The sequence below is a fragment of the Lonchura striata genome, chromosome 2, assembly GCF_046129695.1.
Source record: "Lonchura striata isolate bLonStr1 chromosome 2, bLonStr1.mat, whole genome shotgun sequence".
Taxonomy (NCBI): domain Eukaryota; kingdom Metazoa; phylum Chordata; class Aves; order Passeriformes; family Estrildidae; genus Lonchura; species Lonchura striata.
In genome coordinates this window covers 5,897,779-5,969,867 of record NC_134604.1, presented here as the reverse complement: position 1 = coordinate 5,969,867, position 72,089 = coordinate 5,897,779, and the positions used below count along the sequence as shown (strand labels likewise).

The 72,089-nt window shown below is 35.4% G+C and overlaps 1 long non-coding RNA gene across 1 annotated transcript; it reads right to left on the bottom strand.

Annotated features, from left to right (window-relative positions):
- Positions 1-38,805: 38,805 nt before the first annotated feature.
- On the bottom strand, positions 38,806-41,343 carry LOC116183415 (uncharacterized). The gene is made up of 2 exons (XR_004148048.2): positions 41,164-41,343; positions 38,806-39,683 (listed from the first exon to the last, which is right to left on the bottom strand). It is a non-coding gene; the product is annotated as an uncharacterized LOC116183415 (long non-coding RNA).
- Positions 41,344-72,089: the final 30,746 nt, after the last annotated feature.

The following is a 72,089-nucleotide window of genomic DNA, read 5'->3' as shown; positions in this document are numbered from 1 at the left end:
TCTAGCTGAAGTAAGCAGGCCAGTAACCCCTTCCTGTTGCTGCCATGTAAGGTGTAAGATGCTTCTCCTTAAACTATTAATGGTTCTCTTGCTTGTACATTGTTTCCATAATCTACAAAAGGCAAAATTGGGAATGATGAACAATTTTGTTTATCTTCACAGTGTATTTTAAATATGTATAATAGAAAAATGTCATTCCCAAACTCTCACTTGATCCTACTTATACCCACTTACAGATTAAATGACTGCTCAGGATCTAAGAATTTGCTTTTCAGTTTTGAACTAATTTATTGAGTATCTGATATCATGTGAATAACAAAATAAATCATGTACCTCTGTGAAACACTATGTGATAAGTCAGTTAATCATTCCATCTCATTGCATAAGATCAGCATGCAACTAGCACAGCACTGCTCAAGACATATTTTAATACCAAATTTTAAGTCATTTACAAATACAGTGGCTCAATCAAAAATATATTTTTACAAGTTTTCTGAAAAAATTGAAGTGTCTAGACACACATGGAAAGAACATACCTGCTTCCTAGAAACACATCTATAGCCATGTGAAAATAATACCAGGTTTCAGCTAGGGTAGGCTTAATTTTTTCTCAGTAGCTGTTGCAGTGCTGTGTTTTGGATTAGGAATGAGTATGGTGTTGACAGCACACTGATGTTCTGGATTTTTGTTAATTGGGAGAGGGGTTGAGCAAACAGCTATGTGATGCTAAATTCCCAGCTGAGCTTAAGCCACGACAACCTGTGAGACTACTCATACCTTCCATAGTGATGAAACTTTATTCCTTGTAGGACGCCTAATTTAGGACACCTAATTGCTTGGGGATCTGTGAGATGGGCAGCACTACTCTTGGCTAACAAAAGATATCTATAGAGCTGTTTGACTTTGCATAGATATTTCTGAATATGTTAAGATTATACTTCAGAGAACATATAATCTATTTCTTCTCCTCTTGAGCTTTACACAGATATGGTTTAGAAGTGAGGGGGAGCAGGTACATTGCCAAAATTAACCCAGAGATATTTACAAGATTTATAATATGACCCATGAGCAGCCTGTAAGGGACAAAATCAGACATTATCAGGATATTGAGTCAGAGATTTATAACATTGTATTAGCAAGCTGATTTCATCCCTGTCTTTACTGAAATGAAAAATCAGCTTTACTTTCAGTTTTTGGGTTTTTTTTTTTACTTCTATTCTGGTAGAAAGATTCAAAGGTGTGTATTTTTCCTGAACTAACTTAGTTACATTTGCTCTGCAAATGAAAGAGCTAGTAATGAAATTTAATTGTGTCTTATCAGTGTTGTATGTGTAGAAGATGGATTATTTTTCTTTGTAAAATAAAAAATACCTTAAAAATAAACAGCAAAAATGTTATGGATTTAGTGGATTTAATTTTTTTTTAGTTCATGTGCCTGGGAACAATCCAACTGTATTATGATTATTTTGGAAAATTATATTTAGATCTTGTTTGTATTTTGATGTCTGTGTAATCAGATCATAATCAAATAATTGAATTTGAACATATTTCTTATCTCTCAAGTGTACACTACCACAGGGGCAGAAAATGAGCTATGAAATCTATCATGTTGGTGAGAGAAGGTTCATTCCAGAGATAACAGAAATGCTGTACGAGCACTCAGAGACTGTGAGGACAAAGCTGGGGATTACAGTGGAACACAACAACAAGCTGTTGAGAGATTTGCTACTGAAAATATTAAAGCTTCTACTCTACAATGGGGAACAGAAGGACTTCAGAAGTATTAAGCAGCAGCCTCAGTGTTTCATGTAAAGTGTTGCAATTACATAGGAGCTGAAATTGTGCCATTCTTAGTGAAGTGTAAACTGAAATCAGAGGTGCTGCTATAGCCCTGAGTGGACCTAAATCTGCTCTGTGTAGCAATACTTTGTCACGTGCAGTAAGAGCTTTTTCAGGCACTGGTCATAAGATGAAAGAGGTAAGTGTAACCAAGACTTTTTGTGAAACAACTTTGAAGATATTATTAATGAGACTTTCCTGGATTAATTTGGCATGTGAATGTTAACAAAATTGTAATTGGATTTATAGTAACTTGTGCATTCAGCGGAGTATTATTTTACTTAGTCCACCAACTAATTCTTGGCTTCTCTTTGACAGTCACAAGAGTTTGACTCCAACACAGTGGACACAAATTGAGCTTCTAGCTTGTACTATACAACTATTTTCTGAAGGCCATTGACAGGAAGGGTCCTGCTCAGAGTAAACAGACAGAAACTGAAGTGCCTGAGATATATTCAGCAGTGACCTGTTAAATTTGATTGCATTGGACTTAGATGAGAGGTGAGTGGGGATTTGACAACTTAAGATTTTCATGGAAACATGGAATGGCCTAGCTTGGAGGGGACATTAAAGATCACTCAGTTACAATCTCCTACCATGGTCAGACCACAAGATCAGGTTTTTTAGAGTCCCATCCAACCTGGCCTTGAACACTTCCAGTGACAGAGCATCCTCTGCTTCTCTGGACAACCTGTGCCAGTGCCCCACCACCCTCACAGTAATTTGGTTTCTTAATGTCTAATCTGAAGCACCCCTCTGTCAGTTTGAAGCCATTCCCCCTTGTCCTGTCACCCCAGGACTTTGTAAATCTTGTCTCTCCATCTCTCCTGTAGGCTCCTTTTGGGAGGCCACTACAAGGCCACAATTAGGTCATGCCATAGCCTTCTGTTCTCCAGGCTGAGCAATCCCAATTTCTTAAATGTGTCCTCATAGCTGAATTCAGGTTCCTTAGTTCTGCTTTCTTCCCGTTTTATGTACTTATGACTGCCCTTATCCCAGGTTTTTAGTCAGTCCTAGGAACTGGCAATATTATAGCCATCACCTTGGAAAACAAGTAACTTCTGAGTGCTCTTTACCTATCACATTATGTTAATTAGCAATACTATAAGTTCTGCTTAAAATTAGCAAAGTTCAAAACTTTCAGCTGGGAGTGATTTTTCTCTCATCTCATTTGTCATCACATCTCAGCTATTATCAATATTTTAATTGCTCCAGAATAAACAACAAGTGGAAATAAATGGTCTTTTCATGTGCTGTTATGTATAGGAAAGATTTTATTTTGAAGCTTCAATTCTTACATCTATAAAGTACATTTTAAAAATAAAGGGCAGATGAGATGAGTAAGTGACTACAAATGTACATTTGCAGAGACAATATTGCAAAAAAACCAAAAGAACTCCCAAAAGCAGTTATAAAATCATTCTCACAACTTGTGAAATAGCTAACTTTAATATCTCAGATGTCTGAAAACATAAATGACTCATGATTAGGCATATATTGAAATTATGTTTGAGAAACTTGTCAAGAAACCATTTTTAATTTAATGAATTTAGTTTCCCATTTATAAAAAAGCTTTTAAACAAAGCTATGTCCTAAATAGGGTCCTGGTAGTCACTGAAAAAACCAGCCACTTAAAGGCATAAAATATCACTTTGTAATCTAACACAGTCAAGATGGCAAAGATGCTTGACCTCATCTGTCTTCTTGTTTAAATCTAAGAGGGAACAAAACATTATCTAACTTCTGCCCACAGAATGGCACGTATCACAGAAAGGAAAAAAATCTTAATTAAATTCAGTTATGAAAATGGGGTCAGGAAGATGATGGTTTCCTCTATATGGCCTCACCAAGAGCACACACTCACCAGAGAAATATCACCTGGCCAGTGGTGAGATGCAGAAACTGCATTCATACAGGTCACACCTTGCTCTGCTCTTTGATTTCTTGAAGTCTTGGGAAGGAAGGAAGTCCATTTCCACACTCAGGTGGGAGCTGCAGAGGGTGAAGTGCAACTGGGTTGATCTTTCCTTGGGCACAGCTGTGGCTTCCAAGCACATCTTTAAAAGAACTGTAGAAACATTCATGGCCACACAGGTTTGTTTCAGCCTGCAGTATTTTCAATATCTGTCCCTAACACACTTGCCTTGTTCTAGTTTTCTAACCAATGTCAACAAAAAGAGCAGTAAATCCTTTATTCACATCATATTGTGCAGACACACTTTAGTTATACAAATATTGTCTTTCTCAAATCTTTTACCTTTTTAGAACTTGTTTATTTTCAGCATGTGTTTTCATTTCTCACCAGCATTGGTGTTCTGTTTAACATTATATTTCATTTTCCATACACTTAATTTTGTTTACTGTGCGCACATCTATCTTTATCCATTTAATGACTATTAATCTTTATGTGGCTTCTGTATCCTTGCAATGATTATAGTTACATGCATTCCAAGAAAATGTTTTTCTGTAAATGTAGTTGGTAGCCCTTGTTGTTTTTTTTTCAGGAGGACTAATAAAACTGGTTAGCAGGCAGAGATCAGCATCTTCAAGTTGGAGCCTGTTAGAACTTTTGCCTTTCTTTTTTGTCTTGGGCCTGTCCATGACTGCCTTGCAACATTTGTGAAGCTCTCTGCAAAATTTTCCTATTTCCCAATCTTTCTAAGCATAGAATCTGTTAGATTGGAACAGGCTGCCAGGATCAAGCCCAGCTATTAATTTAGTGCCACCAAGTTCACTGCTAAACCATGTCCCTAAATGTCATAACCACACTCTTTTTGAATACTTCCAAGGATGATGATTCCACTGTTTCCCAGAGAGGACTGTTCAAATGCCCAGCAACGCTTTCAGAAAAGATTTTTTTCTCCCCAATATCTAATCTTAACATAATATTTATATGATATTTGGTGTTGAATGAGTTTCATATCTCTTTCCTGTCCAGAAAGATGACTACCCTTCATGCAAAAAGGTGAAAAAGCCGTTCTGAAAACACTATTATTTATAAAAGTAAACATTATTCTGTTTGACTGAGAGAGATATCCAGTGAACAGAGAATAATCCTGATCTCATTGCTGCACACTTTTTACCACACTGAGCTCTGGTCTTCTGCAACAGCTTGCAGTAATCAGTTGTGCAGGATTTTGTGCTTCTGGCAAAAGTGTTCACTGTGCCAGATTTTCTGAACATTAATTCAAGATAGTCCACTCTTTCCTTAATAATGTGTGAGTGAAAGTGAAACAAAACAAAATAACAAAATAAACTCCAACAATAGCAAAAAAAACCCCAAACCCCCAAACATGAAATAAAAGAAACAACCCAAAGGTTTTTAGCTTCTTATGTACTAGTTCCTTTACTCCAGAAGGTTCTTCTACTCCACCGTTGTACTGCAGTTTAACTGCTAAACACTTCACTGAGTTTAAATTTATATTCATTATTACCCACTGTAGCTGCTATATTCTACTGGGTTTTCTCTTTCACCTAATCATGGGAAGATGACTAAGTAGCATCAGTTCTTAGACAATGAAATTGAATTATTCTTCCAGTCTATGACTTTTGGCTCCTAACCAGAAGGCATACTGATATATAAAGTTCATTCACACAGAGAGATGCTCTCAAGCTATTTCTAAATGCACTTTTGCATATTAAAGTTTCAGATTGGCAGTGTGATGTTGCATTCATAATTTATGTCAGATGCTCATAATCACTGTTGACTTTAGTAGAGTTCATAAGTAATGCTTCACCTTATGTTTTTAATGAATAATTTTTTTCTATCTTATATATTAATCTTCTCTGGTGTTTTAAGGCAGTCTTAAGAAATGTTGGTATAAAATCAAGCCATCTGAGACACTGATACAATAAGAGCATTATTAATTTGTACTGTAGTCTCAGGAGGCTGATTTCTTTGATTTCATATTTTTCTATTTTGATAAATTCTTTTGAGGAAAATGTATTTTGGAGTTTCAAGATGAATGCAGAAAATAACAGCATTTGATGGCCTGTTTAATTTTGTCCGTATTCCCGAGTCTTAAAACAGTGATGTTATGCATGGTTGGGATAAACTCAGTATTCAGAAGAGGTTTCTTACCCTGAGCTTGCATCTGGAAGATAGAACCTCCTTCAATAGATTCTAAAACATTTTTATTTTTCACATCAGATTTTTTGATTTAAAAATATGTCAAATGCCAAGGTATGTGTGGCTATCTGCATATCCAGGTTATAAAAACATCCTTGTTCCTAATATTTTATTTACATCTTCAACAGAAAAGAAAATCATTACAACAAAGAAATTCAGGTACAGAGAAATTGAGATGTATTATGCAGATGAGATTAAAATAAATTATGCAGTCCTCAGTTTGCTATGCATCAATTGATAACCAGTGATTTACTTCAAATAAATAATAACCAGTTCTGAAACTTATGCCTACTCTGGTTCAGATTTCTGGAATATTTAACCTGAAAAGAACTATTCTGATTTACATCATCTGAACATGCAGCCCACCTTCTGGTCCAAATAACTGGACACACTCCCTGCCATTTATATTTATTTAAATCTCTCCTCACCACAGAAACATATTCTCTGGTATTTCTTCTTGCAGAGTGGAGATAAATAGCAGTGACAGTATATTTTGCACACAATAAAGTAATCTTGCTTTCCATCTCTCTTGTGGTGAGAGACCATGGAGTAAAAATTTACAGTTAGACAACAAACAATAGAATCATAAAGTCATGGAATGCTTTGGGTTGGAAGGCACCTCAAAGATCATCTAGTTCCAAAACCCTGCAATGGGCAGGGACACTTTTTACTAGGTTGCTTAGACATCCATGCAAACTGGCCTTGAACACTTCCAGGGATGAGGCAGCCACAGCTTCTCTGGACAGCCTGTTCCAGTACCTCACCACATGAGCAGCAAAGAATTTCTTCCTAATATCTAAGCTAAATTTCACCTCTTTCAGCCTGAAGCCATACTCCCTGTCCTATCACTACAGTTCCTGAGTCCATCTCCAGCTTCCCTGTAGGCTCCTTCAGATACTGTAATGTTCTTTGAGGTCTCTACAAAACCTTCTCCTCTCCAGGCTGAATAGCCCTAACTTTCAGCCTGGAAGGTGCTTCAATCTCCTTATCAACTTCATGTCCCCCTTTGGACTTGCCCTAGCAGTTTCATGTCCTTCAAATTTTGGGACCTTGGGATGCAGCACAGAATGTAGGTTCTTTCACCAGAGCAGAAGAGTAGAGAATCTCCTCCTTTGACCTGGTGGCTATGGGGCTTGGATGTAGCCCAAGATTTATTTGGCTGTCTGGGCTATGAGCACTCACTGCTGGTTCATGTTGAGTTTTTCAACAACCAACATCCCCAAGTCCTTCTCCTCAGTGCTCCCAATCACTTCTCCACCCAGCCTGTGGATGTGTCTAGGATTGCCCTCACCCAGGTGTAGAACCTTGCACTTGGCCTTGTTGAAATTCTTGCTGTCCACACAGACCCACTTCTCCAGCCTGTCATCGCCCCTTGCAAACTTTGTCACTTGTGCAGAGCAAGTTTTGATGGAGAAAAACATATGTGCACATCCACACTACTGAACAGTGTTAGTTTTAAAGTATTAAGGGTTATTTCATACAATGTTCTTATCAGGATGTGTGTACCAGCAGTCTCTGGCCATTCTGACCACCCTGTGACTGTCTTTCTGTGTAATATTCTGGAAAACCCTCTGTCCCAGTTGTTACCTTTTATGAAAACTACAAAGGACATGCAAGGGAGAAGGAGTGGTAAATGAGCACAGTGCTGGATGCTCCCTGAGAAGCTTCTCATAAACTGCTAATTTAGGGTGCAAGTCACTCTTTTCCTGCGAGCTAGTTGATGCAATGGTCTATGGGTTTCCTTCCTCCTCTTCTCCCAGATGCTGGCAGTCACAGAATGCCTCTGGGAATGCTGCTGCAGGGAGCTCTGTGCAGTCCAGAGTAATCTCCTGGGGCTGCAGGGAGTCCTCAAAGAGGCAGTGGGGTGGTAGGTGTAGGGCCATGATTTGGGGATGTTGTGCTTAGCATGGCTGTGTTGGGATTACGCTCCCAGTACCACCTCCTTCCCTCCAAAACTTTAGAGTTCTTGACTGCTTCTTGCAGAGAAGCATAAAGTGAATGATCAGGTGTGCTCCTGTGGCCAGGGCAGCCCAGGGGGGAGAAGGAGAGGTTGCAAAGGAGGGTTGAAGGGGAGGGTGGTTGCAGTCTGGTGAGAGCAATCAGCCTGCTGGAACATCCATGGTGCTGGCCATCTTTCACATTGTGCATTATCAAATACTCAAAATTTGGTTTTTAAGGAACAGGAATTCTACTAATCTTTTAATTTAACACCTTAAGGAAAAGGGGTTTTCCACCTTTCTGCAAAAGTGGCTCTTAATAGATCAATCAGATTTTCTGAAGAACGGACAACTGTGTATATTAATGAGTCAGCAAGGATGGTCTCAGAATAAACATGTATAATTTAAAAAGTAATTTTCAAATTCAGTCAGACAGATACAAGTGGCTGTACTTAAATCTCCTACTAACCATTTGGCTTCTAAATCATGAGGCAGAATCATGAATAACAGATGTTTTGTGATGAGGAGTGACTAAGAGCTAAGTACTTCTATGAGATCTGAATATTTTAGACCATGACAGCCTTCTTGATATCTGGTCATAATAATTACATTTCTTCCTCATGCTCTCAAATCTTATGCTGGAAATTAGTATGGTCTGTTACTGCTACTGAGACTCTTGTTCTAAATTTTTTTAATATCTCCCTATAATTTTTTACAGGCTTAAATTTTATTTCTTCTCCCTACTTCCCCCATCTTCAAGAAGTCTACTTTGGAAATATAATGACCTCTTCAGCATTTTTATTTTGTTCTGCTTTGAAACAAAAGCACTGTAAATCAGCTAGAAAATGCATTCCATGGAAAAATATTTTCCCAGCAGATAAAATTCACCCTTTGAAAATCACTTCTCTCCACTTCCGTGATGCATGCAAATTTTGTTTTTAAACAGTGGCTTTGGTTTGAAAAGGAAAGAGAAATTGCAGTTTAAAATGAATTGAGAAGTTCACTGACTGATATGATTTTGCTTGGCTTTATAGAAGACTGTTAGAAGGCTAAAATCATCACTTACAATTAATTATGTGTCAATGTTTACACAGGTCCATTCATATGATGGTACAACCTGGATAGAGATTATCTCCTTAGAAATGTGAAGGACAGGGTCCTACTTAGCACTGGTTAAGCTGTAGCATCTCAGTGCTAACAGAGGGTTAAATCTGCACTGGTAAAAACTGATGTGGACATATTGATTTTGATTAAATATTGGTACAAGGCAGATTTTACTCTGTATGTTTTCCTCATCTCAGTGTTTTTAAATTTCTGAGGCTTGTTATGTTAATTCTAGTATTACTTAGATTTGAACATAACTACCAATAAAGTGCATATTTTAAGAACTAGCTCAAACTTTAACCATGAGAGTGATGCTGTTATTGTCTGACTAGAACTTTAGGACTGACATCTCTTTTATGTAGAAAATGTCCTATGGGTTCCTATTGCACTGTCAGTAAGGTGGGGTTCAGGCACCTGGTGTTCAAAAGAATGGGAGTCAGCTACACCTTCAGCACTGGAGATCGGTCTGCTAGATCAAACAGGTTATAGAATGTCATAATACAGGGATGAGTACTGGTGGAAAATTAAAAGTCAGCCAAGATATGCAGCACGTAGTGAACTAACAGTTAAAAGTGTAGAAGTATTAGATTAGTTATACAAAATCTGGGCAGTTCTTGCTTTCATACCGAATATTGTACACATAAGAAATGTGACAATATTCACTGTCACACAGCAAATGTATCTTTCTTTTCTTTCAGTTCTATCAGAAAATTTATTCTATTTATTGAATTTTTCTTTGATATGAACTCCTGTTAAGTAATAAAAGAAAACTCCTAGTAGTAAAACAACATGAAGTAAAAAGCAACAACAAAAAATTATTCAAATTCTGAAAAGTTGAACAATGTCCAAACTTTGGTGCAACCTCATGTAATACAAAATGGCAAAAAGTTTAGAAATCCTGCAAACACATATACAGTCCATCTTATTAAGGGTGTGTGACTAACAACATAGATGTTTGTGTAAAATGTATTTATAGATGGAGGGTCTACTAGAGCTTTATAATTTTAGTGCATCAGCTAGATAGTCACTTGATGCAATTAAATTACTCTACTTGATAGAGCAGGCAGCAAAATTTTAATGGGCATTTGCCTTCTACATTTTCCTCTAGAGATGGAGGTTTTTAACAGGAAACACTGTGGGCAGAAAATCTGGAGAGGAGCAATGTACCATAAAACTGGAAAGTAGCTTGTCTTGCGTCATTTGGTTTTCTGCAAATACTGTTTCATATATGTACAGAAAAGGAAAAAGTAAAACAGAAAAAGTACTCTTAAAAAGATAACGGGTTAATAACAGGTTTTGAAAAATCTACACACTGTCTTTTCCAAATTCCTCTTCCAGTCATGTCCTAAAGAATATTTTTTCACAGAGAAAATGGCTGCAAGATGGATAGAGTTCTATTCAATAATTGTATGCTGATTAGCATATGCTTAATAAAAAGCTTATTAACACATGCTCCATTCTAAGTATGTCACTCAGAGAAGTTATAACAATATTGATGCTTTTTTACTGCGACAGAAACATGGGCATGCTTGTCTGCAGTTTAAAATCATCAGTAACTAAAAAAATAAGAATTAACGCCACACTTTTATTTTATAAAATTGAGATTAGAATGAGTTGCAGTAATTCTTGTTCCCATTCATTTGAAATTACAGTATCTTAACTGTTTTTTTCTCATAAATTCCACTTAAAGTGATGCTTTATTGCCTTCTGCTATGAAAGAGGAAAATGCATTTTAATTTATATTTATATAATCTAGCCTGAAATTTTATTTTATTTTTATATAGTCTCCCAGGTCAGGCATTGTGATGCTGATGTTTTGCTGTTCAGAATTCAGAACTCTTTTGGCCAGAATAATGTGACTGATGCTGCAAGATTTGCCGTTCTAACAGGTGTTATTTTCTCACAGACACTTTCACCAATCTCATCTAAAGAAGGCCATATTGTTTGTTTTTGTTTTTTTTTTTAATTCATTTCAATGTCATTTTTCCTCAATTAGTTTCCAGGTATATGATACAGATAATAGCTGGACTTTGGACTCATTTAACTTTCACTGTAATCCCAAATCCTTTATCTGATGGAGAGCAGCAGAACCTTAATCCCACTTTATCCTTCAGGAGATTGACTTCTCTGGTTCCATTTGATGACAATAAAAAAACCATGAAAGGCAGAACAAACTCATATTGCTGTGGGCAATTACTTTGGAAAGAAATCAATCCCTGTCTTTTTCAGGGAGCAGGTGTCCTTTGGCTATCACGTACATGCCATGTGGTTATGAAGAGGGCATTGAGTTTTGGCAGGCACAGACTTTAAAATATCAGGAGAAATAGCATTTGCTTGGTTGGCATCCTCAACCTTTTGGGATTTCTGAGATGTGCTCAGGCACATCATTCTTTAGTTCACATCCTCTGCTCTCAAGACTATCAAGTTCCTCCTTCCTCAAGAGCATCCAGCAATGTTTCTTTCTTGGCAGCAGGACCAAAACTTCCACAAACAGGTCTACGCAGGACCTAGCCTAGTCTAAATGAAGTATATAAAGAAAGGTGGAAATTTGGTTTTTAGGATAATTAAGGTACAAATTTAGAAAAACAGGATATCTTTGTAGAAATAAAACTCTTTTAAATTCTCAAGGCTCTCAAATCTTCATTTTAAAATGATGGCAGTATATCTTTCTCCTTGGTTTTATGCGTATTTTAAATTAGTTCTGGTTCATATTTGAGCAACATTCAAAGAAAGCAAAAGTAAATACTCATCACATTTTTTGTAACTCATTAACCTACTTCTGAAATAATTTTGGTTTTGATATTTTCCTAATCTTTGTGGGTATAAAGAGAGATTTTGTTAATTGCAAAAATACTATCAAATCTATCTAACACTGTTTTACATGAAACCTAGGGGAGAATCCATATTGCTTGCAGTGAACAACCCAGCAGTAATCAGAAAATGTCCATCCTTATAAGGAATGCCTATGGAGATACTCACTATGAAGTACAGTTGTTTCACAGAAAAAAGAGTTTGATTGGTTTTTGTTGTTTGTTTTTGGTTGGTTGGTTTTAGGTTTTTGGGTTTTTGGTTTGGTTTGGTTTTTGGTTTGTTTTGGGTTATTTTTGTTTGTTTTGGTTTTGATTTTTTTTTTGTTTGGTTAGTTTTTTTGGGGTTTTTTGGGGTTTTTTTGTTTGTGGTTGTTTTTTGGTTTTGTTTTTTTGGGGTTTTTTTGGGGTTTTTTTTTGCTTTGGTTGTCTTTTGTTTGATTAGGTTTGGGGTTTTTTGCTTGTTTTTTTTTTTTTTTTGTTTTTTTGGTTTTTTTTTTTTAACTAGACAGTTTCCACAAAGTTTTTCCAAAAAGACAAGTCTTTCTAGATCCATTTTTAAGGTCATTAATATTTGTCTTCTACCCCTAAGAGACCTTTTGAAAGGTTAGACATATTTTCTTTATACTTTCTGGGCTTAAGCATTCTCTTGCAAAGTTCTTGTTTTCTTTCCGGTCACACAAAAATGTTGTTAGAATTTTTTTAAAACTCCATACAAAGCATTCCACCCAACCATCCCTATGATATAAAGTGGCTACAGAACTTGAAGTAGATGTATACTTATTGGAACCATTGCAAGAACCATACCACACATCAATCTCTTCGTAAACATACAGAAGGTTCTGAATTTCCACAGATTTTGTATTTTTCCTACTAATAAGTAAGCCTCTCAGATTATCTGGGTTCAGGTTGTAAACTGGGGAGTGATAGAAAAAAAAAATCAACAAAATTCTAAAGGAAATAATTTCCTTTAGGAGGGGACACTTTTTCTAAAAGATTTCTTTAAGCAGTGATCTTATATCAATGGTTTGAAGATTTGATGTGGTTTAGAAAGTTTTCAAGTTATGTTGGTGGAGAAAAGAAAAACAATTAAAATAATTTCATTCAAATAATTTTATGTAGAGATCTGGTTTAGACAGAGCATGTAGTTGATGACAGGCAAAGAGGAACAAGTTTGGATAGAAATGTTAGGGGTTTTCACCTCATTGGAAGAATGTCCAACTGTATAGAGGCCAGACAAGCAAGGATAAGGTGAAAAAAATGCTCGTTCTTATTTCAGAACTGTGCTTTATCCATCCCAAAGTGGAGTGAATCCATAGCTGCACTTGGCCTTCTCTGGTTGGAATTCCCAGAGATCTCATCCATGCCATTGTGTCAGGCAGACTGTGTTGGCAAAAGGGATACATGCCTTCCCAGAAGTAGCAAAGTGTGCATTTTCCTACCTAAGGAAGTTCTGGATCAGTACATATTTGAACATTTTGTTCTGTTTTGCTGGAATAGTGTTTTTCTAATTTGGTGTTCAGACTGATGTTCTTTGTCATGGGATTTGAGACCCTTCCCAGGGGTAAGTTGCTGTCTGTTACCACAGCTGAATTTGTCTAGGTGCTTGAAAACAGTTGAATGGTACCAAGGCATGAATTATATGCTCCTCATAAAAGGAAGAATGGAACATTCATAATATCAACTCTCACATTTCTGAGAGAGTTCTCAAGACTTGTGATCTTTCCTGTCTCAAGTTGAAGTGGTGGATCCGAGGAGTATGGAGAGCAGCATATTCAGGATGCTGCTGATCTTGTAATCTCCCAATAGCTTTACCCTTCCTGGAGAACTGTCCCTTCATTAAAGTTTTCAGGTAGCAAACAAACAAGATAAACATTTAATACTATATAATTCTACTATCCAAATTTGGGAATCTTGATTTTTGATGCAAAATCAGGAGTGAAAGGAGTAGCTATAAAAGGAATGTGTTTAGGAACATGAATTCCTAGGTCTGGGAAATAGCTCAGTACATGTCATTCCTTCTTGTTTGCACTTGAACAACCAATCCTTTTCCATTCCTCTGATTGGAAAACAAAAATTGTCTTTGCAAAGAGAGCTGTGATAGGGACAAAGTTTAGAATTGTTGTAAAGAAGCATAGTTGGGCAGGAAAAAAGCATCTTGTGGGCCTGGCATGAGAGCAACTTGCAACCTTCATGTTCTCTAGCGGCCCATGAAAAAATAAAAGGGAGCTGGACCATTCAGGATGAATGGCTAATACCCCAATATGTATGGGACATAATGGGGAACTTCTTATGTACCTGGCCTTGGGGTGTTTCTTTGCTACTTAAAGGCAGCTGGCTAATGTGAGGAACCATCTATCTGTCTTTTGGCTGACTAAATATTCAGGGGAGATGAATTTGAACTCAAATCAATGAAAGATGTTATTTTGTATTGATGGCCTGGAGGTAACCTCAGCGCTAAAGAACCATCTCTGATGATCTCTTTTGATTTGGAAGTAATTTTAAAAATAAATTATAGATTTTTTTTTTTTTAGTTTTCATTTATATAAAATATTTAGACACTTAAATAATGGTTAATTAAAAAGGTAATGAAAACCAGAAAAGAAGCCTTTGAATTTCAGCTTTTAAGAATGTTTTTCCCTACAGACCAACAGCAATATTCAAGGATGATAAGGCTAATTACCATGAATATTATTACCAATGCTTTACCTGTGTGGAGATAAGCTAAAAGAAATTGCCTTAAGTGGCAACATTTCACAGAGGTGAATGTTTGCACTTCAATACACACATCTCCTGAGAACCACATATTTGCCTATACATGTGAAAGACATTAATATGAATATATTTAATATAACCCTAATACAAATTCATATATTTTTCATATATATGCATTTTATATATTTCATATCTTTAGTATAAATATGAAATACATATGGATATTTGCTTTTGTATTCAAGTCAGTGGAGGCATAGGGACCTTAACTGTTGTATCCACAATCACAATTAATTCACAATTGATGCAGAACTCATTGACTTGTCTCAGGTTGTTTGTAACCAGAGGGAAAAAGGGCATCTTAGAGCAGTTCAACACCACCAAGTTCCCAAGCATATTCTATTAACCATGGGAGAAGTGCCAGCTAAGCATGGAGTTTTTTCCTATCCTTCTATCCCTTTGCTATCCACAGGAAAGGACAGAAAATGTGGCTGGGCAAGAGGGCAGAATCACTGATACACTAAGAGATGCATCTCATCTCCAGGTATGTCCCTCTCTCTGTCACTTTTCATTCGTACATAAACCCAAAATAGTGGCCTATTTTACTAGTTTATTTGTAGTGAAATGGATTTGACTTATTGCTTCCCTTCCCGGAATTAGACCTCCTTAGTAACACATTTACCACATGTTTTATGTTACTGTACAATTAAGTTCTCAGCATCTAAAAATAAAATATATAAATATCAGCTTTTGGCTTTCTTCTCTAAAAAGTATTCTGTGCACCACACTCATCAACACATTGGTTGAGAAAATCTCAAGTTAGAGAAATCTTAAATTAGTGAACCAACAGGTTATTCTGAAAATTTAAAATGGGAGCATTATCTTATTTAAACTTGGCTTCAGGGTGCAACAACAGGCTGTTGAAGCAAACTTCTACTCTTGTTTTTCTGGAGTTTTGCTTAAATTGAAGAAAATTTAGAATAATAGACAAAATATATCAGCACACTGGGAAAGAGTGTAACCAGAGCAGCTTATTGACTTCACAAAAAAGAGCAGTTTACTATAGTTTTCAGGTGTCTCCTTTAGTTAGGTTTGGTTTTCTTGGAACTTGGAACATTTTTATATTAACTTGTCAGTTGCTTCCTGGGGAAATTATGATACTCAAGTGTTAACAACAGAATTTTCAAAGGTGTCTAATTCAGATGTTTTTTTACTTATAAAGTAGTACACAGTGCTATTTCAATGGCATTTTCCCCTTTGTATATTTATAGTGCATTGCATAAGTAAATAACCATGGAATTTATTCTCTGTGAAAGGAAACCAACAACCCTGAATTAATTCAATTAAAAGACCAAGTCAAATCATTTAAATAATTACACCAAAAATGGCAAAAATATTGATTGTTTATTCTTTTGTCAAGCTTTTATTTTATGCTAAAGTCTTAATTTTGTACTTCTCAAGATACAATGAACAGCACAGCAATTCAAAATTATGATTGTCATCTCTGTTCATAAAATGAACAATTAAAGAAAACTTCTACTGGCTAGTAACCTGACAAGGTTCAGTCAAGCAGATAAACAAACATTTAAAAAGAAAGCTGCAAGACTCTTACATCATTCAAAGAAAGGTATTAATAAGACAATGCATGAGGTATAGAAGATTAAGTTCTATAAAGAGAACATAACAAGAAATAAAAACACATGTTAAAGGGGTGAAAACAGTCTCTGTGCATGTTGTAGACTTGGAGAAAATTCTTCTAAAACATGAAGGGAGAAATGTTGTTTATAGAGGATGCCAGTTCTCATGCATCCCATTTGATGTGTGCTGGTGTTCTCATTGAGTGAAGCCATTGCTTTTTAACAGTGCCTGCCTGACATCTCTTTCATAGGACAGAATTCCAGTGCAGATATATTACTCTTCTTTTATATTTCAATTATAATGGATTTAAGAATATACAGTATAAAATGACAGCATGCTAATAAATGTCTTTGCTTTATTCTTCAGTTTGTGTACTAAGAGTAAGAAAAGAGATTAGAAAAAATGGCTTCATGGTCTAATGTGGCTGTATAACTGAGATAACTTTTTTCATCAAGTATGTTTTTTCTACAGGTGTCTTGCACCCAGCAGGACATTCATGTTCTCATGCATCCAAGACAGCAACAGATAACGCCCACCATGGAGCTGCAGGAGATAAGGAAAGAAAAATATTTCAAGAGCTGCTTCTGCATCTTTCCTGTTCCTTAAACAGAAAATGACTCATTGAAATGCTCACCAGCTTCCTCCATGCAGATAAAAGATGAAGCTGAAGGCATGGACCCCAGAAGAGCTTGATGCTGAAATGAGAGTAGGGCCAATGTGTTGTCAGAAATGAATCAGAGCCACAGTTTTTACCTCAAAATGCTAAGTGTGTGTAAAGCTCTTCAGAATGCAGATCTGTCTTTAAAAGACAAAATGCAAAATAGACAAATTCAAATGCAAACTGAACAAACCCCTGCCTTCTCGGATTCAAATGTTAACCTTGCAGCAAGGACTTAAGTTAAAAATGTTGCTGGGAAATCACCAGCAGTGTTTTTCCAGTGCCTCCAAAAGAGAACTTAAAACATAATTTTTGCCTCCTTAAAAGTCTTTCATGTAAAAACCTGGCTATTAAAGGAAAATGGGAGTTTTGACTTTGCTATCAGTAGGGTAGGATTTCAGTCCTTGCTTTTGTGTTATAAAATCAAATATTCTTTCCATGCCTTAGGCTTCAAGTCAATCCCTGTCACAACTATTTTTTATGCATAGCATTTTCTATTCTGTTCAGAGAAGATGTGTGCTCTTGAGTTTTTTTGGGGGTTTTTTGGGTTTTTTTGCTGCTTTTCTTGAGAGAACACAAGCAATGGTGATGAAGATTCATTTCAGTATCTTTGAGCTTCCCTAAATCTGGAGTGTTTCCAAAATAGTTCAGTGGCTAATGTAAACTGGATCACTCCAGAGCTCTTCCAATTTTTTCCAGCTTACCAAAAATAACTCTCCCTGTTTTGAAAGTAAATTCCAGAATGCAGAGCATAAAACAGAGATAAAAATTATATGCTGTTATTTGCTAGCTGTAGAGGAAGACAAACTGTAGGGGCAGTATAGTTCTGGGTATGGTATTTAAAAATGTTTTCGAGCCTGAGATGAGAAGTGAAATGCATGGAAGTTCTGAGCAGGAGAAAAGCAATAGATCCATTAGAGCATATGGAAAAGAGAACATAGAAATAGAAGATTATTTAATAGAGAGAAACTAAATCTGTTTTCCAGAAGTGTTATAAGAAAAGCACCATCTTGAACTAGAGAGCAAGCAGTATGTTAAAACACAATTTAGGGAACATTGGATTATTTCCATAAATAATATTTTCAATTAAAACAGAGCTAGTAGAAGCATTTAAACAGGACACATTTAACATTTGTTTTCAAAAGGCTATGGTTGTAGATGAGTGAGAAAAAGTTTGCAACCTGCTCATTCTCTTGCAAATGACAACAAATAAAACTATTCAGAATTGAGTCCCCTCTAAGTACACTGTTTTGTAATGAAGAGAATCCACATAGTCCTTGGCTGCTATCTCTCTACAATACCTATCATTTTTTCAGACTGCTTTTACTGTCCTTGCTACTTCACAAAATCACTGCTTTCCACTGCAGTGGGTTCAGTTCAAATGACAAAAAATCTGCTTAACAATGTGATGCATCTGCTGTGAGTATTAAAATTTGGTTTAGTTGAGTAAGGTGCAATGCACAGACTTTTAGAAGTATACATTTTTCTACAAAAGAAAATTATATTATTTCAGTTAATTTAATGAGAAAACATTGAGCATTTCAAAGAAAAATATTAACTAAAAATAATGCAGAATATCGTGTTTGTGCTTGTTTTGTTTGTTTCAAATTGTTTATGATTGCAAAATAATAGAATATTCTATGCATTTTTTATGCATTTTTATGATAATAGATGAAGAAATCCTATTCTGTGCACTGAAATACATTTGATTCTAGCACAAAGCATTTTGTTCTTGTTTTTGTGTTCAGCTTCTTTAATACAGGTGACAGCAACAGCATGTCAGTAAATATAAACTAGCAGGGAAGAGGAGAGATGGGGTCTGATCCAAGGTGGGAGCCAGAAGCTGGGACAGCCCAGGTGCCAGGAGGTCACTGCCTTCATCCTCCAACCCGTGACTGGTTATTGGTTACCCATGGCAACACCAGGAAACCAAGGTATAAATTTGATCAGCAACATCTCACTTGCAGCCTTTTCAAAACTTTTTTAACTTAACAAGATTCAAAAATATGGTAAATGATTTCTCCAACAAACTTGTCATGGAAAACATACTCTTCTTTCGTTCCAAGTGTTGTTACAAAGTTTGAAAGCAATGTCAAAAATGATAGGGTAGCAATATGGACTATTACAACTGGGATAATTCCATAGGCCCTGAGCAAATCTAATTCCATGCTCCCTTTATGACACAAAAAGCACATCAGACAAGATGTAAGAGAGAATCTTTACGATATGCAAGTAGGAGGGCTCTGAGTTTTTTGAGTAACTGCAATTTCAAAGTTTGATAGAAGCACTTAAAACATTGAAAAAACATAATTTCACATATTTTAGCAGTCTATGCACAGATGCATCACAGAGATTCACAACAGTTCACAGGTGGCTATTAACACCTCACTTGTCTCAAGAGGAACAATATCTTTTTCTGTATTTTTAGCAGATTTACAAGTGCTGAAAAAACACACTTTACTGAAAATATGGTTAATTTTAGATGTTATAATGTGTAAATTTTCCAAATAGTTTTGTTATTCTTCATATGAAGTTGTTACATGAAACCACATCCAAAACTAGAATGATAGGAAGGTGACATTTCCTTCTGGGGGGGTCTTTCCAATAGCATGCTATCCATTGAGTTATTAGAAATATAGAAATCAGAATGATGGACTCAAGTCAAGTGAAGATAAATAGATCCTTTTCAAATCATGTGAATAGATAGAAAATTTATCTTACTTAAACCTAGATTGGTAAAATATTAAAACAAGAGGAACTTAAGTCGCCCAAGATATTTGACAAAACAAGTAAATTCATGTTTTCACAATTAGGAATCTAATTTTTAAAAGCATGGCTCACTAAAGTAGGAGCTGTTTTTTAAAATGACACCTAGAACACATCATAGTGATGCCTTCTAATGGGCTGTCAAACCAGAAAGCTGTTACAGTGATTCCTTGCATTTTAGGAATTGGTAATGAAGTAAGGAATGAGTATCTATTTGCCTAGTTGGAAAGAATCAAAAAATCTCATTTTTTGATTGATAAATATACCTGAGCTGATGTGTAAAAAAAAGAGTGTAAGTAGAAGCCATATTTATTAAATCAAGTACTAAAAAGTGACTGCTTTCATTAAACAATTTTCAATGTTGTCCTGGGTTGACTATATGATGCTTTTATCCCCAGTTGTCTGTTCTGTTTATGCTGAATAATAAGTTTTGAACCTTTAAGACTTGTTCTGAGAGTGAACTGGGGGGGAGAAGAAGCACAGAGTTTGTTTTCAGAAATGGCACTCACTACTCCACATTCCTGCTCCTGGACTGTGCTGTCTGCAGATGGACAGACAGCAGGACAGAGCTCTCCTTTGCTTTTAGTTACTTTTAGCTAGCTGAGGCAAAGAAGTTCCCTGGACTGTGATTTTTTTTTTCCTTTTTCTTTGGACCTGCTCAAACCTGCTCTGGACTGAACACCAGCAGAGCAGCAGCAGCTCACAGCAGTGACCCACCAGGCTCGGCCTGGGCTGTGGCATTTCCAGCGCTGGAGGGACTGATGAGAGACTGGGTGAGCAGAGCTGCAGCCCAGCAGAGGGGATTTTTTCTGAGTTTGTCTCTCATTTGGAGCAGCAAGAAATTTTCTTGTTTAATATTGTTTAGGTTTTCTTGTTTAATAAATAGTTTTTTCCACTATTCTCCAAAGAGGTATTTTTCCCGAACTGTTTGTGAGGAGGGGATGATTGAATCTGCTCCGTAGAGGAACCAGTTGGGGGTTCTCTCCCAGATTTGCCCTGAACAAGGACATATAGTCAGATGATGTAGGATTTTACATAAAATGAAAATTAACACACCTGTAAACAAGATATGAGGACTATCCTTACAAAACAAGAGAACATTATAGAAATGAATATTTCTAAAAACTACTTCTAAAAACAGTGATGTCAATTTTATATGATTATAAGTTCTTATTGTGATGTTGCCATTAATTTTTTTTAAATATACTTGTATATGCAATGGAAGAATGAAGTTAACTAGACAAGACCAATCAGCTTACTTCATTAAAATGCTTGCCTGGGATAGGAATAAAATGTGTCTGTAAATTTGAGAAGGGAGAAGAAATCATGATAGATGTGAAAAAAAAAAAAAAAGATACAAGTTATTTCAAAGCTGAAAAAAATATCCAGACAGTTTTCAACTTGCTTGGAACAAAACATAATAAAAACAACAACAACAACAAAAACCTAGCAACAACAACAACAAAAAAAAAAAAAACAAGTGACTTGCTCTAAGTACCAAAATACCTTCCAGAGAAAAAACATTGAGTTATTTTTGAGAAGTTAAAGTGAGACACATTTAAGTAGAAGAAGAAAAAAAAAAAAAAAGGAAAAAAAAAAGAAATTCAGAGGCTTAAAGACATTAACCATGGGAAAATCTATATGTTTGATATCTTGATATCCTCAGATCAAGACCTAAAACGCTCCTACAGCCTAGCACAACCTAGCACAAACTTACAGTATGGATGAAACCCAACATCCTGCAGATTGCAGAAAATGAGGGTAGGCATTCATAATTGTCTTGTCAATCCTCAGTTCTGTATCAGAATATTTGTCTCCTGAAATCCTCATCTTTGAAGTGTTTTAATTGTGCGGTGAAACCAATCTTGGTACTTCAGCCTCTGGATAGCTCTTTTAATTACAGCACGAGTGAGCATTACCAAATGAGCTGCCAGATTCCCCAGAAGACCAGTGGAGTAATCTCTAGCAAAAAGAGTTTCAAAAACATCTCAGTATGTTAAAGCCACATATCAGTGCTTACACAAAGTATTTGCTTTCCATATTTATGAAATTCTGATCTACTTGGCTGTTAGCTTGTGGTGCCTGCCAGAAATCCCAAGCAGAGAACACAGGGAATAAAGTTAAAACCACGTAATAGCAGATCTCAGAAGAAATCCTAGTGGGCCAAGGTAGCTGTAGAAAGGCAATTTGTAGAAGAAAATTTGTTTTCCAGAAAGTAAATGGAAATTGATTCTGTCAGTGGAAAAAGATCTAGTTGTTAATTTCTTGATCCCTGTTTTGGGTAACCCTGGGTAGTCTGAGTAATGTTAGTCATGCAGGCTCCATATAAAATAAGAGGTAAAGAAAAATGACTTGTTTTTCCTGCTGTGTACATGTTGCAATGTTCTTCTACCATTACTGTCAATACATTCTGTTTAGAGCACGGGTTTTCCACCGCAGCCTTCTGAGACAGGAGAACTAATAGATTTCTCCAAAATAGAGACTACTAAACTGTAAGAGTTCAAACGAAAATGCTTAAAGATGTATCTAAAATCTAACTCTCTTTATTAGCCTTTCTAATAATTTGTATGTGGGCCATGTTCGTAATAGTCATCTCTATATATTTAAATACTGCTGATATGTGTAAAGTGACTCAAAGATCTATGCAAGTATATACATTTGAATTTAGCTTTGTAGTGGAATAAGGATTAGATTTCCTTGTGAGAATTGTTACATTCATTTTTGATAGCAGCATTTCTAAAAACAAACTGAGCTTCCATTCTGCCTTCAGTTCTTTTGTTGCTGCTACCATCAGGAATCAGGAATTATGATGAGGCACAAAACTGAAATACAATAGAATAAGCAAACCAGATTTTTTTAAATGTTACTGTTTATCCAGCAGCAATGTTTGCTGACTGAATCTTCACAGTTTTGTGTGATTCTTTTTCAATCTCATAGCACTCACTTTATCCTAATTAGTTGTACCTAAATCCCGGATAATCAGGAACAGTATGGTTATTTAAAAATTTCTTATTTTTTTGCCCTAAGGAGCACAGCTTTCAAAAGGTGGTTAAAATCATCATTAGCAAGTACAAGGAAATCTAAAAGATGTGCATTTTAGTAGTTTTGAAAGACATCTTGTGATCACCTACTGCAGCTATAAAATGTACTCATTCTGAGAGGCTTTTTTTCCAGGACTCAATCCAATCTTCTCTTGAAGTTTCTAGAGATTTTGTGTCTCATTCTTTGGTTAATGCATTTTTGGTAGAAAATAGAGATTAATGAAGAAAGACAGTAGATATGTTTCAATCCAGACTAGTTCAGTAAGAAATGAATCTTTTCTGTGTCAGATACTAGTTTTGAGTCTTTTACTTGATCATTTAAAATAAGAAATTGCATCAAATTCTCTCAGATCAGAGTGCGCACTATAGAGAATGTATCATTTTAAGTAGATGAAGAAAACATTAACCAAGTAAAAAAATAAAGCTATACAATGTAGCCTGTCAGTAACAGAAGCATGTCAGGAAATGCAGGAATTAATTTTAGCTGGATCAACTACTCATGCAGATTTAATTCTTTTAAAAACAAGAAACTTGTTAAAACAGGACTTTAAAAAATAATGAAGCTTCCAAATGGACAGCAACGTGGAGAATTCTAAAGACAAATGGTGTAATTTAAAAGGTATGTCAAAGGTGAGCGACTGCTAAAAAAGAAAGGAAGAAAACAGTGTTGTGTCTAACGATGCTCCGAGCAGTTGTGTGCTGGGCAGCGAGGGAAGAGAGGTACAGACATCCCCCACTGAGCTCTGTGATTCCCCCAAGATCACAGAGGGAGGGAGAACAGAAGGTTTTATACAGAAACTCAGGAGGAGGGGTGTAGGAACAATAACCAATGAGGGTAGAACTGGGGAGGAGTCTAAGGCAGGACTAACAGATCATAAACCTATCAGGAGAAACAGGGGAGTGGAATAACACAAAGTAACAAATAGGGTGTTGAGTGTAGCTAAATGGACAGGGAACACTCTGGAAGAAAGGGAGAGGACTAGAAGGAGTGACAGGGAATGTTCTAGGGAAAGGGGCAGGGAAAGGGAGGATTGGCAATTTGGAGAGGAAGAGGTGAAGGAAGGGCTCTGGAAGATTGACATCCTCCCATCCCCAGATTGACAGCTGGGGATGGGAGGAGATTAGGGATGAAGGAAATGAACGAACGTTGAACAAACATCAATTTAAGGCAAAAATGCAGCACAGCAAACAGGTCTATAATAGCTACCATTTTGATACAGTGGGGGAAAGACTGATGTGCTTGTCTCATTAACTCAGTCTGCCTCAAATCTCAATGTGAAGACAATAGAGATGCTATCTTTCACAAAGATATTAACTTGTTTCTTTAATTATTTAGCTCTTTTTTATGCAAAAGGAGATGAGGGAAGGTGAACACAGAGAAACTGAAGTACAAGTATGGCATTCCAAGCAAAATAATGTAACGATTAGTAGTATTCTGAATGTACCATGATACTTAGAGTTACTATTGATTAAATAATCCAGCACAACCTGATCGTTAAAGTTTAGGATAAAAAGCTCACTGTAAAACAGTATACAATTGAAAACACTATCATCCATCTCAAACAATTGTGATAGCATTTGCAGATGACTGTCATGGTCTGAAGACATGAACATGAAGTCCTTTGCTATTAGTAGTAGCAAAAATAGACAGTTAAATATTGATGGGCACAATTAAGCTCTATCTGTTCAGAATCTATCCCCTTAAGCAGCAGAGTTCCATCATCTTCAGATTCATTTTCTCTTACGTTGCTATGGTAAAATGTAGTTTCTTAATTTTTCAGTCATATATTTTCATTTGAGTGCCCTTCATTTGCAGCCAAAAGTGACCTACTATGCTTTCTGGTGACCAGTTGTATCCATAATTGTTTCTTTTGATTCCATAGCTGTGCACACATAATCTAGAAAACCTGCATCTGAAGTGCAAGCTGTTGGCTCATTCGAATGCCAGACTTGCAGCACATTGTCGTCAACATGCCTTTAAATCTTTTGCATATGCAACAGACTTTTGAAAACCAAACAATAGACCAAGGCAATTCAGCCTGGTCATTCTAGACCAGTACCTTGGAGCAAAGTTAATTAAATGAGTGTCAGTAAGATGATAGAACAGGTAAACATATTTCAGTTAAAGTGTGAGGGATTTATTATTTTAAAGTTCTTTGTTGAGTCCCTTTAATACTTCTACTTGCTAAAAAAATATAAGTCATTACTGTTCTATTATCTCTGCTGAGGACCAAGTATTTTGATTTCTTACTTTTCAAATCTAGCAGGTTAGTTTTGACAATTTGGATGTGCAGAAATGAAGATGAAACCCACATCAAGGTATGCATATAGTTTAGGAAACAAGAGACAAAGACAATGGGCTAAGGAATATTTCTTATTTCCTCTCTCAAGCTAGAACATCTCAAAAGTTTGTAGGAAACTCTACTACTGGATAACAACAAAAGAAAGAATTTTTTTTTTTTTTTGAGACGTATTATTTCTGTATTGTGTTGCTGATATTGTTAACATTACAGTAAAATTTGAGTGCAACTCATCATGAAGAATTTTCATCTGGATGGAGTTAAAGCTCCCCTTCCAGACTTGTGGGATTTATCTGAAGCAATCACTGAATAAGTTTCATAAACAAACCATCAGCTCCTAAATTATCAGTCTAAGATATATTTGCTGTCAGTATAGTTTAGTGTACAGTTTAGCCCTTCTTAAATTAAACAGCTGAAAGAAGTTAAGCATATGTGAGATTAACTCAGTTGCTTTGAGTGTAGTGTTAATCATGCCAAGGTTTGGGTTCAATTCACAAATGAACCTTCCTCTTTAGATTTGGACTTGGTGAGCCTTGTGGGTCCATCCAACTCAGAGTGTTTTGTGATCTTATTTTGGAGAGTCATTTATGCCCACTGACTCTAAAAGGAAAGTAATACAATAAGCAGTACACAGCTATGAAGAAAAGACTTAACATTATCATAAACGGAATAGCAGTAGAGTTACAGAAAAGTTGACTGAGTGCTGTAGAGGTGATTTATCCAAACCTAGATTAGGTCAACGCTAGCTTTGTCTACTGAACTTTGACAGTATCCATGGATAGAGGTTCCTCACCTCTGCACAATCAGTTCCACTATTACAAATATTTTCTTATGCACAATCTGAATTTACCAAGTTATAATATCTGACTACTGTTCTGTGCCACTGCCATTTTGCTATGGGTTTCTTTTAGCTTTTGTTTTGTTTTGTTTTTTTGTTTTTTTTATTGTAAAACTGTTCTAATCTTTCTGTACACAAGGTAATTCTTCCAAAGATGTTACAAAATAAGTGATACAGAGCTGTGTCCCTTAAAGTTACCAACAAAGATCTACTTTGCAAAGTATTTGTCTTTTTCCAACAAAAAGTATTTTGAAACACCAGACAATTTCTAAACCTGGGTAATTTGGTTACTAGATCCATACTGAACCACATTTTTTGAAACTTAATAGGCCAGATCCTTGAAAGGCTGCATGGAACAAGCATGACATTTGACAGGATCTTAATTCAGAAAATATTGTTCCTTGCTACTTACGAGAAAAATTCTACTTTTTGCTTTCTTGTAACTCTGTTATGTTTTTCCAGGGTGCAGTAATAATATACAGTAAATGTTTTAACGTGGATGTGTATATCATAGAAATGTAACCAAATTATCACATTTGACTGGGTATATGAAGGAAAATATTTGGAAAGCCATTAGTAAGTCTATTTTCAAGTCATGAATCTATCCCTTAGAGGTTTTTTAGTGTATAAAGAATAAGTACTAATAAAGAATACAGCTCTAGGTATTTTATCTCTTTCATTCTTTCTGGACCAGGCTTTTCAGTCAAGTAGCATATATTTGTTAACTCTATGAAAAAACACTTCATTATGGTAGGGTTTTGTAGGCAGGTCTGTAGAATAATTTCATAAACCTCTTTTTTCCTCAGGCTATATGAATTTCTGTTATTCAACATCCATATTTCAAACCTTTTTTGCAATATCAATATAAGGTAAGAGGAAAAATATAAAAAATGTATCTTTTTTTACATACCAGAGAAGACAAACAGAAAATATTAACTATGATTACATTTCTGATTTAAATAATGTAGGGGGAAAATGGGAAGTGATGTAAAACAAATCCCAAGGAAGTAACTCATAAAAAGTCATGGTAATTCTGGTCTGGTTTTGTCCAGGTCCTAGAGTAATGACTCCAGTATCCTAGAGTCAGTAACTACTGCTGTCCATGGTTGTAAGTTGAAACCGGGGCTTGTCTAACTCCTGTACTTTTAACTTTTGCTTGTAGTTAATGGTGAATTTCTTTTGTACTACAGTTTAAATAGATGCACAACAAAGTGTAAAACCTGAGGCTATAAAAAGTTTAACATCAAGAGAAATTATTCTATTAATTTTAAAAAATAACTGAAGTGCCCTGGAAATAAACTTCTCAAATATTCACTAAGAACATTGTGCAAATGTATGGTCACTTGTATGTCCTTTATACGTGTCTGTCATTAGTACAGATTGTGATGCAATTTATCTATAAGAATTACAAAATCTTGGGTAACAGATAATTGTCATTCTTTAGTACCCAACACATTACAGAATTGTAGAATGGCCTGGTTGGAAGGGACCTTAAATATCATTCAATTCCAACACCCCCGCCTTGGGCAGGGACACCTTCCACTAGACCATATTGCTCAAAGCTCCATCCAACCTCGTCTTGAACATTTCCAGGGAAGGGGCATCTGTGCTTTTAATTTCCTTCCTGATTGTGCTAAATTATAGTAATTGAGAAAGCTTATTAAATGTCTTTATCGTCACCTAAAAAGTTAAAAAAATATTTGGAAACCATAAGTATCAGAATATGTGTCATTAGCAGGCTATGTCAATCCTAATGCCATGGCATTCTATCCTATCATCACGCAGAACTTGCCTGTGATATACTATATGATAATCCTTCTTTCCTTTTATTTTGCTTTTGTTTTACGCAGGAGAAGATAAGAAAGCCAGTATAGGCACTCCTGCTAGAAACTTTTAGTTTCTCCAGTTAAAAAAAAAGGGGAAAAAAGTGCTTTCTGATATTGTTTCACATATGTAGGTATAAAGGTATACTGGTATATTATACAAAATGCCAATGAAGAGCAATAGACATAAATATTCCATTTGAAAGAAGCAGTGTTCCAGCAGAGGTGGAGGGTGGGTAATATTTTGGCTATGTCTATGCACCGGAATGGCCAAAACCCTCAAGCTAAAAGAGAAGAGGAAGAAGCATGTGCCAAATTGGCACATAATCATTCCCCATTTGAGCAAATGAGAAGTAACATGCAAAATGTGTATCCAAGAATACCCTCCAGAACAGCTCTCTAGTTTCACTTCTGCTCCAGCTGCACAGCTGTGTCCATATCTTTTTGATGTAGAAGCATAGGCATAAATGCAATATTTTCCCCATAAGTAAGAAATTTTGCTTATGTCCAATAATTAGGGAACATAGGCTATAGTTGCATCTAGATTCAGTATTCACATTCTAATTTATATGAGCTTTCCTACATTACAGATGAACAAAGCACATAGGAAAGCATGGTTCAAAAATTGTACAAAATATCTGAGGATAGTATTCTCAGAGGCAATTCTTCAGTTTTTGTAGTCCTGCACAGTGGAAGCAATGAATTTCCTCGGGTATTAGTTATGTCCCTTCTTAGCTGAAGACATAGCAGTGAATTCAAATCCAAGTGTTTACGTTTTTTCTTGACCATTCTTAGGCATTCATCCCATCACGAACTAGAGTCAAATAGTTGTAGAATTAAAGAGGATTTATTCATGTAAATTTTCCAGGAGAGAACAGTCCAGATTCTCATCAATTCCTCCTCCAGACTGCTGGCACATTTTCCACATTAATATTTTCCTTTGTTATCTTCATTATATTCAAATTCAAAAACTACAGTTTAAAAGATCAAGCTTTTGCCATCCTATTCTTCAAAGTGTATATCTCTCCCTTTTCCTCTAAATAGACTTGAACTATGTCTTGTAAGAAATAAAGTGTTCAGAAATAATGCAACCATATGATCAGCAAATGCTCTATTACACATGAAACATAAATAGGAAACTCCAACATTTAGTCAATGGCTCGTATGTGGTTGGGTTGTAAAATGGAAACAAAAATCTGTGTACCACAGGACATATCAGTACTTGAACAGCTAAAAGCCTGCAGACATATAGATTTGAATACTTCATTTCACATGAAAATCTCAATAAAAGTTACAGTGAGAATTGGAGACTTACTATTAGGAGTACAAGGTATTTTAGAGTATAGTGTCACTGAACCATTAAAAATACATTCTGTGAGGGTAAGAGGGACAAGGTTGTCCCAAAGAAAGTGTACAAACTTTGGTCTGCCCAGGAGAAGGGCACCAGGACAGTTGTCTCCTGGAATTGTGATAGGAGAACAAAACAGCAGGAAAGCCACCCATGCCAGAGAAATTGCTGTTGATTCAAAGGCATGAAGGGGTCCAGACCAAACAGATTAAAAGGAAGGCAGCTAACAAAGAGTTTTTCAAATGCCATGCTTCTTGTTCTTTATGGCATGATAGGGAGCTCCACAGATTTTTTTACCCCACAGGATATCCTAAAATATGGTGTAATTGTGTGTGTTGGAGCATTCAAAAAACAAAAAAAAAAATGTCCTTAAAGCCACACAATGAGCAGAGTCAAGAACTTACCTAAGAAACTTATCTGACATTTTTCTTAATTGAAGGAGGGGAGTAATGTAAATTAAAGAGGCGAAATTCAGTGTACCATAATGTGCCAGTCTTTAGTCTTTTTGCTCACACTGGCTGTAGTGTATGAAAATGAGACTCACAAGCCAGGAGCAAAATGAATCTGTTTATTGCAGAGTTAAGAAAGCACAGTGTGGGAATGTCTGTTCAGCCCTTTGCACACAACCTTGTTGCAGGTCTGACAGTTTGTTAGTTCCCTCAGGGTTCGCAGGCTTTTGATGGATGCCTTTCCTGTTCTCAGATAGTGTGTAATCTAGGTTCTTCTGTGCTTCCCAGGAATTTTCTGCAGTGTCAGGCTTTGCTGTTTCCTTACAACTGGCAGAGTATGTCTTGGTTTGGAAAGACAGGTGTCTGCTAAGGAAGGCAGGAGCCTTCCCTGAAATGGAGAAAAAAAAAATCAATTTAGATCCCCCTCCCTCAGAATTGTTATAAATTTGAAATTAAAGGGGGCTCTCAGGTAAAAATATGGGAGCAGAAATAACAGTTCCTAATTAGGGAAGTAAAAATATAAAATAAACAATGCAGTGAACCAAAACGACACTGACAGAGTCAGAATACAACCTGACACCCTGTTGGACGGGGTGTTGGCAGCAGTCCAATTGGAATTGTGGCTGCAGTCCTCCTGGAGCTCAGGTGTGGTTCTGTTGGAGCAGTGATCCTGCAGAAAAGGGTGTGGTCTTCCTCTGAAGATCCAGTGGAAGAGGCAGTTGTTCCTCTGGGAAATCCACTGCAGAAAAAGCCATGCCAGTGTTCCAGAAACTCAAGATTACATCCAGGTAGAAGTGCTTGGCTCCTCCCTCTGGCTGGAGCATCTCCCAGTGGGATGCTCAGTCATCCAGCACCATTAACAGCAGATGTCTCCCCGGGGAGGAGGATTGATTTGTGGAAGAGATAAAGAAAACTGCCCAATTAACAGAAGAGAACTGCCACACCTCTAACAGATGTTGAATACATCTTGCCTTGCAATCTAGGACAGAGTGAAAGTCCAGTTCTCAGTCTTAATTATCTTGAGATCAGGCTGATGCAAATGATATAAAGATAAATATATAAGGCCAATTCTATATGCAAATATATATAGTGAAAAGTGCACAGCATATTCATGCGTTTTTGTAGATCTGCTGCTGCCATTTTTCCCTTAGACAGAGAGTTGAGTTCTGTGTCATCATTTTATTTACTTTTTGAACAGAAAATATCAAATGCAGAAATATTAAAAATTCTTGGTGTCCTTTATGGAAGAACATATCTTTTTTAAGACTCACAATAATGATTTGGTTTCAGAAAGCATTAACTGTAACTGTGCAGAAATAAATGGGAACTGTTTTCTAACTATTAGCTGAAAATGATAAAGGAAGAAACTTCTGACATAAAGCTGATTCTTACAAGTGCATAATTCAAATAGGAAACTTTCACACGGTAGTATTTTCTAAGACTAAATATAATTAATTCTTAAGATTAACACAGTTGTAGATTTACTGCCTATGCTGTGTGAATAATGCATATGTCAGTGCACCCTTTACAGTTATTTGTTGACTTTTAGATTAGCTATTTATAATAATTAAACAGATTTTTGTTGGAAAGAAACAATCCTGAGCAAGTAATACTAAAGTATTATGTCACTGATAAATAGCTTGGTAGTACCTAGAATATTATATATGTCAAATATCTAATATCTATGTTGAAAGTAAATCATGATTGCCTTTATTGCCTCAGGAATCTACGTGAGGAAATGGACTGCATAAACAATTGCTGGGAAAGAAGGTAGTCTACTTGATACCCTTTGGAAATGGCTCGTTTCAATGGCAAGTTTTCCTAAAGAGCTATTAAAAAAAAAAAAGACTACATATTCAAATACATAAGTGGAATATATACTTATCAAATGTAACTGTATGGAAAAGCCAATTTGATCAATGTTTCTGCACCAAGCAGTATGGAAAGTACCAGCACAATATTGGCACTTGCTTTCATTGTGATTTCTGGCAATAACTTCAGACACACAGAAAAATTAATATTCTTACTGGTTGTGGTCAGTCAGGTAGAGGAACAGGAAAAAGCAAAGTGTGTTACTAACCATCTCTGAAATTTACAATAATCCAAGGCAACAGCATTTAAAAGTGCAGAAAAGTGAGTATAACAAATATGAAGAGTTCTTGCATTGATGACAGAGCTGCTGATCAATACTGAGGTATGACTGCACAGTGTTGCTTTTAGTAAACACTTGTAGGCCTTAGTCGTACAAAAAAGTACACAATTTTCTACTTCTGTAGCTGACTTGACTGGCTTTCTTACAAAGAATAATATGAGTGGGTGTTCTAGAGTTGGATTAAAAACAGATAATATGTGCAGATAGCTCGTGATCTACCCATTTATTGCTGAGAATTAGTATTGTTTCATAATTCTGTTTCTGTCTCTTTTACCTGTGTTTAAAATGAAATTCAAAACCTGAAGTACCATCAGAATAAGGATTCTCTTTGCAAATAAAAATGTGTTTATTTTAATAAATTAATTAACAAATTTTGTATAGTGGCTAATGTTGCAATGTCCTTACTTTAGAATGTGGATAAAAGTGGAAATATCTTTCTTTTGCTGGATACCTCACATGCAAACTCTTCCTAAGTGCCAGGAATAAATCTCTGAGATTGGCCTGTGTCGTATCTTCTACAGAAACATTGGGAAGGCTTTAACCTAAAGCTGCTGTACAGGCAGAAGAAATGTTGGAGGATGAGATAAACAACAGCAATATATTGTAATTAGTATTTAGCAGACCACTGATAATTATTGTATTCAGTTTTAGGTTAGCAGGGGCTATTTTGATAGCAGTAAAGAGAGGAGAAAAAAATTGCATAAAATAAATAACATTTGTGCAGTCTTCTTTTACTGTTCAGAAATACAGCAATGAACAAACAAAAGGAATCATCCAGGAGTTTCAGGGTAGCACATCAGATTTCATATTGCTATGATTTTTTGACAACTTCCATGAGAGGAACTGAACACATGACTGATGCTCGTATGGGGAAATTATGCTGTTCTTGGTATTTTTCCCTATAGTTTTCTCTATTATGTAACATGTTGCAACTAAGAAATACTTAGAATGTTTTCCTACTTTCTTTCAGCAATCCAACAAATTAGATTATTAAAATCTACAATAGTTTAACAAAGGAAAGAACAAGATTATTTCATCCTTCTAAACCATAGACACAAATGGAAAAACCATGATCTATGTAACTTAAAGAGCTCCACACTTTAACACCTATACTTGAAACAGCCAAATTAGTATTTCCAAAATTTCTGCAGCTCTCCAACAGGGAAGTGTGGCTCTTGGTGAAGTCCTCATCATACAACTGCTATGAAAGAAAAAAGTATCCCAGAGCATCCATAGCTGTCAGATGCCCAGGCAATCAGGAGAAAGCCTCCATTAACACTTGAAAGAAGCTGCTTCTAAGCAGCAGCAAGACAACTAAGAAAGGAAAAGAGCACCTCCAATTTTATTATTCATTATTTTTATCATTATTTTCATTATCATTGATATCTGCATAATAATTTTAAAAAACTGTATTTTAGCTTGATACTTTCTTTTACACTGTTATCTATTATGACAGCAACATACACTGATACCCAAACCTAAGTTAAAGTTCTTGGTTTTTTTTAATTGGAATCGAGATGATAATTATTAATCCCCAAACTATATTTGGAAATGTATTTGCGTGGCTTCAATTTGTAATTTGATATACTAGAAATAGTATTGACAACAAACATATATGTGACATCTATTTAATCACTACATGATTAAACACTGTGTGTTTGTCATCTTAGCTCTTTCTCTGTAGAAAGTTGGAGACAATATTTTTAATCAATAATGAAAGCCCATCCCTCAGACACTGTCCCCCTTAATTTTTTTTCTCTTCAATCCCCTGGATATCCTAAATCTGTGTAGGAGTGAGTGTTTGATGGATATTTTTTCTTCAATTAATTTAGTCTGGTGCTTTTGAGCTGCAAGATTCTGGAGCAATGAATTAGACAATTAAGGTGTGCATGCCATGAAAAATATTTTCTTATGTTTGTTCTATAGCTCCTAGTCAATAAATTTCTTTTCTACTCTAGTATTTCATGCATTATAAGAAAGAGTATATAGTATTTTTTTATTTCATTTCAGTTAATACTTCTCATCTGATCAATATCTGGAATACTAATGTAAGTCAGAAGTTTTGCATACTGTCCTATTTCACATAATCCTGTTTTTTAAAAGAGAATTGATGTTTTTTATTAAAAAAATAAGCTTACAAGGAAAAACCTGGGTGCACATTTTGCTCATAACATAACATAGCACAATTCTCTCAGGCATGACATGATGCCCAGCGTTAGTGACAGCAACATGATATTCCCCATATATTCTCCCTCTTTACATCTGTCATAACTACTCTGAAAAATGAATACTTGATGAGGGGAAGAGGGGGGAAAGGCTGACAAATAGACAGCTCACATTGCAGAAGCTTCTTGACAAACTCTCTGAGGAGAGCTGTGCCAAACCTCATGTCATGATCTGCATCAGTAGCCAATGCACAAGCAGACCAGAGGGGGAAAAAGGTCATATCCATGGGTGTGATGAAAGATTATTGCTTTGCTATCTCTTTGTGTCTTTCACTGGGATGGTAGATCCATTCAATGCACCTTATCTTCCAATTAAAAATCAAGATCTTCCAGTCTTACACTTCTGGGGAAGCTCTTTTTCCATTGAGTAAGTTTATTTTTGGTATTCTTTTAATGCCTAAAAAAATGAGGATGATCATGAGTACAATAAAGTCAAGGCAATAAATCTCAGTTACAGTGCTCTGTCAAAGATAATTTCCAATTGTTCTGTTTAGCAACACCTTGTAAAGCTACTGGCTAAAAGTTGTTGGGATTTTTTTTAAAGAATGTCCTTTTTATTACAAAGGCTGGATGAAGACAAATTGAAGAACTTGACAACTAATAATTGTCATGGAAAAGTTTAATTTGTTATGGACTTCAGTATCTGGTTTCTAGTAATTTCCTCCCACTTCAGCTCTCTGGTTATCTACTCCCCACCACTATTATGAGAGTTTTATAATTTTTAGTTCACTGCATATAGTTTAACTCTTTAAAAACATCTTAAATAATGTGATATCAATTCTCACAAAGAACTGAAGATATGATTGGACTTCACTTTTGAACTGCATTTGTCACAAGATGTGGAAAAAAATATGCAATCCAATAGAACACAATTTGCTAGTTTTCTGTGCAGAAATGCTGTCCTGTTGCATGAATTTAAATGCAGAATGAAAGATTTCATCATGTGGTTCATTTTCTGCAGAACTGTGATTCCATCTTGAAACAGCTTTTCTGATAAAAGCTAAAAAGGATACTTGCATCTTTCAGTTTCTGTGTAGTCTTTTATCATTTAAACCTGCTCTATTTGGCTGTCCCTGCTTCTTCTTCTGACAGGTATAGGCAATAATTAGTAAAAAATAAAATGTAAGAAAGTATGTGACACAAAATTCTTCAGGAATATTTCCCTCTCATAGATTTGCACTTTTTAGTTGATTTATTTTCCATGGTTTGCAGAACCATGTCACATCTTAATGGCCATTCAAAAGCAATGCTACAAAACCTACACAACCTGGTAAGCATAAAAAGGCAACTTTTTTCCAATAAGTCTGTAAAACAGATACCCCAAAGACATTTCTCACTGAATGTTACTGAAGGCCAAATGCAATCTAATGGCAAGTTGGTTATTAAAATGTTAGAAAGATACAATTGCCCAGCTGTGTCCTCAACCATCAACCGCTCGGTGACAGGCAGCCTTGAAATTAATCAAGTCTGTGCTGATGCTGATAGAAAGATGCTGAAGGGCTATTCCAAGAAACAATCTAGTAATAAAATGCCAGTACAAGGAATATTGAAATTATTCATAATGGTATCTGGCAACAGGTGTTTTATGATTACTTTTTACACCCAGGAAATCAAGGCTATTGAATCCCTGGAGTTATTAGAAATGTTTTTTTTGCTGTGTTGTTGTAGTTTGCATTCAGAGCTCTCACTGAAAACACATCATATTATTGAAACAGTCATTACTGAAGTGAGCATTTAAATACAGACTCACATAAAAGACAATGAGCTATTTATAAAGCTATAAAAAAGGAGACTATAAAGAAAGAAAAGAATGAATCATCTGTGATAATGAGTTTGGCTAACATGACTTCTGGTCTTGTTAATATCACCTGTGCAGACAGAATAAAGATTGAAGATATTGGTGAAACAAATTAATCTTAAGATATTTGAGGGAAAGAGGTAAATCTAGAAAACTGTGTTAGCTAACTAATGAACTTAATGTGCATGGAACTGGGGCAAGATTTACTGGTTCAGGACATCCATTTTTAGAAATCTCTATAGAACAATTCCCTTTACACTTCTAAACAAACTCAGGAAGGACAGCACTCAAAAAATTCAATAGAGTGAAAAGTTGCAGAGATCTTTGATAAGTAAGAGATACAAGGTGGAGCTAAAGAACCCCACATTCTAAGGAATCATCCCCAGAAAGCTGCCTCCTTATCTACATGCCCTGCCAAACCTGTGAAACCTCAACAAAAGCAGATTATCCAGAAATTGCAGGTGTAGATTTTGGACCTCTGGCTGAGAAATGCATTTTTCTGGCACAGACCTTTGTGTCTTGTTTTTGTCTTGGGTATTTTGTGCAACTTGTTCTTCCTTATAGGTGCAAGTGATTAATCTAGTGTTTTCCTAAGAGTATCTGGTTTTGCACATAATGAGACAATTGTTCAGGCATTTGTGAAAATGCCAATTGAATTGGGGAGAAGTTTAACCACTTCCCTGGGAGCCCAGATGCTCCATCTCTATGCTAGGGAAAATAAGTGGGTGTAGTTAGAGTTTCCAATATTGTCCAGTTCTCCAAATGTTACCACGGTGTTAATGGGGCCATTTCAGTGTGCTGGGAAACCACAAACCTTAAGCTAAATTTATAGTCATATCTCCTGGATGCTTGCTTTGGAGCTACGATTGAAATTGGACTTAGAACTCAGTAATTTACAGCTGTTTTTTTCCTATTCATGCAATACTTTGTTCCAAACTGAATTAGCTGTGGCATTATTTGCCTACTCTACTTATGTAAAAAGACAAAATCAAAATCAAATCAAAACCCAAAAAATACCCAGCTGTCAATGAAGTTTTCCTTGAATTTTTCCTCTATGATTTCATGCCATGAAAATTCACATCTTGAGAACCACTTACAGTTCTGATCTCAGGGGTTTATGAAGATAGAGAGAAGGTACAGGAAAGTATAAGAGCAATGATTGTGATTGAAAGGATGGAGCAATGATTGTGATTGAAAGGATGGAGCAGTTTTAAACTGTGAGATGGAAAGATCTTTGCTCCCAGAGGAGAAGTCTAAGAGGGCATAGTCTCAGATGTGTAGAATCATGAAGCTAGCAGATGAGGTGAATGCCAAAAAATTATTCATGAAACTGCAGAACACTTTGGAGCTAGTCAGAGTTTAATTTGAAACTCACTTTCCAGAATTTTTGAGAGGTTGGCTGGGCTGTGCTAAGCCTGAGCTGGGGTGCAGAAGGCAGTCCCAGTGGGATAATCAGCCCCCAGAATATGGAGGGTTCTAGGGTCAAACTGCACCCTTCCCTAAGAGCAGAGACAAGGGAGAATTCTGGGTGAGACTGGTCCAAGAGACTAGTCCAAGACTGAGAAGAAGGAAACCCCAGTACAAATACCACAGTTCCTCATTACAAAGACCTAGAGAGAGACAGTAGCTTGTCACAAATTCTGCTTTACACCCCCATTTTTGGTGAAGGATGATACTAAATGATACAGGATGCAGAGAGACATCAGAAGGGTGAACAAAATTCCAGGTGAAAGCGTTGGATACAAGGAAAGTCTTTTGAAAAACAGAAATAATTGTAACTAACATTATTACTAAAGATTTCCCAATTTTGATAACTTGACAGTAATTGAACTGTTTATGGATTATTGGCTCCATATATGACACATCTCTTTTTGCCCCTTTCAAAGTTCTAGCAGTGACACTTCCTCTTCTCCCGAAGTCCTTCTGTGCAAGAAGTGAGGGAATGTCTGATGGTGGCAATTGCTGTCTCTCTCTGTAGTGTGAATCACCTGCACTGAAGTTTCTGCTACAACCTGTGTCTTTGGATACTGATGAAGGATGTTCAGTGCAGGTGCTCATGGCTGTGAAGGTGGGCAATAAAAATAGTGGTGATTCCTGATGGAGGAAGGTTTCAGCAGCTGTATTTGATTCTTCTTGGCATAGGAAAGGTGGTACAAGAGAAGACCTAGAGAACAGGCAGCTCTTGCTGTGGTTGTTCTCAGTGGGGTCTTCACAAAGACCCAGAGAAATCAAGGAATCATTCCTTCTCTCCCTGCATTTCTTATGGGTTCTGAAGCATGTGTGGGCATGGAAACATAGCCTAGCATACTCCTCCTAAGTATCTCCTAATTATCTAAGTATGGTGGTAGTTTGTGGCTGCTGAAGACAGAGAGCTGTGCTAGAAAGGCCAGTGTTTAGAGTAGTAGTAATGAATTTCCAATTATTTTGTTCCTGTTCATAATAAGCTAAAAGGAACACCAGTGCTACCTGGTATACTTATCTCAAAATACAGATTATTTTTTAAATGGGCTGGGAAAATGTCTTGACCAAAAAAAATGTATCAGGCTGATTATTTCAGAAGAAGAAAAGAAAAAAGTCTTGAAAGTCCAAAGTCTGTGCTTTATTCAATACAGTTGCTTTCAAACACAAATGCAAATATTTCTCTGAAAAGAAATTACTGAAAGCACTTTCTTGAAGGCTGGCAATTAAATGTACTTACTAGGAAATTAAATATATGACATTCTAAAAGTATACTTAAGCTGTCATGTTAGTGAAGTTTATGTACTGAAGTGAAACCTCTAGCTTCCCAGCTGTTTCCATGACAATTAATTCACCATAGTTGACCTCCTTGATTTTGCCTAGTAAAGGTTCTTATGTTTGTAAGATGAGATGTTCTTGGATGTTCTTCATGTGATCTACTCATGTTTTATTTGTTTGATAACTATTGCCTGTGCCCTTTGATTTTCCTCAAGCAAATTACTGGCAAAATAACTATTGGATAGACATTGAGATTCTTATACCTGTTTCTTAATAATACAGCTGTTACATGCATTTGAGGAATTTTAAATATCAATTCCATACATAAACACAGGGACACAACCACAGAAAGATATCGAGTGTTTAAGGTCAAGTTGGATGGAACTGTGAGCAACCTGGTGCAGTGGAAAGTGTCTCTGGCAGTGTCCAACCCATTCTGTGGTTCTGTGATTCTGTGATGTCTACATGTATTCCTGCACATACAGAGACAGAAACAAATAATATACCACTTCAGGGAAATTTAGTTGATTATCTTTTTTGAACAAGATTAAAGTGTGCATGCCTCTCAATCATCTACCATGGAAAGGAAACCATGATCTACTTTTCATTAGAACATGTATATTTTATGAACAGAGCTTTAAGAGGTAAAGCAGAGTCTTTGAATTGCAGTGGGTTTGTACTGTATAACAAAATTAATCTTGAGATTAACATGCAGACACCAAGCAATGTTCCTATTTGACATGGTGTAACAATATTTATAGCTACATATTTCAGTATTTATAGCCACATATTTCACCAGTGCTGAATTTTTTGTTTGTTTGTTTTTTTTTCTTTCCTATTACAGGACTTGTACTAATGGGTTTTAGGTCTGTGAAAAGCTAAGTTTCCTAGAAACTTGTGTTTGTGGTTTGGGGACAGAAGATGGTGAAGATTTATCAATAACAAAGGAGGGAGAAATCAGATATACATCAAATTAACAATTAGAATTAAGCAATTCTAGTCTAATGATCATTAGACTACTGGGTTTATAGCTAGACAGTAAAGACATATTTTTAATGTTTCCTGTCTCAGACAGTGAGTGCTCTCCACCAAATGTACAGAAAATTACACAGTTTAAAACACATATTTATCTTCCTTAGTTAGTTATCTCTTTGAAAATAACATGAAAAAATCTAGCATTATGACTTTCATAAAGGTTACATCTCTATGTAATTGTTTTCATTTTAGAGTAGTTTATTCTTAGCACAGGTCTGTATTCCCAGCCATGTGACACAGTCATTCCCTTGCTGCCACCTTCCCAAAAGTGCTGCATGGAGCTGCATGAGACCAAGTCAGGGGGATCTCTTGCCCAGGTGCTCTCCTGTTTTCTCATTCTGCAACATACTGTGAAAAGGTTAATAGAGAAAAAAAATTTTTAAAAAAAGGTGAGATCCTGAACCCAGAAACAGAGATGAAAATTTCCTTATCAAATTTTCATTCTCCTGAGCCATCTGATCTCTTTTAATAATCTGCGTGTACCCACCACGATGCCACCCTTTTAATCTCCTTGTCTATTACAGACTTCTTTCTCTGTTGCTGCTACAACAGTTTTCTTATGCTTTCACTGGTTTCCTATGCAATTCTTATAGTAGGAGACATTTCAACACATTTAACCTTTAAAAATAAATAATGTTTTCTATTTTGAACTTAAAACTGTACATTTTGGGTAACATTAGACTAATGAGGCAGAATTTCTTCTTAAAAACTCAAATCCTTACCTAAATGTTGAAGATTCTGCAGTACTTAAGTATAAAAATCCTTCTGCTCCTACCCAGTTTTTTCTTCTGATTTTGAGATTTTCAAAAGCAACAATTTTAAAACAGATGAGTGAATATGTGGAGAAGAAAAATTTTTGTGTTGTTTTAGGCAGTGTTGTTAACTTTTAGATAGAATTTACAGACAATACGTGGTTTGCCAAACTAATTGCATTAAGATTCTCTGTTAATAACAATCTTAATTTCCATTTTCTACATCAAACAACAACTTTGATATTGGACAAACTAATTTCTTTAATTGGTGGAAATGACCCACCTTTTCACCCTAGACCTACTTTGACAATTGTCCTAACAGTTTAAATAGCTAATAATATCTTCATCCTTTAGAAGTGGCTTTATAAAATACCAAAGTTAAATCTCTTTCAGAATTATTATTGAAGACAAAGTTTTTCCGAAGATCACAAAAAGTATGAACTCAGATATAGAGCCTTTTCAAAATTTCATTAGGTACTTTGAGACACCTGGAGAGGTATGAAAGTTTTGTAACAAAAGCCTGAGCCATCCAGGACTGGGCAAACAACAGAGCCTCTCTACTCTCTCATTTTTGAGTTAAAAGGAAATCACTTAGCACTTCAAAGTATCTCAGGCTCTCAGCCATTGTGGACAAAAAAAAAAAAAAAAAACCCTGTCCCTGTTCTATTCATGCACAACTCAGTGAGAAGGATCAGGAATATTTGGTTTTAAAAAGTAAATTTATTTTAAAATTAATTATCTTTTTGTAGCCTAATTCCATTGATGTGGGATGGAGACAGTGCACACCATAAGTAGGACACATCTGTTTGAATTAAGTTGTTTCTGTGCTATGGGAAAACCTTTTTTTTCAGTCTCATCCATGTGAATGGGTAAAACTCTAAATTTTGCATGTGTATGCTCATTTTTTGTGTTTCCACTGACACTTCTTTCTCTCCCTCGAGGTAGTACTGAAATGCTCAACATAGGTCAAGCATTTTTTAGTTTCACACAGATTTTTATTACTGTTTGTTTCCTTCAGTCTATTTCTTTCATTGTGATTACCATCTTCTACTGTTAAAAGAATATATTATAAGTACCTGGGTGAATCCATTTTAGCACATTCCCAAAAACAAAGGCTTTAATTTTGAGTTAGAATGCTGTCAGTTGCTTTCTTTATACATTCTGTCTTTAAAAGGTCCGGGTCAGGAGTGCTGGGGCTGTCTGAGGCACTGGATTTGCTTGCCAAGAATCTGAAGGACTTGTAAGCTACATTGTGTGGTCATTTTATATTCAAAGCAAAGCTAAAAAAATAGCGAAACATTAAAAACATAAAAATACCAATATAATCAATAAACATTTCTTTATCAAATACTACTTACTTTAAAAATCTATTCCAATATCACAGTAGTTTATGTAAAATTGCATCATGTCAGTCTGAGCTTGTACCTAAAGAAAAGCTAATTTTGAGACGCCAAAGAAAACAGGGATGCACAAATAGCTTAAGAGTCACTGTAGTTTATATTCAGAAATACAAGAACTAAGCATTTACAATCAGTGTTAATGATATCCAAAGACTAAATAATAGTTAACATTTTCCTATGGAATAAATTATGAACAAAATCCATGCCTATTTTCTAAGAAAAAAATATTATCCACAATAGTATAGATAATCTCTTAGAATGTGTTTACTGCTTCATTTCAGCCCTCTGTCAGAACCATTTAATTCCCTGGAAATGCAACTCAAAAAGAATAGCACTTAACATTTGAAGAGATGGAGTTTTAATTTGTGGAATGAGTAATATTTTCCATATGGATTCCTATATAAATATGTAAAAATACATCAAAAGGGTAAAATTGTGTTGCTTTACATAGCTCTAAAAATAATTTAAAAATTTATACCAAGCTGTTTGATAACTATTTCACATGATACTTGAAATAGCTAATAAGTAGACATAATTTATATTTTTATTGATAGTGACTGTAATCAAAATGTCTGACAACAGAAATTTTATTTTAAGAGAAAACATACTTACATTTCTCACTTTTTCTTCCTTCTTTTATTTTCTTCAAGAGTAATGGGCAGAAAAAGAATTAAACAAAAAAAAACCCTGAAAATTCATTCTTTTTTTCCTTTGGTTCACACAAATAAAAGTTTTATCTGGAAAGAATTCCCTTCCCTTCCCTTCCCTTCCCTTCCCTTCCCTTCCCTTCCCTTCCCTTCCCTTCCCTTCCCTTTTTTTATTTTAATTTATTTCCTTTTCATTTTCCTTCAATAATATTTTAATGCCAATATTTTTGTTATAGTGTGGATGCAAATATATATATATTTTAAACTGGTACAAAAAATGTGCATTTTTCCATTTTTCCTGGAATTTAGAAAGGTACCACATAAAATAATCATTAAAGGATGTGTTTTCCTGCTGTATTTGTCTCCTTTGATGAAGTTCAGACTGATTTTCAAACTCAGATTTTTTTTTTATTTTAAGATTAATCATTGCAGGCTATGAAAAGATCAGAATCAGAGTGACATTTAGAACATACATTTAATTGTTTTAGCTCCATATTCTACCACACAGCATTGATTTTGCAGAGGGTCACATATCTATAATGTGAACTTTTCATTTGAGACACTGTTGGGGCAGAGGCATAAATGGCACTCAGAGTTATGAGACTGCTTTAGCATTTAATGTCTTTCTGTTATTTTAAAAGTATTATTTTATATTAACCTTCACTTAGAAAAGTTCAAAAGAAGAAACATGATATTTTTCCTCAGGGAAAATGTTTGAATTATGTCATAGAACTGCTTTTGGTTATTAATAAATTGCATTTTTAAGTTGAATTAGTAATAATATAGACCCAGTAAAGATAAAAATGCAATGAAAGTCACTCTTGTTGACAACAGCTACCTTGATGTACTATTATGGGTGAGCATTTCCTAAAATAAGAAGGCAACATAAAAAAATCAAGATTTAAAGACAGCTGATAGGTTGTTTTTGTTCTTCAAATCTTTTCCCATTGTGACATTTCTGGATATTCATCTGCATTGGCATGAAATGCATCTTCCTCTTATCAGGAAATGCTTGGCAAATTGTGAACATCTTCAATTGTACCTACATGCATTTCATGTTCTCTCTGTCTGCTTTTATGTTTCTGGATTACTGTTTTCTTTTATTCAGATTTTACTTTCTAAATTTTTTTTTCAAATTTTATTTACTTTATTATTAGAGTATTGCTTTCCACTTACAGTATTATGGTTTTCCCAAATCCTGGGCAATTATATTTCAATAATGCTTTTTACATGTCTGTGTTCAGTAAAAAGGAGGAAATGCTTCTAACTTTGAGTAAATACATTTCAAGGAACTTAAAAATAATTTGGATGACAGTAAGTTAAAGTGCTTTCTGACTAATGAACATTTTCAAGCTAGTGAGTGGCTGATCTTACATGGACATGACTGCGTGGAGATAAAACTAATAATTATGGTGAATTTTATCCCAATCAACTCTTGTTGCATACTTGATGGGAGCCTACAAGAAAGTTGGATGGAGAGAGACTAATTATAAGGGCACAGGGTGACAGAACAAGGGGAAATGTCTTCAAATTGACAGACAGGAGGTTTAGATTGGATATAACAAAAAAAATTCTTTACTTTGAGGGTGATGAGGCCCTGGCACAGGTTGCCCAGAGAAGCTGTGGCTCTCCCATTCCTGGAAGTGTCCAAGACCAGGTTGGACTGGGGCTCTGAACAACCTGGTCCAGGTGAAGGTGTCCCTATAGCAGGGGGATTGGGATAAATGAACTTTTAGGTCCCTCCCAACTCAAGCCATTCTGTGAGACATACCAGAGTGGTTCTCTGCACACGTTTAGTACCTGCTTTCCAAATCACTTTGAAAATTAGTAAATGGAGTATTGCTGCTGTTTTGATTTTTGAGGATACGTTTCTCATGGAATAGTCACTTTGGGAACATTGAAAGGTCTTGAAGCTAGTAGTACCTCAGAAGCCAGTGACAAGGCACCCAGTGATGCTAAGATACAAATGCATGGATTCTGAATACAAGGAAAGTAATAGGAAGACTAAAAAAAAAACAAAAAATCCCCAGTCCTATGGAGGTAGAAACTAATTCACTGGGCAATGAAGTTGGTAAAGAGTCTACAGAGTTTTATGGGGATGTTAACCTGGAGAACAGGAGGCTCAGGGAAGAAAGACCTTATTGAAGTTCAGGCTGGATATCAGGAAGATTTTTTTTTCACTAAAAGACTGGTCAAGCATTGGAACAGGCTGCCCAGGGTGGAGTCACCATCCCTGGAAGTGGTCAAGAAATAACTGGCTCAGTGCCATGCTCTGGTTGACAGTGTTGTACTTGATGATCTTGGAGGTCTTTTCTGAGGTTTTCACTTTGAAGCTCTAGGATTTGGACAAAACTTGTTACTGAATTATTAAAGCAATGATATAGTAAATCTTATATTTTCAAACAGATCTGCACAGGGCCATAATGACTGATAGGAAAGAATTAAAAATGTATTAGTCTGACCATAATAATACACAAAACTTTGGGAGAGATTTTCAAGCTTTCAAAGAGTGGAAGAAATTAAGACAAATTGACAACTTTACAAGACCCTGTCAAAAGCATATTTGCAATTCCGAAAAGCTAATTCTTTCCCTAAAAGGCTATTTTAGACTAGAATAGACACAATACAAGAAATAAGCAGAAAATAACTTTTTTATGGTTGGAAAATGTACCTTGTAGAAAAAAGAGGGAAAGATGTTCTATGTGTGATATATATTGAATAAGGGGAAGGTGAGGTGAGGGAACAAAACCTTTTTTAAAAGTTATTATTAACACAAGAAAAGAGAGGAAAATTAAATTAATTAAATTAAGGTGGAAATGAGTACAGCTGAGGACAACTTTGTAACCACCAAAGTAGTGAGATTTTATGAGAATTGCCTGTAACAGAAAACCTTTAAAGTTAGGCTTGACCCATTTATGTAAAGGATGATAATTTTTGTAATAAGGGGGTAGAGGGTGTGATTTGTGTAGGTGGGATGACAGAAAATCTATTTCAGTTCTTTTTTTTTTAAATCTCATGCAAGAATTTCTGGGTCTGCTCTAGAAACTTGCTAATATGCTGATGAGAAGAAAAGGGACTATTTCTGAGAGTACTTTTTGCTTGATATTTGTTTGATAAATTACTGATTTATTTTCTTCCAGGGGATACTATAAGTTCCTGAAATAAGTAGAGAATCTGTAAGGTGTTAGAAAGCAACAATATGTTCTTATAGTCTCTAACACAAAAAAGTCCAATTCAGTCACTGTTACTGTAGTAAATTTGGAGAGACTAGGGAATAGCAGCTGTGTGGTAAATTGTTCATTTGTTTTGGCCCTGTATGGTCTAGTATTATAAACAATTTTACTGTTTCCAAGGAAGAATTCCTGGGGGATAGGAGTGCAGTGAACACACTGTGCAATTATTCTGCTGCATCCCTCTCTATTACAAGTGTGTTTCCCCTTGAATTTCACCCAACCCACTATGAAACTGCATAGGGAGGGTGAGTTCCATTTGGTCCCTCAGGTTTTTCCCATTTGATGAAAAATGTTCAGTTGTTCATCTTTTTTGTTTGAAAATATATTCGTTATATTCAGCTGAACAGAGATAGCTTCATAAATAATGATTTAGTAGCTTAGTACAAGTGTGCTGTTGAATGGATTTTTAAGAGTGATGGTAAATTAATTCTACTGGCATTTCTAAGCCTGATTCTTTTTGAGCAGGCCAAATTTATAATTTACAGGAAAACTTATGCAATCTAAAATAGTGATAAACATTAACTTATTTCAGTAAGAAAGGCTATGGTCACTTTATTTTTAGCATCTTGAATATGACAATAATATTTAAAAAGTCATTATTTAAAGCCATTTCTCACTTTCTTTATTCTTGTGGCTATCAAAACAAACTCTTTTATGTTTAAGATGAGAGAAAATATGTTTCTGTTTAATTATTCTGAAGAGCTTTTAAATATTTAGGATTTCAAATACTGAATGTAAATATTAAAGTTTTCTTTTGGCTGAGAATTTGGGGGGATTTATCTGTTAAACTTCAGGTTTTAAGAGCATCCAGCAACCCAGTACCACACCAATGCCTTTTGATATTTTTGCACACAGGATCAGAAGACTTAAGACCTGCAATTCCATATTATTCATCATTCCATATTATTGACCTGTTCTGCTTCCCAGTAATATCAAAGATAAAATACCTACTCTAGAACAGTAATCAAACTGTGTCCATAATGAACATGAAATGAGCATAAATACAATTTCAGTATTAAATGAAGCTCATAGATAACACATGCCAAGTAGGTATGAATGAATTCAGAATTTAATTTTTTTCCCCTTCCATTATGCCCATATGGCTGTATAAATATATATTTCATGTGATTGTCAAACTATTAACCTCACTTAATTTTTCAAAGATTTTTCGTGAACAACCAACCTTTCAACCTGTGGTACATACCATTAGCATTTATGGGAATTGTAGTTCACATGGTAAAGACAGCAAAACACATAAAATTCACCTTTTTTTTCATCTTTTCAAGTATGAGCCATGTTGCATTGAAAATTTTGTCATGGTTCTCTAGTAAAATCACAGAATAAAACATGATTTTATGATTCTCATATTAAAAATATGCAAACTAAGAAATTATCAGCAGTGTGAGTGAAGGTTGTGAGTATGGATCTGAACAATACATCATTCAAAAAGTTTTCTTCCACATGTTGAGCTTATAGTATTTGGTATACTTTTCTTCTATTGTGGTTTAAGAATCTCCTCAAGTTATATTTGTTAATCCAATTAAATCCTCTATCCTTTTGCTGGTACATGTGATTTTATTTTCTCTCCTATTTGCAAATGTTTATTCTATTTTGACAGTCCCAGGAGAAATTTTAATAGCTTTGGACGTGTTGTGACTCTAGCAGTATATTAATTTTGTTTCCATAGGAGGTCTTTAGCTTTTAGCCTCGTGACAATGCCATAAAGAGGTTACTTAGTTATTATGAATGTTTCTTTAAATAGGTCATCAAAGTATAAAATCAGTGTTAATTAATTGGCACTTAAGCAAATATTCAACAATTCCCTTGTTAGACTCACAAAGGCATCAGTTTTATCTGTAATTATCAGTGCCAGAGTTATTCCATTGTAACAAATCTGGAAAACATAGTGCATGATGTGTATTTCACTCTGTCTTTAAGTTACTTCATATAATAACAGAGAAGAACTTTTTTCAAATAAATATATAACTTTATTTTATTTTCACTTTAAATTATCATTAGTAGAAAACACTTTATGGCCAGATTCTACTCCAGGATTCCATTGATCTCTTCTACAGGTCTAAACCCATCAAAAGTTCTTAAAAATACCACTAAAATTGATGGTATTGAAAACATAGTTTTAATATATTCTAACTAATTTTTAAGTGACACCAGAGTAATAATTGCCCTACTTGATATTCAGGAGTCATTACATTATGAAAAAATATATAGTTTTTATTTTTATTCTTAGGACAAAAATAGATTTTTTATTTAGTTTTGCTTTTTGTTTTTTACACTAAGACTGTGAACAGGGAACAGAAGTGTCTTAATATTATATAAACATGAACTAATTTACTAGTTCCAGTGGTGTTGATATCATTTGCCATAACCAGGAGAAAGGTGAGAGGCTGTTGGCTTCCCTACCCATGCAGGTCCCAGGGAGTAGCTGGGATGCCCTTGCCCTGAGCTGGGTTCCAAAGACTTAGGGAGAATGCTGGTGTACAAAATAGCAAAAATTGTCAAGTATAGGATGTAGGGGACATTGGAAGGGTGAGCACAATACCAAGGAAAATTGGTAGATGTTAAGTGGGATTTTAAAACCTAAAAAAAAAAAAAAAAAGGTATCACAGTTGAAATTTTCTATATATATCACAATAAACACTTTTAAACTGTTAAAATGTGAATTTGATTTTGGTGCTACAAATATGTGCTGTGTTCCCTTCTGGTCTTTGCAAAATACCATGCATAAAAAATGTTATGCAATATTTCACTATATTGAGAAGTGAAAGGAAGATGTAGACACTGACACATTTTCTCTGACATTTACATGTTGTAAGATGCTGTTGGCATGCTGTAAATAAATGTCCCAGAGGAGCTGGTGCATTGAGAAACCTCACTGAAATGTTTGGTCAATGTAATTTAAGGAAATGACTGAATTAAAACAAATTTATGTGGTAACATGGGGTGATAGTCCATATTTAAAAAATACATAAATACCTTTGTGGAAAAGAACAACCTTAATTTTGGTTGTAAGCTTGTTTTTTAGCCAAGTATGAGGAATAAGTTGCTGTAATGTGGCTGCTGATTGTCATCTGAGGGTCTTTAATGTGCAGTTCCTGGTGTTCAGCAGCTGGTAGAGGAGAGCCTGGATCTATGATAGGAATGATAGAGCAGATCCCAAAAGCCTGGACCAGCTCAGAGACTGCATGTTCTGGCTGGGCAGGTAAACCCTACAAAGTCTGGATTAGGGAAACCAGAACAGCACTTGTTTCAAAGGAGTCCTGAGGACCTCAGGGAAACACCTTCCTGGCCATTTTTTTCTCAGTAAGAAACATATTCTATATAAAAGTTTTTTCTTAGAAATCATTCTCCATTGTTCAAATTAGTGAGTCCCTGGAGAGACTAGAAACAATATTAAGGGGGCTGAGAAAATGTATCTAACAGAGGAACTGTCAAATGAACGCTGCCCTCCAATGCTTTTTTGCCATAGCATCCACTGGCTAGCTCAGCTCTTCATATAAGTAAATATTCCACTATGTCTGATAAACAACCAAACACTTCCACTCTTCAAAAATTCACTATGACTCAGGGGCATCCAACGAGGCTTGTGGCATGAGACTGTGGATGATTGCTTTTTCCAGCTGTATGATCACACAGTATATTAATACTAATGAAGTCTCTCAGATTCATCCTGCTGATGCAAATCCAAAGGGATACAATGCCTTCCTTAGGTCTGCCACCAATATAAGTCCTTTAATTACATCAGAACATTATTCAATAATGCAGAACTACAATAAGCAGAACTTCAGTCGACTCCACTCATTCTTCATGGCAATCACAACTGCAGTGAAAAAGTTGAACTGATTTTCTGACATTTTAAATGCTTTTGTAAAGTGCCTTTGGGTTTTTTATTTGTGAAGGAACATTTTACAATTTTTGGCTTGTAGTTTATCCTCTGTATAAATACACATTTTAGTGAATTGGTAGGAGGACCCAGTTACCATGAAGCTTATATAGACTTCTCTCACTTTTTAAACTTGTTTATCCTTAAGTTTTGGCTTTCTTAGTTCATTCATAAAATCTGCAGGCAGAGACACATGGAATATTTGACTTTATTTGTTTATTAGATTAAAAATGGATTTAGAACATGTCTTTGGTACACATATCTTTGGTCTTATGCATGTCTCCAGGATTTGTCTGACCAAAACTTATTTTTTCAGATGCATTGAAACAGAATTATCAGGCAAAAAGGATCATATATGTTTACCTAAAAGGCAGCTTCTTAGCTGGTAGTTCATGCCTTTTAGTCAACAGTTTTTAATAATCAAGTATATATTTAAGGCTTATCAACTTAGAATATTATTAAAAGTCAGTTAGTATCATAAATAGGCTTAGAACAGAGCCAAGAAAAATCATGCACTAGACTTAATTTGCATAAAAATATGTACAACTGAAATTTTTATTTTGAAATAAGGTCATTATTGGCCATACATTTCTGTGAAATTTAACATCAAGCTTTCCCATATATATGTGAAAGAATATAAGAATTTGGTTTTCTTTTTTGTTGGGTTGTTGTTTTTTTTTTTTTTTTTCAAAGAAAGATATACACGCTTTGAAGTATAAAATAATCCCATTTAGCATGGAGAGATGAAAGTATCTAAGAACAAGTACACAGAACTCGTAAATCTGGCATTTCGAATAAAAACACTTCACTGTCTTGGCATAAATCATTCAGTTTGCAAGATCTTCTGCAAACTGGAGGAAGAGGAGAGAACACATTTTGATGAGTTAAGAGAAATTTGCTGGTTTTAAAAATCAGTTAACAACAAAGCAGCACTGGAGACTTAGAAAACTGATGTTAAGGCATCTGAGAACAGTCAAAAACTCTGGTCTTATTCATTCATATTTAAAACAAGCCATCAGTCAAGACATCTGCATTCAATTGTTGTTGAGATCTGTTCAGTCCCATCAGCTCCTTTCCTATAGCCTTACATACAGGAATTTGCATTCACCTTTGCAGTTTATTTGAACAGACCCTGGAAATCTTTTTCTTATTTCTCAAGATTTTCCTGCTTATATATAATCAGATCTTGTGATTTTTGGATTGGTTGAACTGTCTATTTATCTCCAGAATAGGATATCCAGGGAAGTTGTGGATGACCCATCCATGAAAGTGTTAAAGTTGGATTGAGCTCTGAGCAGTCTGGCTTAGTGGAAGCTCTCCCTGCCCATGGCAGGGAGTTGGAACAAGATGAGCTTAAATGTCCGTTCCATCCCAAACCATTCTTTGGGTCCAAGATTGCACAGTCACTTTCTGGTTTATATTAACTTCATGTTCCCAGGTCATACTCCTGTTTTCTAGAAACTCTGTTCCTGTGGGAATCTTTACTTATGAATAGAAATGATGAGAGAATAAATACATTTCCAGACATAAGACCTATTCTTTTCTTTCATTTTGAAATATTTATGTGAGCACAGCTTTGGTGTAAACATACTTATAAATTGTATAAAAAGAAGGGTTAACATTTATTTAACATTTTATTTAACATACACCAGAAGTCATTTTGGGGATAAGATGGATATAGTTACAATTTTTATATTTAGAAGTTATTTTTTGACAAAGGTTAAAATTTGATTTGAATATGCTGGGTTTCTTTCCTTCAGACAGAATTACATTTATGTATGCATTTCTAATAATCTACTGTTCTGAAAACACCAGTTAACCTTAATGGAGTGTTCTGCACACTGTCTATGCACCTATGTTTTGTCACTACCTAAACTACTTTGTTTAATGTTTATACTTCCTAATGCTGAAGGATGTTGAGGTATCATTAGAGATATATTAAGAACAAAAGCAAGATAAATAAAATTCTTTCAAATACAGAAAATCCCTTACCACTAAGATAAATAACATTGCACTAATACTTTAATTTCACTAGAGAAGCACGTAGAGTGAATCAGCCTGCAGAAAGGTGAATTGTCTATCCCACTTTACACATAAAAGCATGCATAAAGTAATACACAATGTAAATTAGATAATAGATATTTAGAGATGTATGAAGATATTTATCAACATTTTAACAAGAAACAAAATAGACTTAAAAAGGACTGGAATAGGATGCAAATTCCTATGGAGAATCCTTCAAACCTCTGAAAAGTCTAGAGCAGGTCTGATGCCATATGCTTCAGTTTAATAAACTTCTTAGGATTGTATTGATCTCACTGTTCCTCTGGTGCAACTGTGACCTTCCCTATATGCAGTTTATATATTTAAATGAGCACTAGTCTTAAATAAATGGAATGGATAACAATGAAACAATCATTATAATTTATTTATCTTTTAGGATAGTATTGAACTTCATATGAATTTTTGTGGTGTAAAATATATACAAATGAATATTTCTTTTCTTAAAAAGACATAAAAATGTCTTTTTAAGACATTTTCTTAATATTTTCAATTTTTTCACACTTTAAAATATTTTATTGTAAATTTAATATTGAAATTTAAGTAATCAGTTGAAATGCAATCACTAACAAACTGGGGGGTTTCTGTATATAAAGTCTTTATACATTGATAGATGTAGCTTAAGTATGCATATTGGTTATATTCACCATGGCAAATAGACATTGAGTGTTCGTTTAGCCTTTTCATTCTTGTTCTTCTGATTTGAATTGGAATCAGATCATGTAAAGGTGTGGGTACTGTTAGATTGGTCTAGATTTTAAAAGAAACCAAAACCAACAAACCCAAACATCACTAATATCCATCTTCTGTGGCGATTTACAGTCCTTATTTATATAAATCAAAAAGTTTCCATTTTGTCAATTTACTCTAAATGTATCTGCTCAAGCCAGAACTAAAGAAAGCTACAAGTATGAATCTTGGGGTTTCTGAAACTAAAATATAATCTGACTTGGTTTTGAATTCAGGAAGAATACTCATTGGCTCAGTTTTCCTGCTCTTTATCATTGCTGGACTATTTTATTTTCACTGTCATTATTCTCCTGTCTTGGGAGGTTCCTGGGATTTCCAGTGGGCAGACAAGTCTCCTGAGCAGTCAATTCCATAGTAATTGTTTATTGGATGGTGTGAATAAATTCTGAACAATGCCTGTGAGCCCTGGCTGAGGCACAGAAAATAATAAAACCACCACAGTTGCTCTAAAAACACATAAAAAAATACATACATAAGTAATACATTAGCACTGCTGCTATTGTCTCACATTTAACACTGGGTTAAATCATGATCTTTTATAAATGAACTGTGTAAATGCTAATGGGCTTATCTTCAAATGCAATTGGAAAGGAATTTGCTGTAGCTATCATTACCTTGGGAAGATGCTTGGTCAGGCGGGACCCTGGCAGACCTTTATGATTTCTCTAAATCACATATAAGTTTCTGAAAACCTCTGAAGAAATTCTTTATATTTCACTTTTGGGGTCTCAGAGAGTAAGATGTTTATACAGATACTTAATCTGAAACATATTTAGAATGCCACTAGCTTCCCAGGGATTACTCATTTGCTTGTAATTTAGGCATGAATTTGAAGCACTAAATGAAGGATTCATTGGAAAACAGCTTTAAAATATAGTTCCTTAATAGAAAAAAAAACTCTTCAGTAGAAAAATCCTGTAGCTCTTATTCAGAAAAAATAATTATAATTAGATGGAAATTCCTGTGTAAGGAAATATTTTTAAGAGATGAAGTTTACTGAATCTCTTCCATCCATATTATTATCTGACAAATTAATTTAAGTGCAATGTTTTTAATGGAAGATTTTTTTTAAACGTTTCATTCTATATACATCTTCACAGGAGGGCTAAGTTTTGCTCCTAAGAAAAGGCAGCTTTTGAAATTCTCATATGGGAGGAGTCCTTTTCACACCTTTAAGTTGTCCTTCATTGAAGAGAATATTTCATTGGCACAGTATCTAAACTCCTCAAGAGCCTAGAATTACTCTCTAGAACTTTGGAGCTGTGTTTAATCTCAGCATAAACAACTGAGGCCCACAGAAGATAAAGGTGATCATAGAATCATAGACAGGCTTGGATTGTAAAGGACCATAAAGATCTTCTAATTTCAGCCCCTCTAACCAGGCAGGGACACCTTCCCCTATTCCAGGCTGCTCCAAGCCCCATCCAACCTGGCCTTGAACACTTCCAGGGATGGGTCAGCCACAGCTTCTCTGGGAAACATGTGCCAGGGCCTCACCACCCTCACAGGGAAGAATTTCTAACCACTAGATCAGGCTATTCCCATGACAAAAATCTGTGGTAAACAGGGCAGAAGTGTAAGGCAAAAGAAAGTAGCCTCTCTAGTGAGGATTACAGAAGGTGCAAAATTATTCTTTTGCTTTTTTTGAGTGATGTAATAAAGAAGCCTTACTGTACTTAACCACTGAGGATTATAAAATAAATCTATGGAAAGAACACAGAAAGACCTTTGTTAGTAGCTGCTATTTCTGCTAGGTTTATAATTTTGAAATGTCAGAAATAACACATGACTTGAGAAGAATGTAGAAAAAAAAGTTCTGTAGCAGATATGCTCTGTTGCATGAGAAAAGTATGTTCTCTGTATGGTCTGCATTCTATTCTGGTAAAATTTTTATGATAGGCAAAACAAAAAAAGAAAAGTGTAGGCTTTTGAAGCTGGTTGTAGGGTTTTTTTAACAGACTTTCAAAAGTCAGTCTGTCTTTAATCAAATTGTTAGAAGGTTTTACTTTTATAATTCAATTTTTGAGAGTTTTAAAAGAGTTGTGCAAGAATAAGATAGGATAGGAAAGATATAAGGAAGTAAAATTAGTAGTGATCACACATTGTTGAAATAAATAATCTTAAATATGTTTTTGGAAATGGATAACAAGCAAAATAATATTTTTCTTAAATTCCTGATATGAAGTCCAGACAAGGAAGTCTATGTAATCTATGTGTCTAGATGCAGAATTCTGATAAATATCCTGCCTCGAAGCCCCAGTGAAAGCCCAGCACACATCAACCCTGCCCAGGTCTCTGGTTTGTGCACCAAAATGAGCTGATGAATAGCTCAGGCACAGCGTAGTTGTGCTCCAACAAGGATGGTTTCAATAATGATTTCTAAAAAAAGAAAAAAAAAAAAAACAAACAAAAAATTAATCTTTGAATAAAGCAACTAAAAATGCTACTAGATGTCAGTTATTTGGTGACATATAGTGGAAGCTGACTGTATTCAAATCAGGGAAAACAGACAGCTGTGTGTGGTTTTGAAGATAGTTTAAATAAGAGAAACTAGTTCAATGATGGGTCCCTGAAGATGTGGGAAGTTCTGCTTTGACAAGTTCTGTTTTTGCTAGGATCCCCATATTAGTCTATTCAGAAGCAGAAGGGATTAAATTAAACACAAACAGAACCCATCAGTTGTCAAGCAGGGCTATAAATGGCATCCTTTATCCTGACTTGTAATTTTCTGACTGCACAACCTTAAAGACAAGCACTCTATTTTACAAGGCAACAAGAAAGAGACTTGTATATCTAACTCTGGTATCTGGTACATGGTAGGAAAAAAAAAGAAACCAAAACTGAAAAGTAAACAACCAAACCCACCAACTAAATAAAATAACTTTTAAACTGATGATTCAGATTTCCTATTTATTTCATGCACGTGTCATGAGGACGCACCATTTTTTGGCTGACTGTCCTGACAGAAAATTCAAATTCACAGGGGTAGTCTTGCTCAATAGAGGTAGTCTTGCTCATTCCTCAATACATTGGAAATATTGCTCCTCTTTTTAGTTGTTTTGTGCAGCAAGTTGATGTCTTCACTAGGGGTGAGTGAGTCACTAATTAAATATAGAACCAGAACATCAGCCAGCAATCAACCTTGCTCATGAAATCACTAGACCGGCAAAAGATCTGTTTTATTAATATGCATTATTATTATGCAGTGCTACTGTATTATCTCTAGTTACTGTAATAAACAGACTGGGAGAATGTTTTACCCCTCTGTTGTATTCCCATGTATTCAGTTCAGCTCTTGGTAGCTGAAAATGGTAGAGAAAAAAAAAATTATGTAATGCCTTGACTGATGAATACAGTATTCAAGCATGTAAGAGAAAGTGCCTGACTTACACCTGGAGAGAATTAATCAACCAAAAATGCCAAGTAGGATATCATATGTTTGCAAAGTACACACTCAAAATGAAGTGAATGTTTTATTAGGAGGTTATGATTCAAATGTTTTGTTTGATATCTTCTTATTGATGCTTACATCAATAAGAAGGGATCAAAAAAACCATAATTCTTTTCCCTTCACTTAATCTCTTCTCCCTTAAATCCATATATTTTTTGGCTGTAATTCTTATTTCTGATTTTATTCTAATGCATATTGGTTCATTTAGTCCTTGTGCTGATGACTCTTACTGCTAAGATGGGCTAATAGCCCAATGTTTGTAGTGGGCTTCCACTGAACTCACTTGCACAGCTAATGCTGAATTATAAACTTTTGAGTTAAATGAATATTGACCTAATACATGCCTTTTTTTATTACATTTTTGAGATACATGAAAACCAAACTTACACCAAAAACTAATTTCTCAGAATTTAGGAGCAAAACTACCTCAGCTGATGGAGGAGAGAAAATTTTGAGGTGATGGAAAAGGTCTGGGAAAGAGCCAAGAGGTGGAAGGGAGAATACAGCAATCATTGAGGGCTGGAAGGAAGATAGACATGGATGAAGTAACTGCAGCAGGGAACAGTAAGAAGAGTCTGGCTCAAGAACAGCATTGGCTCAAGGCTTTACAGGAAGAAATTAAGATTAATAGTGGTGAGCTAGAGGAGGGAGAAAAGGAAGAGCAAGAGAAGAAAAATGTCTATATATGAAAATTGGTTTATTTGGTAATTGGGCAATTTATTACTATTGTTTTAGTAGCACTATCAATAAAATAACTTGACCAAATATGAGAGCTTCATTCTTGGACGTGATGAATTCTAAATTCTATTGATATTTCCATATGACAGGTTAAGAAATTAAAAACAGAAACGTTCATTAGAAATTTATTTCTCAGGAAAAGTGATGATTACTCAATAGCCTAAAATATAAGATACTTAAATCGGTGTATTAAAACAAACATAATGTCACATGCCAAGCTGACAACACTGCTTACAGCTGACACCACCCATGAAATAAGTTCCACACTGCACTGCATTCTCCTGTGTGGAGCCTTCCTGTTCTGAAGAGGCCATAATCTGATCTTAAAACTCCTCCCATGGGAGCCCTGATAAAACCCCATGGCCTGGGGGGTGGAAATAAAATGGACTCCCCTGCTAAACAACAGAAACTTGTCTCTGTTGTCCCTGCTGCTGGTGGTGGCATCCCTGGGTGATGCTACTCACTGCTACACTCCTGTGGAAAGTTTGTTTAGCCACAGTTTAAACCTTTTATCAAGCCCTGTTGTATAGGATGGGGGGCAATGATTTTAAGCTAAAAGAAGGGTGATCTAGAGTAGATATAAGGGAATTTTTTTTTTTACAATGAGGATGGTGGAACACTGGAATGGGGTGTCCAGACAGGTGGTAGATGTCCCATCCCTAAAAATATTCACAGCCAGCTTGGGTAGGGCTCTGAGCAACCCGATCCTGTTGAAGGTATCTCTGGTCACTGCAGGAGGGTAGGACTGGGTGACTTTTGAAGGTCCCTTCCAAGCCAAACTATTCTATGGTTCTATAAAATCATGGATTTGCCAAAGGATTTAGAAACATAAATTCCTCTGTAACCATAGTTGCAGAGCTGGTCTTCTTAATCTGTGCCTTTATAGAGATCTAACATCTAAGCAAAACAAACAATGAGCAAGTAAAGGAAAAGAATTACAGAAGTAACAATCTAATATTTTTCTTTATGAACAAAGAATTTCACCCTAGAAAGAAGTGAGTCAGTTTCTGAGGATATTAACTAACAATAGCTTTGTGAAAGATTTTGATTTTAAGACCATACTTCTTTCCTTTGCCTTTGCTGCTGCTTACCCAATACTTATGACCTTGTCTACCTACAGATACTATACCCATTAAATCCTGTTATTGCAGTCTTTATTCAGCCTCATCAGCTTCTCCAAATGGAGTTGAGAGAGCAGGAGAGAGAAGAAATATGAAAGTAGATTTAATAGAGATAGATAGTGATTCACAGTGTTTCATAGATACCATTAAGATAACAAACAATGTATTCTCAATGAATAAAGAGAGTTTTATAAAAGCCTTCCAGCTTCCTCCTGCTGATAGCTTTTAAAGTTTCAAGAGGTAAAACATGCATTTCCTTCAGTCAAGGCTGTACTTTGCAGTCATGGGGACATTAAGGTTCTTAGGGACCCACTGAATGTCAGTCATCTTTTATATTTAGTCAATATATCTTTCTCAATTCATGAATTGAAAAGAGATTATGATTTTTATTAACTCGTTCTGTTTGTATTGTTCAATGGATGTTTTTATGTGACCCTGCTGGTTTTAACCAGTCACTGTAGGATTACATGAGTATAACTGATGGAAATTTGGTATAGCAAGTCAAATACAATTTGTATTTGTTAAAGATATGAAAACTTTTTTGCCTTTTGATACCTGAGATGTACTGCAATTGCTTTGCAACCCATACAGCAACTCTATTCTGCTTCTCTAGTGATCATATGCTTGAAACTATGTAGACCCACATCAAATTCACATGGGCCTTAATCACCCCTTTCAGTGGCAAAAAATTCAGAAATATAGATATTATGTGGGAATTATATAATTTTTGTTCAAAATCTGCATATTATATGAACCTCATTTCTGGTTTTAGGCATTCTACTGATGAACAGACTAAAGAATAGCCACACCACCTGCACAAACATCCAGTGTGGATGCTCAGGTTTCTGCTCCACCCCATTGCCACTCATCCTCTTTGTGTATTATTCCATCACCTCTCTCTTGACTACATTGTTTTGCTACTATGTAAACTTCTGCAGTCCTCTTAGTGATCTCAAAACAATATGTAGATTTTGAGAGCTAATCATCTTAGCCTCCAAATTATTACAATAGGATTTATTCAAGATTAAAGAAAAGGCTTCAATTTCAATTGTATCTGTGATTGAGAAGATGCTAAATATATTTGTGAAATAAAATATTCCTTATGAATGTGTGTATTTAGCAATTTTCCTCCCTTTTTCCCTTAGTGTGATTTCCCAGAATTAAACATTGGAGAGATTACTTTTCTTTGTACAGTCTAAGAAGCATCATTACTCATAGATGATACAGTGTTTTAAAGGGTCTTTTATTGCAAAATAAACACTTGAAATATGCCTCTGGATATGAGGAATGATCTGGAAGGCAACAGTTTACAGTGACAATGTAATCAATTGTAGGTATTCATCTTTGCTATAGAAAAAATTTGTCAGTCTCTTTGTCAAAATGAAGTTTTACTAATCCTTCTGATCAGCAGGACAAGGAATACCAAGGATAAGGATGAAACATGTTAGAAAGTTTTTAGCCTGGGTATTTGTATGCTTCTCTCCCTATTTACCTTAGTATACATGTTAAAAAGAATTAAAATTAACTGGAAATTTAATGCAGTTGATTCATTTTGCAGAAGAATAATAAGAAAAGTTTAATTGGTTTTGGTTAGGATATATTCAAACTTTTCCAAAGTTTACTTAAATCACATTGACAGGCTATCTTTTAAAAGTCATACATTTTACTTTGAATGAAAAAGGTCAGAAAAAAGCAGATATATTCTCCTAAGAAATATTTTTTCACATACAGCAATATTTCTCTTAGTGATGTAACTGTGTCTCATTGGAAAGGGATCAAATGATCTTGTTTGTAATTTTGATCATCAATTATGATTGATATTTCTACTTATCTGGTAACTGTTCATAAGGAATTTTTGAATGCATGCAAGAATGTTTTCTGGCTTGCACCACGTATGAAAACAAACAAATGTAAAGTAGAGGAATTTATCTTTGTAATTCACAGAAATCAGCAGCTGACTGACACAGATCTGTCACTGACTCTTGCATCTAAGGATTGAGTCTCCACTCATCTTTTGTTGACTTTCACAGCATAAAATGGAAATTCATGTGGAGTTTCATGGATGCAGTAACAGTGAAGAAACATGTAAAAACCACTGATATTAAAATTCTCTCATTGATTTTTTTTTTTTTTTGAAAGGAAACAGTTAATCAAAAGAAAATAAGATCTGCAAAGCAATACATCAGAATATGGGCATAAAATATTAAAGTAATCAAAAAATCAGTAATAATATGCATTGAAAATAGTTTTTCCAATTCTTGATGGAGAAGTTTGAATGTTTTAAAGAATACATTGGCACTTTGCAGAATTATTGTTTTAGTCTGAGAGTATTGTTTTAGTACTGAGAGAAAATTTAAGTGCTACACTACACCTTCTAAAGAATTAATGTGCATTATCTAATTCAGAGGTATTTATAATTGGTGAGTGTATCTGGTAGATGGTATGTTAAATTGCAAACAGTGTCAGAAAGCATAGGACTCCTTCCATTAGCCAACTAAATTGTTGGATTTCATGTTCTCTGAGCTGGAATTAAATTTGTAATAGAATAGGTGATTATGAAGTGTACGTTCATGGATGTGGGTTTTTTTGCTGTATGCCTTCCAAGTGCATTAAGTAACCTCTAACAAGCTGTCCAGCTGTACCATTTTAAGTCAAATTAATGTGGAAAGGCAGAAAGAATATGTGTGAAGAGGAGAACTGGTTCTGTCAAGGGTCAAGTGGAATAAAATATAAATAAGAAATACATTATGTTTAAGAATTGTCAGTCTTTCACCTCTTGCTATCTGATTTTTCACTATTTATTTTGTTTATTTAGGCTTCATATTTGCAGTTTTTAATGAAAAAATCCTATCCTAACTTTCTTCTGAGCAGTGAAACAAAGCACAATAAGTAAAGTGGTTTTATTCACGGTCCATGGTAAAACTTCTTTGGCGGAGATTTTCACTGTATTTATATATACTCTTTACCATTTATCTGAAAGTATCATCATTCCATTTTGACAGGAAACTTATACATTTCTTATACATAAGAAAGACTTCTTTCCACAATCCTGGCCTTTGCACATGCACATGAAGAAAAACTTAATGTAAAAATAAGATTAGCAAAATCCAGCAGAAATAGCTGATTATAGAAAACTGCAGAGACAAATCACATGCTGGGTAGACACTCATTCATATTTAAAAAAAAATCTAATGGATTTATTTTGAGTACTCATTTTTCTTACATATACTTAGATGAATGTATTTAGGACTTAAGAAAGTAACACCCAATATTTTTGCAATATTTGATCAAAGTAGAAACCTTAAGCATGCATTTTATAGTATCCTTCTATAGTATATTTTATTTTACTTGCACATGGCCATGGTATGTCTTATACATGGTTATCTTTTAGGTTTCACAATTTTAGGATACCTGAGAATTTAAAATTAAAAATTACCCAGGGGTCTTACCAATAAATGAAATAAATGAAATACAAATGTAATTATTCATTTGTACAATATAGAGTACCATTCTCTCAGCTGCCACCTGATCATCTGTGCTTTGCTGTGAAAAAATCCCTATGTTTGTGAAGTTTAGATGTGAAAAATCTCAGTTAAAAAAAAAAAATAATAAAAAGAAAAAAGAGAAATGTCTCCCTCAGGTTTTTGTGTTCTGCAATGCAGCATGTGCTGTAGTGCATTGCTTCATTGTACTTATGCACTGCACATTTTTAATGTATTCCAAATGTATAGTTATGTGCATTTGAAGGATAATAAATAGATTAAACTGCAGGGATTTTTCAGTCAATAATAGCAAATAAAAAAAAAAAAAAGTGAAACCATCCATGACTAACTTGTGTATTTTGAAACATAGTAATTAACACTTCACAGTATACAAATCTTACATTATAATGAAAGATATTTTACCATTGGTATTAGGCTCAAAGTACAGCTGCTTCTTACTGTGAACCACAGCATCCCAGAACTTTGGTGGTCACAGCTTGGCTACCACCAGATTTTCAGACAAATTATTGCTCTGAAGCAGGGGTGGTGATCAGCTGCACTATTGAAAATGGACGCAAACTGGAAAACATCCATCCTATATATAAAACATGTTTTCTAGTTCATAAAGATATAGTTAAATCTCATGAGACAGACCTTCAGCTTATTTAAATAAGATAAAATAGTTGTTGTTAAGGAGTATATACTTGGAATATGCTTTCATTTTTGTGTCAGTTACATTTTTTTTCTAGGGTAAATCAAAAAACACACAATTATCAACCCCCCTCAAAAAAACAAAACCAAACAAAAAAGCCAAAACCACAGAAGAAACAAAACAAAACAAAAAGGGAAAAAACCAACCACAAAACCAAAAGCAAGCCCAAATAAACAAAAAAATAACCACACAACCCCCTCCCCCTGAACTTGTGCAACTTTCCATCGTGTTTTTATGTTTTTATTAGCCTGTTACACCCAAGGTGCAGAACAGATTAGTTTATTGTTTGGGATGGATTTTTTTTTAACTTTCTACATTCAAAAGTTGTAAAAAATTGTAAACCTAATAGCTGCTTTCAAGAAGATGTGTTCCTTTTGAGAAACTGGACACAAGCTTCCAGAAAGGAAAACTAATTTAAAAACTTGTGATTTTAATTGTTGTTTACACCATCACCCTTTTTAGTGATTTGCTACTGGGTTTTTGTTGTTTTGGTTTTTTCTTTTCTTTTAGTGTAATACTTATTGATAAAAGGAAAAATATTGACTTACTACTGGAGTATTACTAACAAGGAAATAGTAAATCTTCATAGCAGCAATTTAAGGTAACATAAGGAGAACTTTGTGTCTTTGAATTAGAGTTAAAAGTTTTAATTGTGATGTTTATATTTTACTACACTTTTTTTTTTAACTGAGTACTATTAATGGAAAATATTAGTTTTTAGCTTAGGAATATCTAGAGTAGAATGGATTGTCTCTCTTAAGCAATTGCACATTGTTTTCTAGATAGGAAATCTAAAAATATTTTTTCCTGCCACTTAAGAGAGTGAGATCTTTAGGACTGAAACTTTTGGATGTGTATGTATTTGGCTTTTTAAAAAGAAAAATTTCTCTCTTAAAATAAAAAAAAATCTACCTCTTTGTGATGTGAGAGATATGTGTAGATAGCAATATTAGAATAAGTCTTTTTTATTGTGTAAGAAATATTTTATATTTACAATCACAAAACATTATTTAATTTTACTTAATCACTCTAAGACTGCAAGAACAGCACAAAAACGATGAAGAATTGTCTCAGCCAAGGGGAGGTTTGGCTAGAGCTACTTGTTTCATAGTTTCCATTTCCAGTGTGATTGTGTTGGTTAGAATGGTTTCTGTGGGTAGGTCCATGTGGTGTCAGCAGGTACACTCAGGTGAGTTTCTGTTTCTGAACCAAGATATTCTGGACATTGTCAGGGTTTGTAGTGATTCGTCATTGTTTGCAATGAGCATCATCTTTCTGTTTAAGAAACAACTTCCTCTGTTTCTTCTCACAAAAGGATTATTTTAGAACAATACAAAGGACCATTGGAGGTTGATGAAGGAAAAGCATGTAAGCAAATTGTGGTTCCACAAAGTACAGGCAGCCATAGAAACTCATCTTTAAAAATTGCATGGAAATGCAGGAGAATATCACAGAACAGTGCACAGTAAAATTAACACTGTCTAGTACTTCCAAATACACAATTCTACCAATATTGCCCTGCATTTAGAGTAATTCTTGCTATATCTACTTTAAATTATGAGATCAGAAATTTGTCACTCCATTTTTTACTAGAAGAGAAAATGCCACTATCAACTAAATATTTGCTTTTAATGCAGCAGTGTATTTATTATGAAATAGTGATTCAGTAGATTCTTTTCCCACACCCCTTTCTCAGGAGCCAGAGTTTCAAGAGTAGTCCCATTGTCTTTTAAAGGAAACGGAATGTTTTAATTCCTAATTTGACTGCTTGTTCCTACCCAGGCTCAGCTCAAAGGCTAAGAGAGCCATTTGACTCCCATTAACACTATGTCTGCTATTGTGTGGCTCCTATGCCCCATCACATCAGTACAGAAGTAGGTTGATTGTAATGCCATTTTTCAGAACCTCTGCTATCAGTACTGGAGCTACTAAATGAAGCAGTTGCCTAGCAAACAGTGAAACAAAATCAATGCAAACCTGTTAAATGTTCTCACGCTACCAATCTGCAGTTCTCTGAAAAGACATTATTTCAAAAATATTTCAGTCAGTTCTAGTTTTTCAGCCTTTGATGTCAAGTGCATTAAAATGACCATCAGACGGGAACACCTTATAGTATTTATAGAATATAGTACACTTTATAGTATTTGTAGTATTCAAAGAAAAATTATATTTTTTCAGCATTTATATCTAATTGAGACTTGCTTGTAATAAAAATTAGATTTTCCTTTCTTATTAAGAGAATAAATTTTGCAGTATTTTTAAATTAATTTCATATAAGTTACGTAGCAGCATTTGTTTTTAAAATGACATACCTTTCTCTGTAGAGAAGGAAGGAGGTAAACATGTTTGTAGAGGAGCACCCAGATTTTGTATCCTTTGTACCCTTTGTACTGTTTCTTTCCATACCTTTGGAGAATATCTTCACATTCATTAAAAATGAGAAGTTCTGCTCCTTTGGAAAAAATTCCTCTGGGTATATGATTTTTTTAGGTTGCTCTACTCCTTAAACAACAATCTTATTTTCACAATTCTTTTGAGTTGTCAGTTACATTACTAGGTCATGAAGAGAAAAGTAACACAGTAAGGATCTGGGTCTGTCTTTCTAATCTAGTATATATTGTAAAAGGAATACAGGAGTCCAAGCACCATAGTAGAAGTGCTAGAATTTTTGTGTTAAGGTATCATTATCCATGGTGCTTTTAATAACTGGTACTTAGAGAAGGAAGGCAAGGGTAATGTAGAATTTCACTAATCAGTCTCAGTATCTAATTTAATAAAATTCGCTATAAAAAGGGATGTCCATATCAGCCACACAGCTCTCAAATCTCCTTTTTAGCAACAACAGGTTTGTTACAGCAGATTACCATGATTTGTTTGGGTTTTTTTTTTCAGTGAAGTACATTTTGATTTTGGCATAAAGGCAGTTGTGAGGTGAAAGGTGACAATATCATTTTGCCCCTGAGAACATACAATAATCTGCTTTATTGCCTATTTTCTTTTTTTGCTAAAAAGCTGTGTGATTGCTGCAGGAAACATCATGTCTTGAATGGAGAGAGAAGAAATTGTGGAACTGGGTTCCAAAGGAGAGATTAGTGTCTAAGACTCTACAGAATCCTCACCAGCATTCCTGACTGTAGATCAGACAAAATTTCCTCTTGCTGAACACAAATCTAGCAAAATATTTACACATGGGAGGTGAAGCCAAAAGAATCTTCCATGTGTTGAAGTGCTTATCTGGCTCAGGACCAGAAGGGCTGGCCAACCTTTGCTTGCTACACTGATTTCGTGTTAAGTGTCCATATGTTGGTAGAGGACTCTTCTTCTTGGAATGCCTCAAAACTCTTTTACATTACAAGCTCTATAGAAAGAAATTTCTTGAGCCAGCTCTGCAGTACATTTGTGGTGTATCATGCTGCAGTGGTTAATAGAGCACAGCCACACTCCAAAATAGCTCTGGACAAAAGCACAAGAATGCTGAATCTAATTAAAAATTCCAGGGAAAATGAAGCAGGCAGAGTCTAATTACATAAGCTGGAAATTTAGCCAGGACATCAGAATTAAAAGCTTATTCTTATGAAGATTTCTTGTCTTCTTAATAAACACTAGAGGTACAGGTGTATTGCTAAACATTTGCTTATGCATATTCCCTTGAATTTATGTTGAATTTATGCAAGTCACTCTCAGTATTAACGTATTGATAAGCTACGAGTAAAAGATTATTTAACTACATAAAATTTATATGGCAAGAACTTCTATCTGTAGGTAAGCTATTCACACCTAAAGTACTATAATTCACATGGGGTGTTGAACAAAGTCAGAATGAGGGCTACCCAAAACCAGTTATTATAGTCTTTGCACAGAAATAATGGAAAATGTGAGCAAAAGTACTCTATATACAATTCAAAGATAATTCAGTATATGCACCTATATTTTTATTTTCTATGTGTCCAGACCAGTGAGATTAACAAATCCCATACACTTTGCTATAGGTCGGTGGGTTCAAATGTGGCAATACCAGAATTTTCCATCCTCCTTCTATCCAGATGCTCCCTTCTTGGCTTCCTCCAGATTGAGGAAGAAGGTATGTGTTTTATGTTGATGTCAGAACTATGGGTTTTCTTTATCATGCTGCACAGGTGGTAACCACATCCTGGGCTTCCTAGCAAGCACCACCCTGTGTAGGTACTTTAGGTAACTTTTCCATTTTCTTGTGCTTTGACTCTTTTTATAATACTCTTGCACTTCCCTTCCCTCATGCCTGCCTCCTCTGTTAGGTTTTCCCCTGTGGTTCTAGTCTTGGCACATGGAGTCAAATCTCAGCATTTTATGGGATAAATGACATTCAGGATCTGTTGGCTTTAGAAGGCTTTAATCCCCTGAACATAGCTAAGGCTCCTCCCTAAACACCTGTGAATCCTGGCAGAGATGGACCACAACTCCCTGTGTAAGCATCTATGAAACCTGCCTTCCTTTTCAGCACTGTCTGCAGCTTCTGCCAGCTTCCCACACTGTTCCCTGTCAGGTACAGCAATTTCCAATGTCTTGACCAGTAATCACCCATGTCTTGTCCAACATAAGCTTGAGGGCTCAGCCAGCAGCCTAAAGAGCTACCTGGAGCTATAACACACTTTGTGTGTGACAAACACTACTTGGTCCATTGGAGCTATAACATTTATGAAGCTGTTTGGAAGAGCTTCTAGTGTAAAGATGTCATCAGACAAAGATTAAATTTTGTATTTCAGAAATGTGACCACAGATCTGAAGTTCACAAATACTGGATGGAAAGATAATGAATGTAACTTTAACCTGTGCCTCTAAATAAATACTGTGGTGGTCTGATGGTACAGAAAAAAATGAAAAAAAAATGGAGGGGAAGAAAAGCAATATCTTCAGTAATTATTCAGTTTCATTCATATTCATAAGACTACTGTGAGCAGATTTTTGGTGAGTGTCACCTGCATCCAGGTTTCTGAACTTTACCTGGAAACAGCAGGAGTGTGTGTCTTCAGAGTAGTCCAAGGAGAGGTCTCAGACAGAGCAACCTACAGGATACTTGCAGAGGGTGATGGCAGAATCCCCAGAAGAGATTCAGAAAATCTGATGAGGTTTAAATAGAGATTTGAGGAATGAAGGAGAAAAGAGGACTGAAAATTGAGATGGACTGTGGTTGTAATCTAGGAATTTTGTTTAGAAAGCATTGAAAACTTCTGGTTAGAAGAAATTAAAAACTGTGTGTCAATAGCCAGGGGTTAGAGGTGGGTTAGATTCTGAAAACATGAAGAATTCTTATGCAGCAGATCTTTACATAGGTACTTATAAAGATAATCCTATAATTTATAACTAATGGGACCTCTAGACCTCTAGACAGCCTGTTTCTCTTCACTCTCCTCTCCACTGTCAACCTTAAGTACCCATTTACTTAGTGGGAAGTGAGTTCTTAAACATATTTGCAAATCTTGAAGCCCCAGAAGCAAGTGCTGTGACTTCCAATAAAAATGAAAGTTAATGTAAAAACTCCTGATTAACAATTACTAAATGTGAGTTTGAAACTTCAGATCACAAATACGGCCAATGAGACATTCAGAATCTATCAAGGGATAAAAAAGAATAAAGATTCTGCCAACCTGGTCTTTTAAAACTGAAAAAATAATTTTGTCAGCAAACTTGAGATCAGTGTACAGACCATCCAAAAGTACAAAAGAGAGTCAGTTATTCACTGTGACTTGTTCTTTTAAGAATTTAATATGAAAAAAATAATCCACTTATTTATGTTTTGTGTTTTTAAACAAAACTCTGTTTCATAAATGAACCATCATTCCACATGAAAAACTGAACTATTCAAATTTAAAATTGACAGATTCTACACTGTGTTCAGAATCTGTCAAGAAATGTATGTTGCTTGTCTGATATGTACAAGATTTATGGGTTGATTTGAATACATAACTACCCACTTAGGGAAAAGTATCTCTACACATTCAGAGTTAGACTTCTTTAGCAAAATATATAAGTCAAAACTATCTGAAGTACCTAATCTGACTTTTCATTTTTTGGGGGGGTTTGGTTTATTTCTGAGAGTGGTTCAAAGCGAAATTTGAATCTGCCAGAAATATGTATGATCATGTTGCTGGTAACACCTTTAGCCTTTGCTTTACTCTGACAGTCTACAGCACTGGGAACAGATGAGCATTCTGTGATATGAAACTCCCTCCTGTGTCCAGCCAGCAGAAAAGATTAGATCAAACAACAGTGTCCATCCACTGTCACAGATTCCAAACAATACAAAGGAGACAAGTAATTATTTTCAAATATGAGTCTACTCAGTACAAAAAAGGTAAACTAACCAAGATTCAGTGGAGCACTGCTGTTTCCTTCCTCACTCCAGCATCTCACATCTGAGGAACTCAGCAGAAAGATGCTATAAAAAAAAAGAAAAAGAAAAAGAAAAAGAAAAAGAAAAAGAAAAAGAAAAAGAAAAAGAAAAAGAAAAAGAAAAAGAAAAAGAAAAAGAGAAAGAGAAAAAGAAAAAGAAAAAGAAAAAGAAAAAAAGAAAGAAAAAGAAAAAGAAAAAAAAAGAAGAAAAAGGGAAAGGGAAAGGGAAAAAAAGAAAAAGAAAAAAAGAAAAAGAAAAAGAAAAAGAAAAAGAAAAAGAAAAAGAAAAAGAAAAAGAAAAAGAAAAAGAAAAAGAAAAAGAAAAAGAAAAAGAAAAAGAAAAAGAAAAAGAAAAAGAAAAAGAAAAAGAAAAAGAAAAAGAAAAAGAAAAAGAAGAAAAAGGGAAAGGGAAAAAAAGAGAAAAAAAAAGAAAAAGAAAAAGAAAGAAAAAAAAGAAAAAGAAAAAGAAAAAGAAAAAAAAAGAAAAAGAAAAAGAACAACCAAACCAGTATTGCAGCAGAACAGCAAAGAGATACTCCTTCAGCTGCAAGACAGCATAACATTACTGCTCAATTAAATTCCCTTGATTTATATATTTTTCTTCTGTCATGCATAGCTTTGTTTCAGGATTTGTACAGTTGTCAGTAGAAGAAACAGACTGTGGCTCACTCACTGATACTTTATGAGAGGTGATTTATTTTCATTTATAGTCTAAGAAAACTTGTTGGTATTGTTTACTTTTTAATTAAATTAAATCTTTCATGGTAATAGTTTTTAAATTATTGAAATGACTGGCAGCAAAATTATTTTCTCTATCCGCATGTGTAACTACTTTGTCTTGTTGATGTACTTGTAAACATTACAATAATAAGTTTGTCTTTTGGTTTGTACTAATTAAATGGACATTTGGATAAGAACAGGTGTTTCAAGGACCTTGAACTTGACCTTTTGTATTTGTTTGTGCTTTTCCTCTGAGGAAATTTATATTTTTAGGTGTTAATTTAAACTTTGACTTCTATTCCCAGACTATATATTAGCAATTAATATCTCCAGTAATTTATTAGAAATATGTGTGGGGCATTTTTTATTATTTTTTTCTCTACATGGTTCCAATAATGTATATAATCTTGTGTTTCCAATTACTACTCTCAAAATAGAAGTGTACTCTCTGCTGTAATTGAAGAACATAGTGGAAATTCAATTTCTGATACTGTGATTTTCTTGGAAATGTAGCTTTCAAAGAAAATTCTGAACAGGTATGAAATAAATAATGATTCCTTAAATATTCGATTCATGGGCTGAGATTCCATCTGATTTGCACCAGTGCAGAAATCCTGACTTGGTTAGAGAGGCAGTGATTTAGATTGATGGTGGATCAGGGTCATTTTCTTTAACTGAGGGAAACATCTATATGGCAATTAAGCTACTAAAGATTTGTTGTAACTGGCAGGATGTACAAAAGCTGTGCAAGCACTAATAATAAATACTTAGGACTCTGGTGTGTTATCATGACTGATTCAGCCACAAATTTGAAATGCAGCATGATTCAGTCTGCTAGAAAGGAAATTTCCACCAGGAATAGGAAGACAGTGAAATTATGCAGATATTCTCAAGTTTACCACATTCTGCACAATCAGGCCATTATGTAAAATTCAAGTTAGTTTTTCTCTTTGTAGTGGTTTAGGTTTGCCAATTTTATACTTCCTGTCCAACTCACCAATTAATGTGGTGGGTTTCAGAGCTGGCCAAACACCAGTGCACTCACTAGAATATACTTGCTTATTTCCTGCTGTGGGATAGGATCAGGAGGAAGAAAAAGCAGGCTCAAAACTTTAAAAGGGTACAAAGAAAGCATTATTAACAGAAAGAATAAAATAATAATAAAAATTACAACAAAACCTTCAGAACACTTCTCCTCCCACTACAACCTTTTGTTTCCTAACAATGTACAGAAACAATTCAGTCAGTTTATCACTTCTAGAATAATTTTTCTGCAGTTCACTTAGGGAGAGGAGTCCCTCTTGTCATTTTATGGAGACTTCTCCACAATAAAACAATTCCCATGTGGCTTTTAGTTTCCATGAATAGCAGCCACCTGGAAAAAAAGTCTGCAATCACGAAGTCCCATCTTTCATAGCTTCCCACAGCTGCATTTATGGGACATGTCAACTTATGTAGCTGTTTTAAAGGTGAGCTGTTCAAGAGAAAAAGGTTCTCTATCCATCTTTGAAATCTTTATCTCTGGGAACAGAGATCTTCTTCTCTCCCTGAGGACACAGGGTCTTCATCACTCTGCTCTCTCTCGCTCTGTTCAAACTTCTCATGGTATCACTACTTCAACATGTGCTTACTTTAGCATGGAGGCCTTTGCTGAACAAGTCATCTCCCTGTGTGCTTCAATGTGTTATATGGAAAAAGAGTCTAATATATCAATTGCATTCTTCTGCATAGCTTTACAAGAGGATTTCATCCCCAAGTTCGAGACATCCCCTCATCTCTCCCATCTGAAGTGTGACTTCCTCTTCACTGTCCTTGGTCTCCATGTTTTTTCTCTATGTGTTCTCACTCTTATCCTTTTCTCTCCCTCGAGGGAGGATTGAAGGTCTGCAAATAGTTACCATCTCACCCAGGGCCTGCATATGGTCACGTTACCCTGGTCAGGCTCAGCTGTTTGTGGCCAGAGCTGTTTTACCATGGAGGTTTCTGCAGAGGCTGTGCTGGGGGTGTGTCTGGATCGGACGTGCTGGGAGGATGGCCAGGATCTCAGGCTTGGACACATCAGGAGCACCAAGGAAGGCCAGGATCGCAGCAGCCAGGCTTGGACCCATCAGGAGCACCAAGGAGGGCCAGGATCTCAGCAGCCAGGCTTGGACCCATCAGGAGCACCAAGGAAGGCCAGGATCGCAGCAGCCAGGCTTGGACCCATCAGGAGCATCACAAGGAGGGCCAGGATCTCAGCAGCCAGGCTTGGACCCATCAGGAGCACCGAGGAGAGCCAGGATCTCAGCAGCCAGGCTTGGACCCATCAGGAGCACCGAGGAGAGCCAGGATCTCAGCAGCCAGGCTTGGACCCATCAGGATCACTGAGGAGAGCCAGGATCTCAGCAGCCAGGCTTGGACTCAGTGGCCGATGGGCTCCCCTCCCCCTGCCCTGCAGCCACTGAGAAGTCTCATTTTAACTTCTGAAAAATGACTCAATGTTTTTTCTTGGGAAGGTATTTTGGTACATAGAACACATCACTTTTTGTTGTTGCTGGTTTTTTGTTCTCGTTGGTTTTTTTTTTTTCTTTTTTTTTTTTTTGTTCCAAGCAAGTTGAAAACTGTCTAGAGATTTTTTCAGCTTTGAAATAACTTGTGTCTTTTTTCTTTTTTCACATCCATCATGATTTCTTCTCCCCTCTCAAATTTACAGACACATTTTATTCCTATCTCAGGCAAACATTTTAACGAAGTAAGCTGATTGGTCTTGTCTAGTTAACTTCATTCTTCCATTGTATATACAAGTGTATTTAAAAAGTGAGACTTTTTCATTTTTTACATGTGTCTGCACAGTGGCATATCAGCTTACTCCGTGGTTTGACAGATTGTCAATGCTCAAAGCTAATTACTGATTAGTTTTTGGTCAGACAGAGGAAACTGCTAGCAGCTTCTCTTTGCATCATTACTGTGATGAAAAACCAGGACACTCATTCTCTCAGGGGTGTGTTTTGATGGCTGAGATGTGTTCCATTCACTATGGGACACCACACTACCCTATATGGGGGGCTGATTCTAAAGTGCCTGGTAGCTCACTTCCATTTCTAGCACTGACCATTTAAAACCCACAAAGCACTTGGCTACCATGAGGCATTCCTTCCCTTCCTCCCTCTCCCCATCTTCCTCTTTTCCCCCTTCTTGCCTTCCTCCCTCATTTTTTTCCATTTTCCCCATTGGATAAACCCAATTTAAACTGATTTGGATTCAACACTATGGCAAAGATACTTAAATTGGAATACTTTCCTCAATCTCTGTTTATGAATTTAGATAGGAAGAGAGCCAACTATTCTGAAGATGCTTTATCACAGTTACTTGTGGTTTGAAAGTTTGTGGCACATATTGCAACTGGAGAAAATAAATCAGTTCTATGAGACAATAATG